General features: G+C 32.8%; 3 protein-coding genes across 3 annotated transcripts; all 3 read right to left on the bottom strand.

Annotated features, from left to right (window-relative positions):
* Nucleotides 1-25,218: 25,218 nt before the first annotated feature.
* On the bottom strand, nucleotides 25,219-26,827 carry LOC134235388 (melanocyte-stimulating hormone receptor-like). Its single transcript, XM_062717522.1, has one exon. It carries the CDS (start codon nucleotides 26,352-26,354, stop codon nucleotides 25,299-25,301), a length of 1,056 nt encoding a protein of 351 aa, XP_062573506.1. The 5' UTR covers nucleotides 26,355-26,827; the 3' UTR covers nucleotides 25,219-25,298.
* A 565-nt stretch (nucleotides 26,828-27,392) lies between these two features.
* LOC134235386 (melanocyte-stimulating hormone receptor-like) lies at nucleotides 27,393-28,496 on the bottom strand. Its single transcript, XM_062717520.1, has one exon. It carries the CDS (start codon nucleotides 28,407-28,409, stop codon nucleotides 27,393-27,395), a length of 1,017 nt encoding a protein of 338 aa, XP_062573504.1. The 5' UTR covers nucleotides 28,410-28,496.
* A 3,102-nt stretch (nucleotides 28,497-31,598) lies between these two features.
* LOC134235387 (neuromedin-U receptor 2-like) lies at nucleotides 31,599-32,537 on the bottom strand. The gene has a single exon (XM_062717521.1). It carries the CDS (start codon nucleotides 32,535-32,537, stop codon nucleotides 31,599-31,601), a length of 939 nt encoding a protein of 312 aa, XP_062573505.1.
* Between the last annotated feature and the right edge of the window lie 19,488 nt (nucleotides 32,538-52,025).

Genomic DNA, 52,025 nt, shown 5'->3' on the forward strand with positions numbered 1-52,025 from the left:
TTTTTAACCAATGAAAATCTATTTGCCATTTGAAAGACACTAGTTCCAAGAATACTACGTCTTACTAAAAGTCCAAGGATGGCAGAGAATAATTGTACTGCTAGGTAAAGTGTGTACATTTAATAACTCTGCAATGTCCATGGGAACACACACACTCACCACTAGATCCGCCACAAAAATTTCAATCTGAGTTGTTGTCAGTAAATTCACCCATGCATGTAAAGTACACAAACAGAAACAAATCCTAGAAAAACGTGTCGTGTGAGGAGACGTTACTTTATTTTTCAACCAAGGGGTTTTTTTGCACGAGTAGACACACTGACAAAACTTAAACTCATTTTCAGTTTCAAATTTTTCTGAATTTTCATTACATAAAATACCTTGATCAAGGTATTTTAAATATCTTGATAAAGCTATCCCTTTTATCGGGGTATTGTGCTGGACCTGTTATGTACGGAAAACCTCGATCATTCAGTGTCCCTAGCTAAAGAAGGGGATCTCTGCCTTCCAAGGATATGATCCCTATAAGCACGGTGTTTATATTCTTTAAACAAACAAACATTCAAAGGGGAAAATGAACATATTCATCAATGTGTACATTAATTTTATCTATTTGTATATGGTATATGGATAAAAACATGATAAACAACGTTGCACCTTCTAGACAGATCCGAAGCATTTCCTGACATCAGAAACCAGACGTTAAAAAGATGTGGCAAACAAACCACTTATTTGTATTATATTCATAATACAAATAAGTGGTTTGTTTGCCACATCTTTTATAGCAATGCCACACAAAAATTTTAAAATGAAAATTTTAAAAAAAATTTGTTGTGGGTGCTTTTTCAGCCTATTTAAAAGTCAAAACAAAAAAATTAACTTGATACATCAATATTTAACGAAATGACAGACGTTTTAGTACGGCACCCCTCTGGAATTTGAAAAACAGATAAATTACAAAATCCAGCAAAACACAACCCCACTCCAGTTGACTACTAAAAAAATCAAATTTCTACAATTTATGACTTGTAGGTGATAGATATGTGTCTCTACTAATATTTAAAACAAAAAATAAAAATTACACCTCAATTATCGGACAGTCAATACCATGATATATAAGACGATTTTAATAAAGTGTAAAACGAAAAGAAACCAAATTTTAGCTTAAAAATCATATATAAAACTTCAGCTACAATTTAGCAGTAATAATAAGTTTTATGTTATTGTCAAAATGATCAATGTATAGATGTGCTAAATGTCCATGAAATTGTTATTTACATTTTATTTATGGCATGAGCATGACATAGATAAGTCCAATGAGTTGTCTTAATAACATAAGTGAACTCAGTGGTTTTCAGCAATCAATTTCCTTTCTACTACAACTGAACCTGCTAATAAAATAAAGATTTAAAGAAATTAAATCTTCATTATATAAATTATTTAAATAACAAACAAAAAAAAAATCTTCTCACAAAAAAAAACAGTACTGGTCTCAAACTCCTAGTTTTGAAACAACCTAAAATGACCCGACATCAGCCCCCTACCAAAATTCGAAATTATGAGCTTTTTCTCCAAGTTTAAAACTGTTTAGCATACTAGGTTATAGCTAACACCCCTATTTAAACATCAAATGAGATACTAAGCAATCCCAAGTCAATTATAAAAATAAAATTGTGTTGTTATCCAAATGATATTATGCTGAACATTGAAACAAAATTATCAAATGCAATCACTCAGAAAGAATGAAAATTAAGAATTTAACTGTATTTATTCAAGGTTTCAAAGAATTCTGATGAGAATTTTTTAAGGAAACTTACAAAAAAAAAAAAAAAAAATTAAAATAAAAAACACTATCAGTAAGTCACTAAGTGCCATGCATCTTTTAAAGCATTTCATTTTTTTTGGTCTTAAAATTCCTGTAGAAGTTGTACATAATTTATCTTTATAAATACATGCATAAACAAATACATACTTATGACAATGTAACTACTGGCATCAAAATCTACAGGGTAAATTTCCTCTCAAAAATGTCATTAATATAGTTTACACACAGTAAATCAAAGCTGAAGCAACAACAATTATGATAGTGAGATTTTACGGGGTAATTTTCCCCCAAGAAGATCTTTGATATAGTATTAATAACTTGCAATATCTTAAAAACTTACAGTTGAGAGTAAATTTCTTCTCAAAAATGAAATTGATATAGTTCATATACAGTATACAAAGCTAAAGCAAAAAATCTTGATGATAGCAAAAATTTACGGGTTAAATTTCCCCCAAGAATTCAACAAAATACAGTATTTATGACAGGCAACATTTTAAGATAGCAAAAAACTAAAGAGTAAATTTCCTCTCAAAAATAACATTGATTCAGTTGGTATACAGTAATTCGGAGCAAAAACAACTATCTTGATTACGGCAAGATTTTACGGGGAAAATTTTCCCCCAAAGAAAATAAATGAAACAATATTCACCACTCTTAGATAGAGCAAATATTACAATTTGAAAATAGCCGAACTCTCCAGAGTTATTTTTCTCTCAAAATGACAATGAAGCAAAAGCAATCATCCTAATAGTAAGTCTTTATGGGGTAAATTTCCCCTAAAGAAAAAAAAAATCAGTAATACATGTACAGTGTATTCATGATTTTCAAACAGCTCGAAGATAGCAACAACCAAAGAGTCAATTTCCTCTCCAAAAATGATACTGGCACGGCTCATAAAGTATTTCAAAGCAAAGACAGCCATCTTCAAATAGCATGATTTTACGGGGTAAATTCTCACTCAAAACATCACTGATACAGAATTTATGATTTGAAACATTTTAAAGATAGGAAAAATCTACAGGGTAAATTTCCTCTCTAAGAGACATTGATATAGTTAATACACAGTGATTCAGAGTTAAAACAACCGCACTGATGATATTGAGACTTTACGGGGTAAATCCCCACCCCATCCCCCCCCCCCCCACCCTCAAAGAAAACTATTGAGACAGTAATAATAACTTGCAACATCTTTAGAAACCACAGAGTAAATTTCCTCCCAAAATGACATTGACACAGTTCATTTACAGTAACTCAAATCTAAAGCAAAATTCTTGATAGCAGGCCGATGCTTTTACAGGTAAATTTCCCCTCAATAAAATCACAAATACGGCATTTATGACTAGCAACATTTTAAGATAGCAAAAATCTACATAGTAAATTTCCTCTCAAAAATGACATTGATACAGTTTATACAAACTACACAGTAATTCAAAACAAAAGCAACCACGCTAATCAAAGCAAGACTTTACGCGGAAATCCCCCCACCCCAAAGAAATAAAAAAAAAACAGTATTCAACCATCGGGCAAAAAGCTAACATTGCACTAGGAAAATAGCAGAACTCTACAGAGTTAATTTTCTCTCAGAAAATCATAATGAAGCAAAAGCTACCAAGGAAGACGTTACGGGGTAAATTTCCCCTCAAAACAAATACAAAAAATATCGGACACATGTACAGTATCCATGTTTCGAAAACATATTGAAGATAACAGTGCACATGGTAAATGCACATGGTAATTTTCCTCTCTAAAAATATTACTGGCACTCTTCAAAAAGTATTTCAAAGCAGAGAAATCATCTTTCAGATAGCAAGCTTTTGCGGGGTAAATTTCCCCTCAAGCATATCACTGATTCAGAATTTATGCTAAAAAAATTTTCTCTCAAAATATTTGACTGATACAGTTTATATCAATGTAAAAAACGAAAACATTACATTTTAAAATAACATAAATAAATCTATGGGGTAAATTTCACTCCAAAAAGTGTCAATGATACAGTAATATAAAATATACAAAGCATGAACAAACATTTCAACTTAATGATATCCAGACTGTACGGGGAAACCCCCCCCCCCCATGAGTATCATTGATAGTTATTATTCACAGTAAGAAAACAAACATTACAAACTAAAAACAGCAGAATATTACAGGGTTAATTTCCTCTAAAAATAATTGATACAGTATACACTTTCGACAGGAAAAAACATACATGTTGCATCTTATTGACAAAAAGCCTTTGAAAGACATTTGAAGGACCTATACAAACGCAAACCCTATTCACAAATGGGGGGATGCATGTGCAGCGGCATTGTAACGTCATAAGTAATATCTCAAAGTACGTTGTCCAGTCTGTATCTGAGAAGGAAAAATTCTTAGGCAAGTCCCTTTCTGGATTATTGTAGAACATTTTGGATTCAACACATGCATTTACCACATTTACTTTCTTTGACCGAAGCTCCATTTCTATGCTTTTCGTTTGATTGATGCAATTGTACACTTGCAGAATGCATTTTCCAAAAAAAATCAAAAAAAATCTGGCCGCCATATTCAGAACAAATCCATAGTTGACCTATGGATAAAATTTTAAGACTCGTAAATCATCTCATTTAATCGTTTTTAGCTTTCAAATTTTCAAAAGTCATGGGCATTTATTTCAGGGATGCCGGATTACATGTTGCGTACTACAGTCGAGCAGTAGGTGCTTGCACGATTTTTGTAAAATAGAAAAGTAGTCTTTCAGTTTTTTTGTTTTTTTTGTATGGAAATTTTATTCATCTAAAGGACACGTACCCCCCGTCTACACATGCATTTAGACAAACATAAATTTTATTTGAGAATGATGTCTATTTCTGATATAAGTCCAGACCATATACTATGGCATTGTATACAATTTGAATTCAGATAAGTTCAGAAGGATATACAATTTTAAATACATTAATTACTAACGCCCTCATTTTTATAAAGGAGAGTTCGGAGAGGTAACTGATAGCATGAACAGATAGTTTTACTGCAAACAAAATGATCGTTAAAGTGTTTAGCATATATTCGATACCGCCAATTTCAAAACTGCCTTACACACAAATCCTCATGTGGGGATAATACACATGTAACCGGAAACGGAAAAATAAACTGTTTTCACACAGAACCTCAAAACAAATTCATTGTTTTCAAGATAAATGAATGATTTAGCGTCAATAGGTTGTTGTAAGAGAAAATTGAGATGGTCTGTTTCTTATCATTTCATCATTTTCTTTTCCGGTGCGTGAATCCCCGCTGTTACATTTGTAATCAAACCCTTGTATTGGATAGAGCTGCGGCCATGTCATATATTCTGACCTAAATCAAGCTGTAAGTTCCATATTTTTTCACCATCAAAATCTAAGCCATAAAAAATCATACGTCGCCTCAGTTAGCTATTTACATTTTGTTGATATGTGTACTCTGCTGCAATTTCATAGACATTATCTTTCATGCAGCAATTACCGATATTTAGGTTTCAAAGATGTGATTAAAAATCATTGACTGTTATTTGTTTTAGTTGACCTATCGACACTAACATCATGGGGTCCAAAAAGAGAAAAATAGACTTTAGAAAAAGCTAACGCAAAAGCAAAACTTCTAAAACTTGTTTTAAGCTTTGAATTTTAAAAACTCAAATAATGTAAATCATTTAAAAATTAAATTTAAAAAATATATATACTAGTATATCGCCTTCCTTTTTATATGCCTGTATTTTCTATAATCCTAACTGTAATTTATTATTTACGACTTGTATTCGATAACGGTGTTTTGGGTGTTATAACATCTGATCTTAATTACTATAAAACCGTTATTTCAAAATTTTGTAAGCATCTTAATATATTATCTATCAAACCTGAAAGCGCAAACTTACATCTGAGAAATTGTTTATTATGTAAATCCATTGAAGTTTATTGCATTGTACTAAGTTACATGTTTAACATACACTCTACTACAACATGTATCGCACATATGTATATTTATTTGATGTGACAGTATATTAATTAATACATTAATGAAAATATTTATTTTTCAAGATGTAACAAAAAATATTAACAGTAAACATGAACATTCAAAGAAATCTTGTCCGATGGAAGCGCCCAATGAAGTCAATAAAAGTGTAATTGAAGCAATTAAATCACCCGTATTCCCCAAACGCTGGCAAGACAGTTTACGGCAGTAGATTTTGATTTCAGGAGGGTGGATCCTAGGTTTTCAGCTTTTTTTGGTTAAAGAAAAATACTTGATACAATCCTTCATTTATTTCTATCAGTGAAATTTTTACATTAAAATGAAAATATTAACATAGCCAATCAGGATGTGTCTAGGTATCACATCGGTAAATGTTTTCACCAAACAAATAGTAAAAAAAGAATTTGGTAATTGTTTACTTGAAAAAAAAATATTTAACAGGAGATGTTAAACATTACCTGTCACACTAGCTAAAACATCCTCACTCACAAAACGGTACCTACGCGGCATTTTCTGACTTTTTCCATTTGCAAACAGGGCTACCTCAAATTCACGCGTTTTTTAATGTCTTTATAAACATTCCTAGTGTATCACAGGTTGTAGCCCCTCATGCCCGAAAAAAGCTCGTTAAAAAAAATTTATTTGTTCAAAAAGTACATAAAATTTACTAGGCACAGGTACAAATGTTGTAAAAAAGGATTGGAAGAGAATGAAAAGAAAGGAAAATCAATTTGATATTTGCCTAAGTTTATTTTATCGGTCAATTACCTGTGTGATACCTCTACCCATTTAGTACTCCTCCTCCCTCTTGTTTAACCAGGAAATGATACCAACTTCCGGGAATTTCGTACCCTTTTCCCAATAATTCAACTCGCAGTACTTCAAGAATTACCAAGTTATATCGTACCCGAAGTTATTTCATACAATGGGAAATAGAATTATATGGAAATACGTAAAACAAAAATTGAAAGACAGCTTATTTCTACTAACAAATTAGTTTCCCACAGCATTGTAAAATTAATAATTTTTATAACTGTCTTTTTCTTTAATTTACTTTTTTTTTACAGTAATTGATTAATATGACCCCCCCCCCCCAAAAAAAAGGGCGTGTGTGCAAAGGATTCTAAATAATTAGCTTTGTACCTTTGTTTTAAACCCAATTAACTGTAGACATTAATTGCCGTGCAAAAATCTCTCGGGGAAGTTTAAAGATTAACGTTAATTCAGCTTTTATTGAGTTTGTTCTCCAGGTAGGTTTTCTTGGCATGTTTCCTTTCTTTGAAAGGATATCTATCTATACTTCTAAAAACAACTTTTAAAAATATATTATAAAAAAATTAATAAGGAAAAAGCAATACTAATAAAAATTTTTTGCTGACTTAAAAATTCAAATTTATATGTACATCATTTTTAGAATTTAAAAAAATGCATTCTTTTATTTAAGCATAATTTTTCTTGATATCTAGGCAATAAAGTGTTTTTTTTCCCTTAATTGAGTGACTGAAAGTAATTGCGACTTCGGCAGGATGGGCAATGTGATACCTCATTAGACTTAAAGAATACATGGTGAGCACATATTGCTCCTAATCGAGAATTAATGGATGGAGGATCTGATAACCATATGTACTTAACTGTGTGGGATTGTTTTGCATAACATGGAATAAAGAAAGTAATTTTGTAGACACTATTTTTTGAACTAAGACAGAATGTCCATTTTTTTGGCAACTTCATGTACCTAATAATAGCAATTCTCTAGAACCCTTTCGACAAGACATGCAAGATCTGTTGTCGAAAAGTTTTGCTAAGAACAGTTTTTTCTTTCAAATTTTTCAAAAATAATTTAGTCTATCTGTACATTTTTTAATTATTTAATATTTCAAAGAGAGTAATTCTTATACACGCAGGAATTCAACTTAATAAAAATAATCGATATCAGCCCGTGAAAAAGAAAAGATAATCTCGGCCTTATCCAAGTTCCCCTGTGATTACATAGTGTAGGGATTACATGGTAAAGTGATTACATAATACATTTATATTTCTTTAAATTTGTGAATAAACAAATTGTACAGTGTCAGTGTTAAAAGTTTAAAAAAGGCATGTTTAAATTAAAAAAGAAGAAATACATGAAATAACATGAAATAGACAGAGATTGTGTAACTGTAATTACGTTACATAAAATAATATATATCTTATTACATCTTTACAATCATTCTTTACAATTTTTGCAGTCTGACATCCAATTAACTGTAAATAATAAATTTCAATAGGATCTAAAGACACTGGCATAAAGATAGCAAATCATTTACAATGTTAGAGTTCTATTGTCAAAAATAAGTGTTTTTATAAAGCTTATTTTCTCTTTTTTAATCTCATTGTGTAAGTGTAGATATATCATCGAAAAGGAATAATTGTCCGTGATTTTTTTCACATCTTCATGATCTTTGGAACCGCATATTTCATATGTATTTACAAAAAATAATAAATACTACGACACGAGTAGATAAGGTTAATGCACTCACAGCAGAGTATAATGTTAAATATCAACAAATTGTAAGTAATAGTGTGGCAACTAGTGCGTTTCACATGCTTAGATTTTGGAGGTGAGAAAATGTTGAAATTACAGTTTAATTTAGGCCAGTTTATTATGACATGGCTGCAGCTCTATCCAATGCAAAGGGTTGATTACGAGAGTAACAGCGGGGATTCACAGCGGAAATGAAAATGGTTAAATGATGAGAAGCCATTAGACTATCACAATTTTCTCTCACAACAACCTAATTCATTTATCTTGAAAACGATGGATTTGTTTTTAAGTTCTGTGTTAAAACGGCTTATTTTTCCGTTTCCCGTTTCATATCCTACATATAAAAGATTTGTGTGTATGGCAGTTTTGAAATTGGCGGCATGGGATATTTGCATTCTGCCTAGTGGTTCATCTACTTCAAAGTCACAGGGAACACGAAACAAGTTAGAGAAAGAAATCCAAGTTACACTGCCCCACATTTTGAGAACACAATTATTTCAGGAGTGGTTTAAGTGACGACTGGGTATAAAAGTGACTGTTTTCTGATGAATGGAGAAATAAGGAAACTAAGACCAAACATTGAACAATAAAGGTAAATTTGCAATTATATAATTATGTGTATGTTACGATGAAGTGTAATTAAGGTAGTGTCTTCAGATGAATTCTACCCTTAACTACAGTTCATGAGGATTTCGATCCTTGGTCAAGGTGGTTGCTTTCTTTATTGTGTGAAATGCTCAACACTTTAGCTATCATTTTATTTGGAGTAAAACTACCCGCATGCATGTACATGTCATCATTAACCTCTCTGAACCTTTTAAAAATAATGGCGGTAGTAATACGTGTTTTAATTGCATATGTCCTGTCTGAACTCATCTGAATGCAAAATCGTGTTTCATGCAATAGTTTATGTATATGATCTGGATTTATATGATAAAGGGACATCATTCTCAAATAAAATCTATCTTGTCTTAGTTTGTCTAAATGTGTGTGTAGACTGAGGGTATATGTACGCGTTCTTTAGATGAATGAAATTTTCATACGGAAAACCAACGGAAAAACTATTTTTCGATTTTACAAAAATTGTGCAAGCAACACTACTCGACTGTGGTGCACATTATGTAATCCGGCATGCCTGAAGAAATAAATGCCTATGAGTTTTGAAAAATTGAAAGTTTGAAAACAATTATATGAGATGATTTACGAGTTTAAAAATTTTATCAATAGGTCAACTATGGATTTGTTGAAAATATGGCGGCCATATTTCCTTTGGACATGTTGGGAATGCATTCAGCTAGTGTTCAATGGCATCAGCCATAAGGAAGGCATAGAAGTATCGCTTCGGTCAAAGAAAGTACCGGTAAATGTGATAGATGTGTTTGAAATCAAACTGTTCGACAATAATCAAGAGAGAGACTTGCCTCCTTCACCTTTTTTCTTCGCGGATATAGACTGGACAATACAGTTTTCAACGTACTTTGAGATATTGTTTGCGACTTCACCATGCTACTGCATGCGCACTGAGCCCCCTCCCCTCGTTGAATACGCCTTGAAATCAGTCAAAAAAACTGTATGTGTTTGTATAGATTATTTGTTGTTTATTTATAGATTAAATAATAATGTATTTCATCATTAGTATATTAAGATAAAAATGTCCCTTGAAAGTCTTTTTTTGAATAAGATGTAAAATGTATGTTTTTTTCCTGTAAAAAGTTTTTTTAGAGGAAATTAACCCTCTGATATTCTGCTGTTTTCTATATATAATGTTTATTTTCTATCTGCGCATAATGAATGTAAAATCTAGTATGCTAATGATGGTTGCTTTGGCTTTGAAATACTGAATGTACAATGCACCAATGTGAGTTTAGAGAGGAAATTTACTCTGTAAATTTTTGCTATTTTCAAATTGTAATTGTTGTAATGAATACTATATCAGTGATATTCTTTGGGAGGAAATTTACTCCGTAAAATATTGTTATACCAAGGATAGTCGCTTTTGAATTGACTACTGTATGCTAACTGTATCAGTGTCATTTTTGAGAGGAAATTTACCCTGTATATTTTTGCCTTTTTCAAATTGTAATGTGGTAGTGAACATTATATCAGTGATAGTCTTTGGGAGGAAATTTACTCCGTAAAATCAAGCTGCATAAACGATGGTTTCTTTGGCTTTGAAATACTGAATGTACAATGCACCGACGTGAATTTAGAGAGGAAATTTACTCTCTGGATTTCTGTTAATAACAAACTGTAATGTAAGTAGTGAACACTCAATCAGTGAAATTCTTGGGAGGAAATTTACTCCGTAAAGTCTTGATGTATAAAGGATAATCGCATCTGAATTGACTACTGTATGTTTACTGTATGACTGTCATTTTGAGAGGAAATTTTTTCTCTAGATTATTGCTATTTCCAAATTTTAATGTAGTTGTGTACACTATATCAATTATATTCTTTGGGAGGAAATTTACTCTGTTAAATCTAGTTGTGTAAACGATGTTTCTTTGACTTTCAAATACTGAATGTACAACGCACCGACGTGAATTTAGAGAAGAAGTTTACTCTGTAGATTTTTGTTATAAACAAACTATAATGATAGTAGTGAACACTGTATCAGTGATATTCTTTGGGAGGAAATTTACTCCGGAACATCTAGCTATGTTAACGATAGTTGATTTGGCATTGAAATACTGAATGTACAATACACCGACGTGAATTTAGAGAAGAAATTTACTCTCTAGATTTTTGTTATTAACAAACTGTAATGTAAGTAGTGAACACTGTATCAGTGAAATTCTTTGGGAGGAAATTTACTCCGTTAAGTCTTGTTTTATAATTGATTGTCGCTTTTGAATTGACTACTGTATGTTTACTGTATGAATGTCTTTTTGAGAGGAAATTTCCTCTCTAGATTTTTGCTATTTTCAAATTGTAATGTATTTGTGTACACCATATGAGTGATAGTCTTTGGGAGAAAATTTACTCCGTAAAATCCAGCTGTGTAAACGATGGTTGATTTGAAATACTGAATGTACAATGCAGCGACGTGCATTTTGAGAGGAAATTTACTCCGTAGAATTTTTTTTCTATTTTGAAATGTAGTGGTAAACAATGTATCAGTGTTATTCTTTGGGAGGAAATTTACTCCGTAAAGTGTAGCTATGTAAACGATGGTTTCTTTGGCTTTGAAATACTGAATGTACAATGCACCGACGTGCATTTAGAGAGGACATTTACTCTGTAGATTTTTGTTAGTACTAATTTGCAATGTTAGTTGGGAACACTGTATCAGTGAAATTCTTTGGGAGGAAATTTACTCCGTAAAATCTAGCTGTGTAAACGATGGTTGATTTGGCATTGAAATACTGAATGTACAATACACCGACGTGAATTTAGAGAGGAAATTTACTCTGTAGATTCTTGTTTATAACAAACTGTAATGAAAGTAGTGAACACTGTATCAGTGAAAATCTTTGGGAGGAAATTTACTCCGTAAAATCTAGCAATGTAAACGATGGTTGATTTGGCATTCTCTAGATTTTTGCTTTTTTCAAATTGTAATTGTTGTAGTGAATACTTTATCAGTGATATTCTTTGGGAGGAAATTTACTCCGTAAAACCTTGTTTAATCATGGATAGTCGCTTTTGAATTGACTACTGAATGTTAACTGTATCAGTGCCATTTTTGAGAGGAAATTTACCCTGTAGATTTTTGTCTTTTTCAATTGCAATGTGGTAGTGAAAACTGATTCAGTGATAGTTTTGGGGAGGAAATTTACTCCGTAAAACTAGCTATGTAAACGATGACTTGCGTTCTTTAAACTTTTAGTATTTGCACTAATAAATATCTTGTAAACTGTATTATTTGTTGAGTTTTGTCAATTCCTAAGGGCAAAATGCTTAAAACAGAAAAAAAGATTTTCTGTTTTGATTTTGGAATGCATTTACAGTATCTAAAATTTTGTGAAATACCAACATAGGTAAACGGTACATAAAAATCTATTGAATGTTTATCATATTTGTATAAAGATAATGCGAATGATTATTCCGAATGTCAGCTGACATTAAGGAACATGTGGTTAAATGAGTATCATCCTCTTTTAGCATTAGAGCATTGTTTAGAAGACATTTAGGCCTATTTTGATTCAATTTATTTCGTTTTCTTATTTTTCATTAACTTAAATGGGATAGCTACAGATTTGAGGTTAATATTTTGTTAAATATTCTGTATATTGTATAATATTATCACTTCTATTTTGCTAGAGCATTTCACAGGGAAATGTAATATAAAACTTATTTTATCTTGAAATGAAATGAAACTACAGATTTTGGTGTGCGTTTGATTGACGCATTTAAGCATTTTCAGAATTTTTTTTAGGAATTATAATTATAATTAAAATTATAGTCCAGAGTATAAAAAATAGAGAGGTGAGAAAGCAAAACAAACTCAGCAGCATTTTCAGTTCGTGGTCAGTGATATGTGCAGAGTATAACAAATTGATCACACTCATTAAACGTGCATACTGTTTTTGTAAACGGGGAACGAGCTCGCTTTGCTATTGTTGATGTTGAACTAAACTGTCCCTTTAACTAATATGAAGGACAATTTTTTATCTTTTTTTAGATTCAATTGAACCGAAACCAATAGATGGTAACTGTTTAGCTCTCAATTGCGACCGAGAAACAACGTTTGAATACTATCCATGTGATAAACAATTTCAATGTATGTGTAGCAATGGAGGTAAAGATTAATTTTTTTCATTAAATTAATGAAATAGTTTAAGATGTTTTTTTTTGTTTAATTTTTTTTTTGCCATATGCACGCAAATCAAATTTTAATGAAGATCAATTTTCCTTTTTTCATATCCTCGAATGATAAATATATCAAACTTAGAACTACATTCAGTCTTGCATAAAATTAACAAATTAGAAAATCGGGTACCAATGTATTCTTTGTGTCTCAAATATAATCCATGATTAAAACATTAACTTTTAACTCTTAAACGCCATTGTACAAAAAAGATCTTTTTTGTTGATTAATTTTTAATTTTGAGCTAAAAAGAAAATTAATTTTCAAGATTTGTTTACTAGTATTAGGCTACTAAAAAAAGAAATAAATTAAAATTGACAGAATCATTACCTCAATTAATTCAAGAGTCCTCAGAAATTCTGATCACTCCGGTCATATGGTTGACAAAGAGGTATTAAGAAAATAAGCAGCATCCATGAACAAGAGGCCCATGGGCCAGATTGCTAACCTAAGAAGCTTTGATCAAGCTGTTATTAACCAGATTTCCCCCTTTTAATACCTATTGTGACAGAACCTACCACATGGGTCATTATTTGTACAATTTAAAATCTAAACTATCCCACGATGCCTCTACATAACTTTCAGCTTTTCTGGTCCAGTGGTTCTTGAGAAGATTTTTAAATTTTTTTTATAATATATATTTCTATGTAAAACATTGATTCCCTATTGTGTCCCCGCCCAGCTCCCGGGGTCATGATTTGTACAATTTAAAATCTACACTACCCGAGGATGCTTCTACATAAGTTTCAGCTTTTCTGGCCCAGTGGTACTTGAGAAGAAGATTTTTGAATATTTTTCTTTAATATTTCTATGTAAAACTTTGATTACTTATTATGGCCTCGCCCTATCCCCGTGGGTAATGATTTGAATCTACACTACCCTAGGATGCTTCCACACAAGTTTCAGCTTTTCTGGCCCAGTGGTTCTTGAGAAGATGTTTTAATGACCCACCCTATTTTTGTCTTTTTCTTGATTATCTCCCCTTTTGAGAAAACATGGCTATTCATTTTTAGAGCTTAAACTTTCCTTCACCAAAAGATGCTTTATACAAAGTTTGGTCAAAATTGGCCCAGTGGTTCGTGAGAAGTCGAAAATCTGAAAAGTTTACAGACGGACAGACAGACAGCTAGACGGACGGACGACGAACAAAATGTGATCAGAATAGCTCACTAGAGCCTTCGGCTCAGGTGAGCTAAAAGGATTATTTTATGTAACTTTACAGGTGATCTTATCCTGAAACTTCAATTTATCAACGTAAAGTAAAATAATTTGAGACTGACATACAGAATCTATACCCATTAAATTTAAAATTGTTAAATATTTTGTCAAGTATTTTCCTTCTCAATTAATTAATAATAATTAATAATAATTTACTTAGGAGATTGTTCCTTTCGTTTACATTTTACAGACAACTTTCTTTTAATTTTTTTCTTAATTATTCAAGAGTACGGTACATTTACCAAGTCAACCGCGAGAATCTGGACAGAATGCTTTACTTTCTGCGGGGAAGATAAGAAATTTATTTGGACAGCAACAACGTGCGATAGTTCAAATTTACCATACTGGATAGCTGTTAAGAGACTAATAAATGGTTTGTTTGATTTATTTCAATAGAAATTTTAATAAAATTTGATTAGAAAAGTTACACAAGTAAATTCATTTCAAAGGAAATAGAAATGTGACTAGAGAACAGACAGGTAGTACTCCGCATAAGGCTGCTATAAGAAAGTAACTTCTCAGTACCTGTTTATGTAAACATTAGTTCAACAAAATATAGAACATAACATATGTAAAATGAAAACATTCCTTTGTTAATCATGTATGTTCTAGAACTAATATCTCGGCTATCTCGTCCGTCAAGAGGTAAAACGTCTTAATGAAGGATTTGGAGATAACGATCAGTATTCAATCTCAAAGTCCATAAAACAATACAAAATAAGAGCAGAACAAACACGGACCCCTGAAACAACAGAGGTGGGATCAGGTGCCATGGAGGAGTGAGCATCCCCTGCTGACCGGTCACACCCGCCGTGTGCTCCTTGATCAGGAAATAACGGAAAAAATCCGTTGTCAATTCAGTCTATAAATAATGGACTAACAATTGGTAATTTTAAAATGGTCACGAATGAAATATATCAAACAAGAAACCAATGGGCCACATGAGTCAATAAAACAAACGGCATCTTTTCTCATATCTACTTCCCTGTTGTAGCCCCGCATTAACCGTGAAAGTCATAATTTGAACAAACGGGCATCTTCATTTCTGAAGATGCTTCTATACATATATGACTTATCTTAGTTTTGTGTTTTTTCTAAAAGATGTCCCCCTATATATTTTTATTTAAAAACTTTATGCCCTATTGTTGCCCTACATGATTGTATCTCACCCCGGGGTCTTGTTTGACATGCACATTACCTGCTTTTACAACAAGTATATTTACTGGTATCCAAGACTTTCTTATTCATGGGAAGAAGGTTTTAATAAAAAATTTTGTCTCGTAATTTTCTATGTAAAACCATGATTCCATGGTGGCCCCACCCTAATCCGTAGATGATGGATATTGATAAAACAAACAGTAATATTCAATATCAAAGTCCATAAAACAATACAAAATAGGAGCAGAGCAAACACGGATCTCTAAAACATCAGAGATGGGATCAGGTGCCATGGAGGAGTGAGCATTCCCTGCTGACCGGTCACGATTTTAACAATCGTGGAGCCACGCCGTGTAATGAAGTTTTTAATGAGTATATTGCAAATATTATTATACTATTTTAACAGAATTTTTTTTTTAATGAATCTATTTATTAAACAGATAACAAAGCATTGAACAATTCTGAACCTTTCAACTGCTATAGATGTGATTTAAACACATCAGAATGTTCGTTCGAGTCATGCTTTCAGAAGTATCTTCCTTGCTGTAAAAAGGTACGTTTTCAATGTAAGAATTTGATATTTTACTTGTATACTCTAATTTATGTGTTGAAGAAATCAGCCGTTAATAAAAAACAAGGACTAGGTGGTTGGTCGGTCTATCAGTTCTATGATCAGACTTAGTGTGATGCAGCATATTCGAGATAGGATGTAAATAACAAAATTGATCTTCAAAACTTTTAAAGAACCTTTAGAAAATAAAAAACAAATGAATCTCAAAATATGGTAGCATCAAATAAGTCTTTTTGCAACACTTTAAATCTATTCTTCACATTAACTATTAGGTTGAACGACTGACAAGTATTGCAAAAAATGTTGAAATGATTTATAAGCCGTTCGTCAATGACTTTAAATTTAATACAACAGATATATATGTTTCGTTTGACTATTTTTGAATACAGATAAAAGCTGTAGAAATTACTCTTGCAAATTCAGTCATTACATCTGATCCAACCTCTGTTTTTAAAGGTAAGTTTGATTTGCGCATAATTTGCATTATTATATACAGTCAATTTGATTTGTTTAGAATACTTTCATGCAACTTGCAGGAAAACGTTCAGTAATATCTCTCTTTATAACAGGGTGATGATTTGTTATTTTCATACAGATGATAACGAAGGGTACAAATGAGTGTCTCCACTTAGATGAAAATTTTAAGAACTCAATATGTTTAATGAGGGATCGGTAGGCATGGCATTCTGACATTAAAATGAAAAATTTTATTACGAATGCAATACTTATTTCACATAAAATTGTTTTTGTGGAATAATTTTAAAGTTAATAATAAGAAAAATTCTTATATTCTTAATTTTTTTTTATTTTTATAGAAGAACATTTTCGGGAAGTGTTTTGGTTTGTTATTGAAAAATTATATATTTCGAGAAAGTCTGTTTTATCAAGAAATTCTCCAGACATTTTGAATAAAGACGTACATACATACCGGGATATACGAGGGGTTATCAAAAAGTTCGTGGACTGAGGCTATTAAATTAGTACTATGTAGTCTGTGCTTTCAAAATTTATATAGAACATAAAACAATAAAAAATAAAGAAATGGTGAAAAATTTTAGCCTGATACGTTCATTATTTGCCAAATTATTATAAAATGAAAACGACATTATATGTCCACCCGGCGCTGTCGCCATTTATTTTCATGACGTCTGATAACGTCATTGTTTTTTTTTCAATGTTCGCTTCTACCTCATACACTTTTTTGATGAGATTCCCTGGAGCTGAGTAAGGATTTAAACTCACCTTGTTTATATGACTTTACAATGTCATGAACAGTGGCCTTCAATGAATAAATTATTATTCCAAATAGATTTATATATTGGGAGGTATCCGCGCTTGATTGTGCCGACATATATTGCATTTGGGAGTTCAATATTTACAACACATGATCAACGTCATTTTTTTTTTACGTGATTGATTTTTCACACCTTCACTGCAAATCGGCTTTAACTGTGTATCCCTTTTCTCTCTAAATCTATTTTGACATTAAAAGACAAGTACTCTGCATGCATATTATTTCTCTCTAGCCAGATTCAACATATTTTAGGTCTATACCAGTTTTTTCAGGGGCAAAACCTTATAGAATGTTGGAAACAGAAACCCCTCCCCCTTTGACGTCATTTTCAAGGCCTCATTTGTTTGGACATTCCGTGTAAAATTTACGATAAAATTTCATAGAACATCTAGAATGAAGTGAAAATTTCATACTTTATGGAACAATTGTGTCCCAACACATACCTGAATTAACGGGAATTTCGGATGTCAAATGATCATATCAAAAGTGTTTTTCTCAGTTACACATAGGTCGCAAAAACGTCGTTTTCGAGATTGCGCCGCTTGGACATACCACTGCTTACAAAAACATTACTAATTTATTAAAAAATAAAATTCATGATTTGTGGTTTATTCTTTAGATAGAAAAGATGATGCTTACTAGATATTTTAAAATTCATTGATGTTCCTAAAGCAGTTTTAATTTTATGACGCTAGTCCACGAACTTTTTGATAACCCCTCGTAGGTTTGGTGAATTCTATATTGTCTTACATTATCAACATTAGAAGAATAGGATCATTCATACAATCATTTCAATGAAATATTTTTTTCAGCTCTGTATCAAATGTGTAACTTTTTATGAATTTGAATGTAACTTAATAAAGTCATAAGAATTAATTTATTTTTAGATAGAGAAAGTTCTTCAAAGGGAATAGTTTTCCAGATGGTTTGTTGACGAGTTTTAATATCTGTTCATTTTGAAAAAAAAATATTGATTATGGAAAAAATAAAGCAACAATTAAATTATGTTTTTATTTGCTTGGCAAAATTTATATTAAATAAAACTTTAATTGGGAAAATCAATTCTATTCTTGAATTTTGTCCTTAATTTTCAAAAGAATTAATTGTAAAAAGATATTGAACAAAAATAAACTTAATACATTAATGAAGGTCTAGAAACCATTTTTATATTAGTTCGGCAAACGGAATATGTATGAAAAATAAATACAAAAATGACTTTTTCATTATTACTTTATCCTAAAACAAACAAGATGATGATTAAATACGAGTACATGTTCATTTTATATTCTTCGACCGCTATAATCGCTTTATTTGAATTTATAGACTGTCACTGGTTAAATTTTGTCTGAAAAGTTTTTTTGAAAAAAAAGTAAGAATATTGCATTCATATTATTACTATAGTTACCTTGTCAATATTAATAACTCGTTTATCATTTCATTTTTCAGACAACAAGAAGTGATCTCACATCAACAAAAGTTAAAAAAGACGACTCTGACATAATCAAAAATAAGAATATTGGTAAGATGCCGGATTGTATGAAATGACTAAGGACATGCCTTTCCATTAATTTCACCATTATCGATAATATTCGAGAATAAATAATTTTTTTATTTACACGTACACAGGTTTAACGAAAAAAATTTAAATAGTAAAAAAAGAGTATCATAAATTCAAATTCAAAACATATATCACATATCATGATGAAGTACTTTAATATATCAAGTTTATTATACTAAGATATGTTTGGTTTTTATATTTCTTAGATAAATAGTATCATATGAAACACAAACATCTTAAACTTTTAATATATATTCTCTTAAAATCATTGGATAAATTCAAGGTAAAATAACCCGTTTAATGATTTAATTTCAGGACAAGGTACTATGCGTGTAGCGATCATTATTGCAGTCACTGTACCTTGTATTATTAGTATCGTCATCTCTGCTGCAGTAATCATAATATATAGGTATTTATCGTTCGTCTACAGTACCGACCAGACCCAACCTGACACCCAAGCAGTCCCCGGGACTGCTTTGGGGCCGCTCTGGGACTGCTGTGGGACTGCTCTGGGACTGCTCTAAAAAAGCAGACCCAGCAGTCCCAGCTGTCCCTGGGACTGCTTTCTGGGACTGCTTTGTTCACTCATGTGTGAAAGAAGTTCTGAGTGACATGATAGCTCCGCCCCCTTGTGTATTCTGAATTTGCAGGCCCCCAGTTGTTTTGTTTACTTACAGCAGAGAGGAGTTTAAACTATTAAGAAAGCAAGGATTTCTTACAATCTTTTGATAAGTAGAGAAAATTATAGATAATTAATATTTTCAGAGTCTGTACATTTACACAAATGTAGTTAGAATATATCTTTTAAATAAATTAAGTTATTAAATAAGGAAGTCAGAAGTAGATTTATTTCCCCCTAAAACTACAGGTTTATGAGAAAAATATCTTCATGTACAGTAGGTCTATTTTATTATTTAATGTAAAATTATGTGCACTAAAAATTTGCATTGGCACTATTTAAAAATAATCATTATACAGTTAGATATAAGATTTTTAATTGAAAAGCTTCATGTTTTACGAGCACCACTCTAAAAAAGTATCCCATGCAACCCTAAAATAAAGCCAAACAATTTATTAAATGACCATGAAATGAAATTATGCTACCATTCTTCCATAACTCAAACATTTTGAACAATCATCGGGGAATTTATTAATGAATTACTGGTAGTTTTTAATTTATAAACAAGTTATCAAAAGAGAACATTTATTTTATAAATAAAGAGTTGAAAATACCGGGAATTGTGATTTATTTCTTTTTTCTTTTGTTTGTGTTTACATGTACCTGGCCGATTAATGTTTATTACATGGTATCAACACCGGCGGTATCAATCGCCTTAGGGCAGAAAATCAGTGCATGTTATTTGGGTATATGTATCAGCGTTTCACATCATTGAACATGCTGGTCAACAATGACCCTAATTTCAATCTACCGGTATATAATGCAAAAATCAAATTGAAAAATAAAATGTGTATGAATTTCTTTCAGCATTAATCAATTTTGAACATAATCTGATAGTTCCATCCTGGTGATTTAGAGATGTACATTCTAACATTTACAAATAAAACACTTAAAACCGAGTATTATTATAAAGATAGAGAAATTAACAATAATTAAATTGACATGTCAGTAAAAAAATTATGACTAGAAAATAATACTTGGCAAAATTAACAAAGAATTTTCTAAAAGCTAAATTCCTTTTGAGTATCCCGATAGTATGGAAATTGGCCATATGATGATGAGATCTATTTAAAGCTAATTCTTACAGGGGGGAATAATTAATTCACAATATATACATTTGTGGTATCTCTCCATTATATAAACATACAGAGAGAAAATATCTTCAATTCTGTATGAAGTTTGTCAGAGGTCAGAGGTCAATACGTGACCTAATCACACGGCGCAATAATATCTACCGGTAAAAAATTATAAAATGACCTGCTCCACTTGCTTTTCATGTATAAAAATGAATAAAATAAGCAAGTAAAATGATAATTATTTTATTTACAATACAAACTAGTATTTCATACAGTTTGTTGGCTATCGATTCAACCTGTGTACATAGAAAAAACTAGCGTTTGCTTACATTTTTTTCACTTTTGTCAGCTGCACAGTCTTTAACGTTCATCCTTATTTTTGGGGTAGACCTTTCGTTAAATTTTCTCGATAAACTATTATTTTATCTTTAAATTCTACTCACGATAAATGTGTAAAACTGTTGGAAAATATCACTGCAATCATGCCATGATCAGCTGCCAAACACCTCGGCGTTTTCGTAGTTCAATGTAAAGCTGTCGCCAGTGTCCATGTTTACAAATGCTTTACGATAAGTATGTCTATAGTTACTGAAATCGTGGAATGTTTTGGATCAAATTGCAAATTAACTGGCTCGGACAAGTGTCTCAATCCATCGGATCCATCCATCCCTTTCCGGCGACCGAAATTCCTCCAACTTTTTATAATCAAACTTCGGACGTGTTTCTTGTGTCTTTTCAGCATCGATTATCAATTTTCACGAATAATAATATTCCCAAACAACAATCTGTTCACTATTACTGATCACAAGTAGCCATTCACAAAATATTCCCTTCGAAATAGATTCCTTAGCCTAATGAATTCGAAGCGTAACCGCCATGCAAGCCGATTTACACCTTGCGCCATTTTTCAAAATCTACGACGGACGGTTAGTGCAATAATTTAAATTCGAAAATATTCAATTTTCTGTCTCAAATGTATATATAAGTAATAAATAACAAGTTTATAAACTTCAATGGGAATTGAAGTGGGTGGTACGTGATCAAATCTTCTGAGAAGGCCTTCGGCCTTCACAGGATTTGATCACGTGACCGACCCACTTCAATTCCCATTGAAGTTTATAAACTTGTTATTTATTTCTTTATTAAATTTTCTGTATAAAAAATAAATGGGAAACCATATAAATCACAGAAAATAAAGAAATTAAATTATTAATTTAATATACCCGATAATTGTGATTAAATGTTTATATATGTTCAGTTTAATTCATACATGTACAGTACGTGTGAAAGCCCTCTTCCTTCAATAAATAATCATTCAATTTGTTTCTATGCGCGTACTGTTCATAAATGACCTCCGCGTACATGTAAGGATTCCTGGCATAATACCCAGAATCAATTTCTACTGCCTTTTATAGTTCCATTGTTTATTGCAAATCTCATTTCTGAGTTAGCTCCGCCCATTAAATTAATAAACCCCGCCCACTGGGACTGCTTTCTGGGACTGCTGGGACTGCTCTCTGGGACCGCTGGGACTGCTGGGACCGCTCTGGGACTGCTGTGGGACTGCTCTGGGACCGCTGTGGGACTGCTCTGGGACTGCTGTGGGACTGATTTAGCAGTCCCAGAAAGCAGTCCCCGGGATTGCTCTGGGACTGCTTTGTGTCAGGTTGGGTCTGGTCGGTACTGTATATCGTAACAGTTAATGGCTCCTTATTTACTATTACATTGTTTGTATTTAGAACGAGTATTCCAGGCTAATGTTAATATAATCGACGGCAAAAGCTGGTAAATGACAGTGTGTATGTGTTTTTTTAAATATATTAAGAAGTTAGTGAAATGCCATTGTTCAGTATTGCATTGTTCAAATGTATTTATTACTTTTCTGGAAAATATCAAGTGGCATGAAATATATGGAGATAACGAACAGTATTCAAGCTCAAAAGTCCATTAAACAATACAAAATAGGAGCAGAGCAGTTACGGACCTCAGAAACATCAGGGGTGGGATCATGTGCCATGAAGAAGTTCTGTCGATCGGTGACACCCCGTGGGCCCCTTGTCATTATCGGGAGATAACGGGTAAATCTGTCTTCAATTAAGTGTACATGTATAGACTAACAATAAATATGAATGAAAAATTTCTTCTCATGTATTTGAATATACTGTGCTTCTTGAGAAAGTAAAAACAGGTCAGGAAAAAAGCACAATAAGTTATCCATGACAATTCATACCGATATATGAATTGAAATCGGAAAGAGAATTTCAAACAAAATTCTAAAGTTTTAAAAATTTTAAAACATTGAAACTTAAAACTTCTTCGAATAAAAAAAAAATTCAACGTATATTTCAGATATAGAAAAATGAAAGCTATCACCACTGACAGAAATTTAAGAGTGCAGTTTCACAATGAGTATTCTGAAATGAGTAAACCTAATAACACAACAGAAATGGGAGGTAGGTATGATGCATCCGGCAAAGAAGACGAAGACAAAGAACTGCCTTATGTAGATTCAAACATGGATGTTTATGATCACCTTGGAGAGAAACGTACGAGGAATATTAAAGAATCAGACAATGTGTACATCGAACCCGACTTGTGTGAGACTGGATACGGTACATGTAACCTCCCTTACACACCCTCAGACGACATGTATGATCATACAAAGGCCAACAAAATAGAGGATTCAGAGTATGACTCCTGTACTAGGTAGTTTAAAAAAATCGGAAGCCAAATTTAATCCGCAATCCGAGGAGCAGAATCAAAATGTTAATTTACATATAAATTATCACCAACAAGGAGTTTTCAATAAATGTAAACAAAAAAAAAAAAAAAAAACTTCTTTCAAATTTTTGAATTTTGACACACTGATTCACTTTGATTTATCAACATTGAATTTTATTTTAATTAAAAAGAAAACTCGCTGTATTGTGTCTTTTGTTAGATGTCTTTTGAGTTGATAATTCAGAAATATAAAAAATATTGTTTAATGTTCTTTTCAAGAAGAGTACTTATATAATTTTACAAGTTGAATGAAATGATAATTTCACAAATCTTGTTTGAAGTCATCATTTCGCAAATATACAATTTCTCTCTTAACAAACGCAATGTCATCAGGTCAAATGCTAGGCCATATACTTTTACACACTAGGATTTCTACGGAATTTCCCGCCTATCCCATCATGAGAAGGAGAACCTTACTATTGTGGTTTGTCGACAGGGAATGGTCATTCCTTCATGGCACCTCATCCCGCCTCTGCTATTTCAGAGGTAATGTTTGCCCTTTTACTGATCTGTACATATTGTTGAAATGTATTTTAAGCTTCATTACCATCTCCGCATTTTATTGCTCCTTTCTCTTAGTTGGTATGTCGCTGTGAGAGTAAATCTCTCTTCCTAGTAGTTCAAAATTAGTATAATAAAAGATTTCAAACATTTATGGATGAAGATGGTTCTCGACTCATTTTTGAGTCCTGCAGAACAAAGCAACAATATAGGAGCACTCTATCTTGCGACTATCTGCCTGTCCTTCTGCTATACAATATGTACCTTACATCTTGAGAACTGTATGAGGAATGAATTTGAAATTTGAGCAACAGATTGCTAGGAACTAGAGTGGCACTATGGTTCATGTCAAATATCATGGGTTCCGACCTTAGATTTGACCTTTTAGGTACATTTTAAAACTGCAGACAACTGCAAAAAATTAAATTAATTTTTAATTTAACTTGTAATATAACCTATCATTGTATTAAAATCATAACTGAATTCTACATGCATGCATATTTTGGCAATTCTTTGTATAAAAAATCTTTGTATAAGAAGACAATCTAAGTTTCAAGACGTATCTGATTCTAATTAAAACGAATTAAAGATGTGCAATTTCATTCAACTTGCATATATATAATATATATTGTGCATAATTTCTTTACTTATGGAATGATAATTTTTTACCTAGCCTCATTAAGTTATTATGCGCACTTGATACCATCCTTCTTTCATGTGTATACACTGTATATCTTAGATTGATTTGACGGACATTTACGATGATCTGGTTGTACACTCTCCTCCTCCCCCGCTAGAGGAAGTCACGTCACAGCTTGTCAGAGATAATTACTACACGGGAGCCAGTCATATCTTGTTATAAATTACACAGAGTGCTAAGTCTCTGATAAATTTGAAAACTAAAAGCAAATTGCTGTGCATTTTACTTTTGCATTTATGAAAATAACGATTGCCAAACAGATATAATACTATTAATCCAATGTTTGAATCACATATATATTAACCTTTTCCAAAATAAGATAAAGGAATTCACAAAATTAATATTTTCGATATAAATATTTCATTTTATTTATACATCACCAATTTTTCAATTTATGCTTCGTAACAATTTACTTAAGGAAACAACTGCAATATGAACACATTGTTTATCCTTATGCGTCGCTTCATTGCTTTATAGAAATAAAATTAAAAAAATTAAAAGATCTTTCAAATTGTAAAATTAAAACGTACACACAAGATCGTGATTTGCAACATTTCATACTGATATGAGTAAGATTCAAACAAATTAATTCTCAGAAAGCAGTGATAAAATTGTTTTAAATTTTTTCATGCAACATTGACTCGTCCTTGTGAAATGTTCGTAGTCTCGTCTTGCGCAGACGACTGTTTGTACTGCTGTCAAACGGCGAATTTTGTCTTTTACGACAACAACTGTTCCTCGACACTTCAGAAAATAAGAAATAGAAAATGGGATGAGATGCGTGATTTACAAAAAACAAAATTTGTGCAACATTTGAGAGGTAAAATGGATCATTTTCATCTATAAAGAAGTAGAAGCAGAAAGCAAGTACGACAATCAAACAGACGACTGTTGTAACACAAATGGCGACCATCATGGTGTGCATCATTCTCTCTTGGCGATGACGAACAGTCATGTACGTGTGCATTTTACGAATTTTCATCACATGTAAAGTCAAAAATGGAATTAGCGTGATAGCAAGAAAATAAAACACACAGGCAAATTCTATACTGATGGACGTCCTACTAGTCATGCCATTCCATAACATGCCCACACTCATGGCGGCTTTAAGTCCGTAGAATGCTCCTATAACGGCACTTATGGTCCAACAAATTATAGAAAATCCGACAACTCTCCTGGAAGTTACAACACTGTGGCTCTTCAGAGGGTAGGCCACAATGTAGTATCGCAGAGCTTTTAGCATCACTAGATGAAAGTACGAGGCATTTAAGGTCGCAAATGCAAATACCCCAGCAAAGGCGTCGTAGACCTTGGTGTTTTCATCTATACACATAAAGATGAGGGCGTAGAGATAATTCGCACGGAATTTTAAAAACCTGAAAACCACGGCGACACTGTCGGATATTGCCAAACACAAAATGGCGGTGTAGGTGGGCGAGTGTGACAACTTATTCATCCTGATTTGGACAATCGTCAATATATTCCCCGCTAGACTTATTAGGGCTAGTGTTACTCCAATAGAAGTGGCGGTGTCAAACGCCGCACGCCAATCGTCAGAAAATGGAATTTTCCTGCACGTATTATTTCCAGAATTCATCACGCTATTATTGGAGAAGCAATTTGCAATTTCTTCATACATCCCAGATTCATTTAAAGAAACTAATTTCTCCATTTTACCGAAGGTCTTCCCTCAACTAGACTACATATAAATCAACAGGTATTTATTGCCATTTCGTAGAAACACAGTAGTCTAGTTTTCTGCGGAAAATGTAGAATATGTTTCATGTAAAAATCAAAACCAATTATCCGGAACAAGGATAGAGACGATCTCTCCTTTGACAGAGAACACGCAATTATGTCGTATCCGGTTCCTGGTTTTACTTTCTCCTCGCGTGAAAATACAACACGTTGGTTGTAACTGAGCAAAAGCTTTAGGAATTCTAGTGGAACGTTCTTTAAAGGAAGGACTTAATTCATCTAAACCAATTTGTAAAACTTTACATTCAGTATTCCCGTGCTTAACACAATAACAATTTGTCTCTTCTATAACGTGAATGGTCAAACATCTTGCATTCGCATGTCATTTTCGTTGCCAACCAAATGTTGGTATTTCTGAGAACTCAAGAGGGCTTAGAATTTTTTTGATCTGCAACATGTATTTTTCTTCTACAAAATAAAACATTCAGATTAATAGTAAAAGTAGCTTTGTATTTCGAAATATTAGCCCCTGTTATAATATAATTAGGACCCTGTAATTGGCTAGCTCTTGTAATTATCATGATTATATCACTTCTTAAATCTACTTATATACATTCAAATGAATCAAACAATATGTCATTCTGCAATATATAAATCTATCGACAGAAACAAATAAAAGATGGCTGTGCAAGGTAAAATAAAAATGAACACACATAAAAAAGATTTGACTTAAAAAGAATTGATGATTTGAAAGCAAATATTACATTCCCTCGTTGGTACTCATATGCAATAGAAGGAAGGGGACATTAAATGTGTTTGAATTTTGGTCAATTTGGAATACGAAGTAGAGAAAGAAGCATTTTCTGAAGAGAAAATTTAAGAGTATTTTAATGGACCTCCTATGTTAAAAATAAAGTTCCCTGTGTAGACTGCCACGTCTAGTACATTGTTGGTTTAATATCTATAAGAATGAAATGCTAAAAAAGAATGTATGAATGACGTTATAAATAAATTACCCAGACCTTAAAGATTCCTCGCTTAGGACCAAACACTTGTTGATGACGTCATTCTGAGAGAAAGGTTTGAATTTTTTCTTGGTCAGTTCGGACAAAAGGAAGAAGAGAAGAGGATGCAGAGCGTGGTTCAGCGCCAGAAAAACCTGGGAAAGCTGACCCTGGACAAATAACTCTCGTCTGCTGAAGGCGTGGCGCGCGTCCTTGATGGATTTGTTTACCTGCAGCCCGGCGATGGGGACGATACACGCCACTGTACTTATTGAGATCACAGCCATCATTGTGTGCATGCGCACTTCATGTCTTTTGTTGACTACAAGTGATTTTCGAAGCTTTCGAATTTTCAAAATGTGAATCGTCAGTAACGGAATAATGGTAATTGAAAATAGATATATAACGAATGCGATTTCTATGACGTCAGATATGTGTTCCTCCGCGTGGCTTATGGTTAATACTTTGGCGCCATATCCAATACTTGCGACCAGCGAGAGAACCCAGCAGACGGCTGAATACTGCAGTACAGTTCTACAGCTTAGACCTATGTAAGTCTTAAAGGGGCGGGAAATCAGTCTATACCGTACCGCGGATATCATTGTAAGATGAAAATATGATGAATTCAGTGTCAGAAATGATAAAATTGAGAGCGAATCCTCAAAGACAGATAGTTCTAAGTCATTGCAAACATCAATCACAACGTAGATAGAATGAGAACGAAACTTAAGAAAGCGAAAAATGGCGGCGATTATGTCGCAGAACGCTAGGCACGCAATTCCGGTATACGTTGGGGAATGGAGTGCGGGGTTTTTCCTGATGAACACAATTGCTACAATATTTCCAACACAGCTTAAGACAACTAAAACGATCCCAATGAAAGTAAACAGTTGGTAAATATTCTGCCAACTTTCTGGCCACTGTCCATTATCACATACTGTGACATCCGATTCATTTCGTTTCACAAAGATATTTTCAAACTCGTTGCTGTAAAAGATTGTAGAGAATGAAAAATTTGTTTCCATTGCAAACTATTTTTCACGAATTGCCAGGAATTTGTTAGTATAACCATGCGTTCATTGTTATGGTCTCTCTCTAATAGTGACAGTCATGTAGTATGTAGCCCATGGTTAAGCATGCATGTTCTGTGTTGAAAATCTGATTACAAATGAACATTTATGACGGGAGTTATCATCTAATGATGGAGCACTTAAAATGACATCTACGTTGCTTAATTAAGCAACATCTGCCACAATCACTACTATTACTAATGTCAGTGATCTAGAAATGAAAGCCAATATTTTCCGAATTAAAAAAGTCTACACTACGACGTAGCAGGCCCTCTGTAGGAACTGACCATGTACCTTGTGGATCATCTACGTAGATACAGCGCTTGTTGTTTGCGATGTTTATCTACTGATTACTTGTTTGATTACTAAATAACAGACAACAGATGGGCCGTATGAGATAGTGATTTTTTATCGCGTAAAACGTTTATAATTGTGTAATTTTAAAAAAAAAACATCCAAAACAACAAATGATAGATGGTTAAGCTGGTTCAATCGTGTTTTTTTTTTTTTTCACATGCATTTGGATCTCTTATTCATACAAAATTCAGCATCATATTTTTAGTTCTTAAACTGAATATGGCTTCTTTTTAAATGAAATATATTTAATTTAAAACCTATGATAAATTCCATGCAAAACGCATTAAGATAGGAACTTCCTTTCTTGACTGAAGGTTTTCTATAAGATTTGCTGTACATGTATTTAGCTCTACCTCCCATTTGAGTCCTGTTTCTTTCATTTAGAGATGCCATTTAGATGAAGGACCTCAAATTCAGACCTACACCCGGCACCCATGACCATTAAAGAGAATCTTCGTTTTCCGAATAGAAAAAAAAATGCCAACATACTAACAGAAAAGTGACGATATTTTTGTGTTAGCTAGCCTGCTGGTCAGTGTTTTTACATGTACATGTACTCTGTTTGCAAATTAAAAGCTAACCATCATTTATATTTAAAAAATACATTTAGGGTAGATTAATTATTAAATTTAATTTTTTTTTTTTTTTTATATATACATTTATTTCCAATAACATACAACAAATTTTGAGGCAAAACTTCCTCAGAAGCCCTCGGTTAATACCTCACCTGGGGTGCAAGGAGCTCCCTGGATCGGTATATTTTTCAATATTCAATTTATAAAAAAAATTACACAATAGAGAAAAAAACATGGTTATTTATCATTACTAATATTTCATTTTCACAAAAAGACATATTTCATTGAAAATCATTTCATATTAAATTTAATTGATCTAAAATTACTTATAAACATCCCCTCGATCTATCTAATACTTTTTTCAAAGTTCAAAAGAACCTTCTTTGATGCACCTAATTACTAAACTATGCAATCTCTTAAAAAGAATAGAATCGTCTTTAAAAGTTAAATTTGAGAGGCTCAAAAATAAAAAAAAAAACCTATCTTTTGTATTGATACACATTAGTAAATAGGCACAGAGGCGTTATTATCTTTTTACCTCGGTTCCTTCATCCTGTTAACAATCCTACACCATAGTTAGTTGTCATATCCTTCAAATAATTTTAGAAAGATGTATTAATTTTGCCGCTGGTTCTTTTGCATATGAGTTTCTTTTATTGCGATGCTTTTACCTATTTCCAGGTTCCAAAAAGCTAATAAATTTTCTTCTGCAGTCATGAAAATTTCATAGTTCCCAATAATGAAGTGACTAAGAACCGTATAAAAATACACGACCTATTCATAATTGGCACTAGTATATTGGCACCTGATCCCACCTCTGATGTTTCCGAGGTCCGTGTTTGCTCCGCTCCTATTTTGTAAATGTTTGCTGGACTCGAGCTCAAATGCCGTTCACTATCTGCACATATTTCATTGCGAAATTTTTAAATACTACTAGTAAATCCAACGTATAATACATGTACTAAGATTTATTTGTTATTATCACGTATCTGTAATCCTAAAAATATGACCAAACCAGTGTTACACGGCCAAACATTCATCATTTGAATCTCATCGTCCCATTTAATAGAGTAGTTTAAAAAAAATTTATATGATTTATCTCGCAACTAAAGTACAACTGATGATTTATGATTTTCTAAGTTTAATTTAGAGAAGTAAAAAAGTGAAAGTTTTGGATTTTTCTTGATCGAATTTCATTATACATGTACATGTATTGCATGAGTGCAGATAATCTGACATATTCCTATGTTCTTTGAAATACAATAAGGGCGTTTTTCGGATTGCAATACAAACTATGATAGATTTTAAAGCCAAATCGTTTTAAGATTATATAATGTCGAATGAAAAAAACCCTATTTCTATTAAATCAACTCGTAAAAATCTGTATACACTTTATAGTACAGCTTACTGCAAAAAGGCAATAAGATTGACAAGTCGTTGTGTATTTTTGGAGAAGTGAAAGATTTTTTGGCCGTAAGCTTCGCAAACTATGATTTGATGATACATTGATGTCGATGTACATGACACAAATGGAACAAGAACACAAGATTTACGTTTCAGCTTCGGTAAAATATAACGAGAATACTGCACGTGAGACATTCTGAGTAAGGCTTATTGTGTATAAAACTGGCATCGGGTCTTTACAAGAGGACGAAAGATTTCTTCAAAATCCGCCATAAGATCTTGAAACATTGCATAAAAAAACAAACTGTGAGACACGACTTCTTCGTCTGGTTACTAATTCTACCTGTAAAATTTCAATCACTAACATTTGGAAGTATTTTAACTGAATGTTCAAATACAATATATAAATAAATGTTTGTGTCCAAAAAAAATTAAAAAGTAAATCACTGATATAGACTTTCTGATTAATTTTTAATTAATTAAAATTTAATTAATACGTTTTAATTAAATTAGATAACCCCTCACTGAAATACAGATAATGGGGTACGAAAAGCTACAGAGAGTTGACACTTTCAAAAACATTCATTTTCAATATATATTTTTTTCTAAATTCCTTCAATATCGTTTTACACGTCGGATAGTATGACGTAATACACGTGCACGTGATCTCTCTCTCTCTCTCTCTCTCTCGATCGACTAAGCACACAAACTTTTGACTTCAAATGAAAAACAGGTAAATAGAGTTTCTCAAGAATGTTCTGAATTAACACTTTCAAATCACATGTAGTCATATTTTTCTGGGTTTTTTTCAATCCCTAGCTGGATGTTGACAGCATTTCGTGTAATTTCTTTTCTTGTTTAGGACTTCGTTGATCCAGAAGTACAGTACTGGATTGACCACGTGTCTTAAGAAATAAATAAACTGTATGGCACTGAAGAAAATCACCTTTTGTTTTTGCGTAAATTTGTCCAATCCTAACATAGAGATAATGTTCCGCAACATCAGAGGAAACAGACTGATGACCGTAATTAGTGCCACCACTATAACCATTCTGTTCATTCTGACCACGTGATAGGTCAAGGTCGCGGGTATTACTTTCCTTTTGGCAATGTGAAACAACAGCAGTGGTATGAGGGTGACAAGGAACAAATAAAAACACATAATTATATCAATTACTTCAAAGTTATCCATAAACCAATTTGCTTTGCCTTCATATAAGCCCTCTAGATATTTCATGCAAGCAATTCCATACACTGAACTGACGATAAGGGTAAAAGTCCAGGCTACCCCAGAGAATCCTATCACTTTCCCGGAGGTTAGGCATCCTCTAGCTTTCAGTGGATGGACAATGATGACGTAACGTACGGCGGCCAGAAGAATCACATGACAAAATGATCCATGTAACGTCATAAAAGAAGGTATAGAGGAAATCGTCTGTACTGCTGTCACACGTGATTTATTGCCAGAACAGAGTTCCTCACCATACAACAGAGAACAAACAGCACACGCCTCGACTCGGGCCAGTCGGGTGACCAGGGCCAGCGAATCGGATACAGCCAGACACAAAATGGCGGTGTAAGTCGGGATCTTCACTTTTCCTGTGAGACAGATGGACGTGATGGCTAAAATGTTCACTATTAGTCCTATTCCTACAATAATGGCCGGCACATAGTGAATAACAAAACTATGTATACAGTTACCGAACACTGTGTCATTCGATAATGACTTGTTTTCAAAATTATCCATTTTTAATCAAGCAAATATTCTCTTAGATGAACCAATTGTTCACTGAAAACAAAATCCAACTTTACATCTGATAATAATACTAGTAATTCGTCTCTATTCCTCGACCTGAACGGTGTCCCTTTACAGCCAGCATCTCACTATCTACGGCAGATCTGAACTATCTCTGTCATGTAGTTACATAAACAGCCAACTGAAAGAGCAAAGGTACACGTTTTCTTATTCTCAGCCTAAAACGCCCCCCAGGAGAGGGAAGACACTGTCTCTCATCATTTTTATTGATTTACAAGAATTGCGAGAAAATAGTCACTTAGAAGTGTTTGCTTTAATTCTATTGGCTTGAGAGGCATAAAACTTATAAGCTTTGTCAGATTTTGTTTTAGTGATGCTTGAAGCTCTACAATTACGCAAATGAATAACATAGAAAATAGAAAATTAGAATTTTATATATCAAGAGGAAAATGGTAGAAAAAACGAACTATTTGAAAATATTTATTTTTTTCATTATTTTATTTTTTATAATGTTACTAAATATATCAAGAGGAAAAGGCTGTTTTAGATATCTCGACAAGGAAACATAAGAAACATTAGAAACTGTAAAAAAAAAAAAAGTTTTGGGGTTTCAAAAAGAAACGTTTGCAAACAGCTTTTTTCTTGTTCTATACAAATGTCTTTTTTGCTGAAGACATATAAAATATAAAGTAACAAAGTGCAATATTTAAAAAAGCAATTTTTTTTCTAGAAATACATCTACAGCTGTTACAATTCCTTATCATCATTATAAATCATCGTCAATCAATATCCAATCTATTTAATTGTTTTCGGGTTCAATGAACAGCCTTTCGGTTCAACTTAATAACTGTAGTCAGAAATCATTATATTTAGATTAATTCTTTTAAAAGTACTGTGGCTTTCAATTCGACAATCATAAATTCATAATTATATATACCGAATAATCATGTAAATTTTATTCATCGTTATTTTCGATATATCCTAGTGAATAAAGACCTAAAGTGGAGGGTTAGACATTTGATCATATATATAAGCCACAGAAGCGTTTCGTCATCTCACTTTTAGGTTCAATAAAATATTCTGAAAAAAAAGAATGGTTAATAAAAGAGTTATCGAGAGCGGAATTCTAACAGACTGCAGAAAAACATGGTCCCCAAAGACATGATATGTGTTGTCAATGAGAGGTATAACGTCACTTTTTTGATATGAACCTCAGAGTACTTGTGTGGAGATACATACTTATTTTCAACATAGCAATATTGAAAATGCCCAATCACCGTTCCACAAAAATGTAAGTAAGTAAATCGTTTCTTATAGTGAAATGTGTTATACAATACAATAGAAAACATTTAATACAATTAATATCCAAACACCCGGCCCATCGGACCTATATATGTCACTTTAAACAACAAAAATGAAAATATATACACAAACATTACAAAAGCTTTTCTTTACAAGGATGAAAAGAAGTAAATGTTGTAAATAATCGTTTTACTGCTATACAGATATTGGCTTAAATTAAAATATTTCTGCTGAAAGAAATCTTTAAAAATGCTATTGGTACAGAAAATAGAATCTGAACCATTTTTGGAAAAGAAAGTAAAACAGATTATCCAAAATTTATACAAACCATATAAAACTTGAGTCAAATCCGAATGTCAGTCATTTCATATCATGCAGGCATGTCCCTTAAATTGTATTTGACGGGAATTTGATATTAAAATATTGCTGGATTTATGATATGACTCATAGATAATTAAGAGCATTGTTTTCTCAATGTCGTGTAATTATGGACAGAGGATACCTTTCTAAATTATATATATGATTTTTTTCCCGAGATTTTTTTATGACAAGACCGGCAACTCACACGAAAGATAATAATACACAGATTAAAACAGCCTGGATTAAAGCCAGCATTTCGTAAATTATATCAATGGTCCTTGTAATGACCTTGTTATCAAAGATAATTTTCATATATTACTGAGTAGTATTTTGGCTGAGTTGTTTCAGACCAAATATTAAGCTTTCGATTTTATACTAAATTTGACCGCGGGTTATTCTGTCTACTCGATGCAAGACATAAGACTCACGACAGGAAACAAGGATATTATCAGCTAAAACAATCCGTCTTTTTCTTAAACTTCAATATGCCAATAAAGGAATTGGTGCGGTTAATATAAGTAATATTCTTTATCACAAAAGGGTCCAGTCTTGTATTCCACCATATTTCAAGTTAAAGACTACACCTTGTATTTCCTACAAAATAATACACATCTACCATTGCTTCCAAACTTTTCAATTACAAAAAACTTTACATGGCCCGGATACAGAGCATCTGAAACATAATCTTCCTTCGTGTTCATGTTCTTCTTCACCCTATAACTACAGTCCTGCTGGACACATTATTACAGGTGACGTAAATATAGTTAATAATGAGGACCTTAGATCACTTATTTTAAAAGGTCCTAAATATAGGGAACCCCGATCCTTCAACTGGCGTCAGAATTTCATTAATATTATGAATTCTGCTGAAAATTACCCCAGACGATGAAAAAGATATGAAAAAGAAGACGTTGACACCTTGTCAGAATGGATTAAATGTATCAGATCCATGTTAAAGCCACGTATTAAAAGACTGAGGGGCAATATGAAAACCATCTATTCTTCTTTGTTCAATAAACCAGAAGTGAAAAAAGAATTAGATAGGTTACATGATCATTACCTACTGGTCCCTGCCGACAAAGCAGGTAACAACATTGTCTTCGTTTGTAAGGCTCATTATATAAATTGTATTCTAGAAGAACTTGGATTTAATTCTACAAGTGGTAATCCTATTTATACTCGTACTTCCCTTTCTAAGGAAGAAATTCTTCAAAATCATATGTCAGTTTTGAATATTTTTAATATTCCACAGAGCCAAAATAAATTTGAACTACCACCTAATATATTGGATTCCGAAGCTTCATAAGAATCCTTACAAACAAAGATACATTGCGGGCTCCAGTAAATGTTCAACCGAGCCTCTTTCGTTACTCCTCACTAAGATATTGACAGTAGTGAAGGAAAAACTTTTCAAGAGTACTGTGCAACTATATATTCAAGAAGTGGTGTGAATCAGATGCGCATATTAAAAAATTCAAAAGAACTTTTAGACAATTTGAAATCACAAGATTTTACCAAATTCAACAGCTTAAAAACTTAAGACTTTTCAACTTTATACACAACCATTCCCCACGACAAATTAAAATCCAGGCTTATTTTATATTATTGACAGCTGCTTTTTCAACAAAAAATGGAAATGGTAAATTTACTTACCTGGTCATTGGTCATTTGCAAAATTATTTTGTTAAAAAGATTCTGATTGCACACACAAGTACTCTAAAGTTGACATCAAGAAGATGCTTGAGTTTCTGATTGACAATATCTATGTGGTATTTGGAGACCAGGTATTCCAACAATCTATTGGAATTCCAATTGGAACCAATTGCGCTCCGTTATTAGCAGACCTATTTTTGTATTCATATGAAGCAGAATTTATGCAAAATCTTATGCGTAAAAAGAAGAAAATACTTGCTTTGGCCTTTAACTCGACCTTCAGATATATCGACGACGTATTGTCAATTAACAATGGCAATTTCCATTCCTACGTCGATACGATATATCCAGGGGAGCTTAAGATAAAAGAAACCACAGAGTCTGACACATCTGTTCCATACTTGGATATTTTACTTGAAAAAGACGTTAATGGTAACCTAACAACCAAGTTATATGATAATGACGAGTTGAGCTTTTCTATCGTCAACTTCCCTTATATACCTCAGTTGATTCGATGCGCAAGAGCATGCTCTACGTATGAACAATTTCTAAAACGAGGTAAATTACTGACAAACAAGTCGATGAAACAAGAATATCAGCAGTCTCGTTTTAAGTCATCATTTCGTAAGTTCTATGGTCGATACAATGACCTTGTCAGCAAATACAATTTATCATTGAGTCAAATGCTGACTGACGTATTTCATACCAGTTGTTAGTCCATTATTTATACACTGAATTGACGACAGATTTTTCCGTTATTTCACGATCATGACAATGAGCACACGGCGGGTGTGACCGGTCAGCAAGGGATGCTCACTCCTCCATGGCACCTGATCCCACCTCCTCTGATGTTTCGTGTTTGCTCTGCTCCTATTTTGTATTGTTTTATGGACTTTGATATTGAATACTGTTCGTTATCTCCATATCCTTCTTCAATCAAAATAGTCATTTTGCGAGTTCTATTGTCTCTAAAACGACCTTATCAGCAAGTAAAATCTATAACTTAGTCGAATGCTGACTGACGGTTTTCAAATCAGTTGTTAGAACATTTCATTGCTTTACACACTGAATTGACGACGGATCTTTTCCTAATTAAGACAAGGATAAACGGCGAGTCTCAATCCTCCATGACACCTGGCCCCACTTCTGATGTTTAAAAGTCCATTATTGCCTCTTATTTGTATTTTTCGTATTTACCTTTTATCCTGAATGTAATCTTCGTTATTTTCATATTTTATAAAACTTGAAAACGAACATGATACAAAGCAAAGGGATTATTCTTTTTCTTCCTTACGAAATAAGAGATATCAAAAGTCTATTAAAACAAGACAAATTTGGAGCAGAGCGAACGTTACCTATAAAACATCGAAGGTGAAATCAGGCGTCATAGAAGAGTAAATTCCGCGGTGGATCAGGTCTATTAATAAAAGAGCACATATTTAGTGTTATCCAAAGTCCAACTAGAGAATCCATACTTTTTATTTTATTTTGAAATTACGAAAAGTACAGTCATACGATACGATATTGCAGTACTCTTAAAGACTCTAAAAGACAACTAAAACTTAAAACATATACTAGTGAAAAAGATTAATTCATCAAAATTGAAGAATCACAAACTTTATTATATAATTTTCTATGTCTAGATATTATCAAATCCTCTATACAGAGTTGTCGTTCGTTCCTCTCTCAGGCACTTCTGCAATGACCTTGCGTCAACATTTTTGACATCTGATAAAAATTATGACGTTAGAAAGATTTATTTTAGAATAAACTCATAGTTCTAGATCTACTAAGTAAATATCTACCTTATGAACAAACATCAGAGCAGACAATTCATTAAAATGAATTCAAACAAGTGCGCCGTTTCTCGTGTATAACGCTGTGATAAACAGGAGCCAAAGACAGGGTTGATTACAGGATCTGATGGGAGATAATGTTTTATTATGTGACACAAATGAATGAATTAAAAACATTTCTAGAGCATTTCTACTGTTAGTTTTTAAGTCACTATTGCAAATCATTTAGATATCTGTATTACCAAGTAAATATTTAAAATTTAGATGTTTATATTCAAAAGAGGATTTTTCAAAATATAGTTAAAGAATAAAGTATCAAATGCAAAATTAAGTTGATATCCGCTCAAATGTAAATATTTTTGCTATCTTTAATATTATTGCATTGTATAAGATATTGACGAGGTGTAATTTAATCTCAAGTAAGATTCATAAAAAGTTCAACCCTGAACATTCATAATCTTGATGTGAAGGATCAATAAGGCTGAGCAATTAGTAGTAAACAACTTGTTAATTACTTCATGTTACTGGTCTTACTACTTTTGTTTCTAATTAAGTTAAAATTAATTAAACTTTTCATAAGTCTTGAGGGCTGCAGACAAACTGCTGTTTAACGCTTTAATCTCATTCTGGACTTGAACTCTAATGTGTTAAAAGTTTACGGTTAATCTTTTATATTAAAAGATTAGTAATAATCCCTGGAAACCCCTAAAAATCGTAAAAAAACGTGTTGAAATATTATGTAAAGACCCCGTTCTACATATGTAACTATGTGAGGACAAATAAAAGAAAAAGATATTGTGTTTGGATGCACTGTAAATGTATTATCATATTCAAATATTATAATATTTTTTATAATATTTAGTCATTTATTGCTTGTGAAGGTAAATTTAATCAAGATTTTTCATATTTTGCTCATTTTGGACAAGATTTAAAGGGAAAAAAATCTGATTTGCACCTGATGACCGGCAACAAACTTGACTCATTCAATAAATAAAAAATCAAATTAAGAAACTACACACAAATTCAGAAATAATCACTGTATTAGACCAAGTAAACTCTAAAAATATTGATAACTGATAGTTTAATATATGCGAAAAAACAATGTGTACTTTTCAAATTTAACTCAGTTATTTACATGTTGATTTAATACAAATAGACCTTGGAATACACGCTGGTTAAAAGGGCATATCCTATATTTTAAATAATTCTTGTTTGTCTTTTTATGAATAACAAATATTATTTTTTAAAGAATCAATTTCAAAGGGTTCAAAATCAGAATAATACTGCCTTACTTTCATCTGTTTCTTAGTTAAGTGATAAGAACGTTCTTTTTCTGTACATTTAGCATTTGTTTTGGGATGAACAGGTCAAGAATATGCCGAGTATTTTTTTCACAGAAAAAAATTGTTTATAGGGACCTTTCTTTTAAAGACTAAATTAATAGTGTAACACATTTGGGCCAGACTCTCGTGTAAGAAAGGACTCTCTCCCTCTCTCTCTCTGTTTAAGAACATTTAGGAGAAAGGGACACATCATACGAAAGTGGTATGTTGACTCGAAGTATTTGATTTATGATAAGGAAAAATCAATCGTTCATCAAATTCGTCCTTTTTACATAATTATATGTATTCCTTTCAATTTTAAAAAATCTTTTATCAATACAAGTGTTTTCCTTACAGACTCTGTGTTGTTCTGAGGTGCGTTGTTTGAAAAATGTTTAATTTATCATGCTTACCTTTCAGGCGTAGTGAAATCAGGATGAATATTTGAAAGAAGGGATAAAGACCTTCTTTAATAAAATTACAAAATCTTTGTGATCCACAAAACTCATCTCAATCACACTGGTACATGTATAACCTTTCTCAAGAACAAGATTATATTCCAGTGAAACAATTTGGCCCTTCTATCGTAGCCCAACCTAAAGAAAAGTACGCAAAAAAGGAACAATGATACATCTTCAGAAAACTACAAACAAAACAGATATGTGAACAGAACATCAAAATGACCTACTGGACGTACCCCTGATTATCCGTAATTAATCTATTCGGAGTATAGAATCGCAACTTTACCTGGTCACCGGACTGTGTTTTGTATACCATTCCTCAACTGGGTTCAAGAAAATCTATTCTCTCTTGCCTAAGCTTCAGCGAATCTTTTCCGGCTTTGCTTGGGTTTCCCAACCCTCTTCTTTTCTTGTGAGTCCTAATCAAGGAACTGTTTTGTGATGTTGTTGGGGGATTTCTGTAGTGTTTGGCCCGTCCATCTTCATCTTCTCTTCCTTGGGTCGATGTAGATGGGGTTTTGGTCTAGACTCTCCCATAGGCTGCTATTTGATATAGTGTGAGGACATCAAGTTACGTAAAAATATGAGATATTTATTAATGAAAGACAGGAGTTTATAATTTATTGTTTTGTATGCCTATTAAGGCTTAGCAGCAAGAACTGCTCCAATAAAATATGTGAATATAACTTACATCGATCGATGTAAAAAAAAATATGGACTAAAAAAATTGGACGAGAGGCAAAAACACGGATTCCCGGAAATTCCAGAGGTGGGATAAGGTGTCTAGGAGAAGTAAACACACCCGCTGTCGATCCAGTGAATCGATAAGGGATATATAAGGAATGAAACATATGGAGATAACGAACAGTATTCAAGATCAAAAGTCCATAAAACTAAATATAGATTTATTATTTATGAAAGAATATACATTTTAATTTTCTATCTAATAAATTTATCTAATAGAAAATAAGATCTGAGCAAACACGGACCTTCAAAACATCAGAGGTTGGATCAGGTGCCATATTTGTCAGGAGTCAAATTTCATTTTAAAACAAAGGCCTATCAATTTGTATGAAACAAGTCCGCCAAAATACGACCCAATGATAGGTTATCTTTGCTAAAAAGGTCATTATAAGACCATAGAATTCACTAAAGGCAAGAAGGAGTAGTAGTTAAAAAATATTTAAATTAAGCGATTTGTAAAATCGACATCACACTTCGATTTGGTATCTTTGAGTAGTCTACTTTTAAACTTAAATTAACAAAACAATATGTTTTAAAACTTGGATCAAAGGTGGGATGAAATTTAAATTAAAACTGTATGAGAAGTATCGTTTAAAAATTTTAAATTCTTGTCTTCAATGAAAATCTGAAAAATGAATTTTTACTTCTATAATATGTTTGATAACTTTACAATGCTTTTCCTACAGCTCAACGTACTTTTTAAGCTCACATGGTTTTTTGCACAAATTAAGGTCACATTCTTTTTTGCAATAAGATGAACATTATAGACCTTTAATACAAGACATGGCTCAAATATGTAGCTGATATCTCATGGTAAAGGTGCATATTCTTTATATTCATTATCTTAAAGTTTTAAAGTCGATATTTTAAATGGAACTTCATTAATAAATGATATGATGTTACATCTGTATGATTTCACCATAGGTATTTACAAATTAAAATAACGCAGCTTTCTTTGACACTATTTAGTTGAAACTTTTAAATTGACATCTTAAAGATGAGTATTTTTCGAAGTAATTTGCACATTTTCCATACTTGTCGTGGTTTTGACGAAATTTAGCGCCAAAAAATGACAATGCTACATTAAGGAATCGTGCCAAAAGACAGGATACAAAAGTATTGTTCATCTTTTAAAATAGTTTTAAAATTGTTACTACTGAAAAGAAAATTCTTTTACATATTCTGTCTGAAACATTAAATTTTGCATGCAGTCGGATGTAGCTTTCATGATGCTAGATTCAGAAAGTAACCCTAAAACAAATACCAGCTTTTTAACACGAGAAGCAGTCAAACAAATGAGAAATACTAATATCATCTTGCGCTTTATAGTGTCATGTTATTGTACGGAAATACAAAAATTACTTGGTATTGACTGTTTTTGCGTCACTGCAAGGCAAAGAACTACTTTAAAAAGAACAGATACAAAGACGGCTATATTTTACGAGAAACCGCGAAAAACCATCTGGGAACTATCACAATCCATCAACCAAGAGTATATCAAAATTTTACCAAGAATTATTTTTGAATTAATTTCAAAATTAGTTTAATACACTTAAAGTAAATTAGAAATCACTTTTAAAATATATTTTGTTGTCTCGTTACACAATTTTGCATAAAAACAATGTGACGTTAATTTGTGTGAAAAACAATTTGAGTTTAAAAAGTGCGTTGAGCTGTATATGCAGGTAAACCATTTTTTAATAATGGCGTTTTACTAAATTTAGCAATATTAAAAATGCCCAGGGCTTCTTTATCAAATTTGTTCAAAAATACTCTATAATAAGAGAGTCTCAAGACTACAGTTTGTCAGGGAGAGGTGTGTCAAAAATTGTCTGTTACGTCAGTGGTAATTCCATCCACCTCCTTTGAAGAAATTTATGAAAAAAATATCATCCAACGATATTTCTATTAAGGAACCGTATGTGCCATATCGGAGGTTTTATTTCGATGCTATCTCCTTGTTGCACCTTGATGGCTTCTTCAGAGACGGAATGAATAAGTCTGGCTCATAACTCTTGATGACAGTGCATTTTTAGGTCACCTGAGTAAACTCAGGTGACCTATTGCTATCTGTTTTCGTCCGTCGTCGTTCGTCGTGCGTCGTGCGTCGTTCGTCGTTCGTCGTGCGTTAACATTTGAACATTTTCAGCTTCTTCTCTGCAACCACTGAACCAATTTCAACTAAATTTGGTACAAAGCATCTATGGGTGAAGGGGAACAAAAATTGTGAATTTCATGATCCCTGCCCCCCTGGGGCCTGAGGGGTGGGGCCAAAACTACTAAAATTAGTGCAATCTTTAAAAATCTTCTTCTTTACTCCTGGACATCTAGCAGTCAAACTGTTTGCATGATTGTAATCAGCAATGAGTCCTCTACCAAAATTGTGAAATTCATGGCCCTGGGGTCAGGGGTTCTAGTGCTAGGGCGGGGCTAAATAAGTAGGTAGTGAAAATGCATTATTTCTTTGAAAATCTTCTTCTCTGCTCCTGGGTATTAAATAAACCAACAAAGTACATAGTTATGATGAGCAAGAGTGCCTCTACCAAAATTGTGAATTTTATGGCCCCAGGGTCAGGGGTTCTGGTGTTAGGGCGGGGCTCTATTGATTATATACTGAAAATACATTATTTCTTTGAAAATCTTCCTATCTGCTCCTGGGTATTAAATAAACTAACTAAGTACATAGTTATGATGAGCAAGAGTGTCTCTACCAAAATTGTGAATTTTATGGCCCCAGGGTCAGGGGTTCTTGTTTTAGGGTGGGGCTCTAATGATTACATAGTGAATTGCATGAATTCTTTGAACATCTTATCCTTTGCTCCTGGTTAATATGCTAATGATCTAATTACATATTTAAGGCCAGGATTTGTTTTATTTCCAGTTGTACAAATCCTCCGCTCAAGGTTTTGAATTTTCAGAAAAAAAAAACATTTTTTTTTTCCCGATGGTCAAATATGAGTCGGGATCGAGATTTCAAATTTACGAACTCGCACTTCCGGTTTTAAGATGAAACGGCGGGTAAATAAAGCTATCTTGGTTTAGTGTAAAATTCATCGGTACGAGTGCCATTCAAAACGTTTCACCCATTCAAAGGACAAATAAAATGCTGACAACTTTGTTGCACAATGACATGCTGGTGAGATAATTATGTATTCGTTTCAAAAGTGTCTATATCTGTCTCTAAATTATTTTCCTCCCCCAGGTTTTAAACTGCCCGTACGTGGTAGCTATTGCATATTGCTAGCAACATTGTTTAGGTCTCTGTTATAGCTTACAGTCTAAGCATCATTCTTCAGATAAGGGTTGCTTATGCATCAGATGTAATGAATAAAACTATGGGAGAAGTTAAGTCCATTTGAGGAAGAAATGAACAATAACCTGAAGAAATAAAAAAAAATAACTATTAAATGACAAGAATATACAAATATATACAGGCATGTAGTATCACTTGTATCAGCCAGAGAAATTATTTTACACTTAATTGAAAAAATGTTCACCCTACTCCCCAATACTCCCTGTCTGTTTTATGAAAGGAATTATAATTTTAGGCATCAAGTAAATTTTAGAACAATGTCTACACATTCACCTAACACATATTAAAAAATGAAGATATATTGAAAGACTTTTAAAGAATTGATTTTTTAAAATACATATTTTGACCAACATCACAAAATTTATATAACTGGCCCAAACTGGCGGATGATGAAATAAGCAATTAAATGTTCTACTTACCTATTTGTAAGCATTATGAGTCCAGTGGTAAGGAGCCTATTAGAATAGCATAAAAAAAGAATGTACAAATTGTTATAATTGATTTATCAAAAAAATTTTTTTATTTCCTTCTCCTTCGGGACTTTTTTATTGTTATGTTCATAACTAAACCTAAAGATAAAAAAAATGCTGGCCTTATAATGAAGAGAGGGGCCTCTTTCAAAATAGATAAATTCAGGGCCACTGGGTCAGGGGTACCATGGGGGTACTTTGACTAAAAATAAATTAATGCTTTGAAATCTGCCCTTTGATAAGAAATGGTGCCTCTTTCAAAATTTGTGAATTTCATGGCTTTTGGATTAAAACACGAACCAAATACAATCGCTGGAAAGTTGTTACATGATACTCAGGTGACCTATAAGGCCCGTGGGCCTCTTGTTTTATTTTAAAACTTCAAAGAATTTTTTAAAAAGATACATTATAGTAAAAAACAAAGATGTTATTTAAAATGAAAAGGACCTTTTAAGTTTCGATAATTTGTTTCCCTTTTTTATCTTGACAGAAACAGTATCTATTATAATTTTCAAAATTATTCGAATCTTTGTAAAAATAAATCTGAAGAGGCATTTATATGTGTTTATAAAATAAAAAGAAAAAGACTTTATTAGTAATCTAACAACAAAACTTCATGATAAGCCTGTTGACTTCAGTGTTTCGTCAACTTTACATACTTAAGAAGCAATATTCCCTAATGATCTGCGTTTGAAGTCATGTTCAGTTGATTCTATACTGTAAGAGTATGCTTTACTTACGAACAATTTGAAGTCTTTCTATAGAATGACGAACAAATTGATGAAACAAGGATATCAACAGTCTCAATTAAAGTAAAAATAATTTCTCTAATTCTATCATCAATAAAATAATTATGTCAGCAGGCACAATCAAACAGTAAGAAAAATACATCCAAGTACTGACTAACGGTTTTATACCCATTGTTATTATACCATTACTTTCACACTAAATTGTGGATTTTTCCGTTTACTTAATCACGACAAGGGACTCACGGTGGGTGTAACCCGAGTCAGAGAATGCTTACTCTTCCACGGCACCTGATCCAATCTCTGATGTTTCGGAGGTCCGTATTTACTTTGTTCCGGAATTGTATTGTTAGCTTGAATAATGTTCGCCGTCTCCTAGTTTCATTTTTCTAATTAGAAAAAAATTCAACGTGATCTTTTGTTGCTCTTTTGTTTTTTTCTTGAAAATTGTTCGATACCCCTACATTGCCACAAAGACAGTGCTTTAATTGTGAAGAAATCAATAAAACTTTTTTGATGGAAAATGAATACAATAAAATTTTATTTTTATAGACAGTACAGTAAAATCTGTAACTTCCCTGCTATTGAAACATTCATGGCAATGAGAACCAGTATGATAATCTCTGCATCTATATATAGTTAGTGGTCTTATAATATTCCCGATGAATTGGGGCTGAAATATTAACGACTTGGCGTAAATCAACAACAACCAATCAATCAGTATGAAGTTTGAGAAAAAAATACGATTAAAAAGACTTTTAAGGGTTAAAAACGACTGTGAATAGGTGCTTCGGGATAAACTGACTTACATGTGCTTGAGAAACTTACATTTGAAGTTTTATTATGTATAGCACCTGTCTGGTATCCTATCCGTCATAGACTACAGGAAGTCGATAACGTCATCGAATTCATCTGATGTACATCGTGCCTCCAGCTCGTACGCACTATATTTAGCCACCTGAATCCGTGACGTCATTGATAGTGGTGTCTTTTATCATCTTCTCCCTTTGCTCTATCGGAAATCCTTTCAGCATTTTAAAGAGACATATTTTAGTAAGTAATTTCTATTTATAGGACGGTCGTGTATAGTATTACTTACATGGTCTTTTTATTTGTCTTTAGGCTGGCGTCTAAGTAAAGGATGACATGCGATTCCTTATCACGTTAGAATGGTTAAGGTAAATTAAGTGGTACAAAGAAAAGTGGGGGAAGTGCATCAAAAAGAAAACTTTAAAAGCATTAAACACTATGAGATCTTATCATGAAACAGAATTATTTTTTCATCGTAGTTTTAAAAATTGCCATAAGCACGATTGCACTTATTTTCATGAAACAAGTAAGGAAACATTAGAAGCAAAGTTAATTCAGTTGTTTAAACTAAAATTCTTTCGTTTCGTTCAATTTCGTCATAATTAAATTTCTTACATATTTTGTTTCTGAAATTGATTTTCATTGATTTTGCACAAAGAACGGATTTTAAAGATTTACTATATTTAATGACACTTGCAAACTGCACATACCTTTTACTTACATGGACTATTTACCTACAAAAAAAAATCTCGTGACAATATTCAAGGGACATGGAACACATAAATGCAAAGGAATCAGGGCTAAAAATATCAAAGTATGATGTCATTTAGGAAAATTGAGTGATTGTGCTTTCACGAAGTTCTAATTCAGTTAAATATCAAAATGCAATTTCTTTTATAATTATTGAAAGTCGATGACGACACGACAGTCTTGTCTTTCATTTTGATCTGAAGAAGACCAACACGCTGCCCGATAATCTCAGATATGACAAGTTTTACAAGATCGATTTATTCACGTGTGATGAGAGAGGTTAAAGTACTCTTCTATTCTGTTTTCTTTCGTGATCTATGATAAAATTAAACCTCATATCAAATCTACCGATTTCTAAATTCAATTTACGTAATCCAGTTATCTCATCTAACAAAGGTATAGAGGAACCTGGATCAAACTAAGGGTTAGAGACAAGCTAAAGCTCAGTCTATCAGTTTTTTTATTTGTCTCAGATATTATGTACATGTACTTTAAGGCAATATTAATTTACAATTCTAGAACAATCTTCAATAGTTCCGAACCAATTTTTTTTTTACTCTAGAATTGTTAAAAGAAATAAGGTAATAATAATGCAAAGTAAAATGCATTAAAAAGTTTACTTTTTGAACTAGCTGCAGATCTGTAGCGTAGCATTATGGTTTTATATATTTGTCATTCGTTTTATATAATTATTTGTCTTTGACCATGTTGGTCAAAGACAAATATATAAAACCATAACGCTACAGATCTGCAGCTATTTTTGAACAAGCTACATGTGGTTCATTACTTAACAATAGATTCTCGTAGTATGTATACCAATGTCGTACGTTTTAATTAGGTCTATTTTGTTTGTATGTATAAGGTCTTACAAAACACTCCGATTTTTCTTTACTTGTTTATGACAAGAAGGACTGATAGGACATTTTCAGATTTGTTTAAATGTCTTTCAAAGGTTGAGGAAACGTGAAAACAAGATACGAGTTTAATGAAATCATGAAATTCGCTCTGTAGATTAAACAATTCAAAAAGACAGCCTGGTTTATACAAATAGTTCTGATAGATAGTGAAATAATCAACTTATGTCATACAAAATATTTGTACAAGTGTTGAATAAGGGACTGTAATCTTGTCCACTGTATTAAAGTCACGTCCGGGGAACTGTATATGAGGAATCACGTTTGGTGACGGAATAAGGGATAAATCTTGAGGCGGTTATTTGACGAAAACAGTGTCTGAATAAACAAATAAGCTTTCTTTGAAGAATAGATACAAAATATCAATTTTTAAAATGAATTAAAGCCAGTTAGAGTTGTTTGCTTCTGACATAAGGGGGACCATCTGTAATCCGCTCATATAAAGACTATATATATATATATATATATATATATATATATATATATATATATATATATATATATATATATATATATATATATATATATATATATATATATATATATTAAATTAAATTTAATATGTCATACTGTGAAGAAAACACACGTGTGACGAGCACCATGACGAACTGCTAATATACCGGACAACTTAGGACTAAAATAGGAATATTAGTATACTAAACACAATACTGAGGAATTCAGTTTTGATTTAATTTATTTGCACGAACAAAAAACGTGACAATAATTAATCAAAATCAAATATTAAATCAAGACTTTAATTCCCTTTTTCTGATTATAGACAGAGTACGTTGAGGATGACAATGCACAATTCCGTACGATTGACTTCCGTATATTCAGATTAATTATCAGCTTTTAATTGATTCCCCCAGACAATGCTTACAAAGCGATACGGATGTTTACAGGGTTATTTTGGGTCTGCCGATACCATCACTGATCATCCATTGTCTAATACCAAAGCGTTAGGTACTACAGCCTTAAAATAGCTAATTATCGGACATTTAACGTATTTCTGACCTTTGATTACAAATACGTAGGCTTTATTTGAACAATATTTGATGCATATCAATATTTATCTGGAAGTAAAGAAGTATAGATTTGCCATTTAGTCACATTCTGTTTAATCGTTACATTTTTGTTCCCATGGTCCACAATTTAAACAATTAGAAAGTGATAACCTGTTTACTATTTAAGTACATATATACTACTTCTGGCAATAGTTTGCTGGAGGAAAATCGATTTGCACAGACAAGATAAAAAAATCGAACATGTTAACTAGATAATTAAGAAATAAAACTATATTACTCGATGTTATATGTTGATGTGTGGGGGTTTGGATTTTGTCCCACTCCTCCCGGACCAGAAGATCGTCCCGGACAGAGGCAGGGGAAATCCATGCGCGATATCTGTGTGGTAAATAAAAGCATCGATCTCCACCTTTCTGTCATTAGTTGCTTTTAAATTCAGCAGGTATTCAATCGGAATCACGCACCTGTGCCCAGGTCCTGGATTTAAAGTCGACAACTTGAAAGATTTAAAACGAGACAGTGGAAAGGTAAAAACTTGTAAGATCCCGTCTACCAGACGTTAGACCTGTGAAACTCTTACTCGACTTTAAACGGGAAAAATTGACACAGTTTTATATACTTAAAGAAGGTGAAATTAATCCGGATTAATCTACTTACGTTCAGTGGAAAACCACTACATTATTTTACAATACGGATTAAGACTTGGTGAATAGAGAATCTGGCTGACCCTTGGGTTTATTGCGTGCGTATAATACGTTTGTTTATATATTATTGTAGAACAACCAGTTAACCGAATTTATTTTTTTCTAGCGACCGGTTCTGCACTGACCGTGGCAGAAGAAAAAAGTTCGAAAGAAAATGTCGAAATAATTTCTTCAGTAAAACTTTCGAATAATGTCGGATTCAGAAGAGGATTCCATTGGCTCGAGTCTCTCGAGTGATTCGGAATTTTCGGACTTTGACTCCCGGGATGAGAGCCCGTCCAGTGGGTATGTGGATGATGAATCCGCTAGTGTCCGAAGTGCCTCCACGGCCAACGGTGACTCCAAGAAAAAGAAAAAAGTGACATTTCAGAGCGACGAGAATCTCGTGTTGATCCGTGAGATTCCGGCGAGAGGTTTGTTCAGCAGATGGACCCTAGAGTCAGATTCCGAGAGTGACACAGAAGGGGAGAGCTCGCAAAGGGTTCGTGCCCCAAATAACTGTATTGCAAAGGGTAACTATGAGGTCAAGAAGTCATCCGGCAGAACGGCTGCTAAAGTCGCTGCGATCACAGGTGCTACCTTACCAAAGAAAGCAGAAAGTAAGAGAGCGACTAAAAGACGTTCAGTGAAAAAAGAAAAACGGAAAGAAGCAACAGTGACGGATTCCAACGGAAACGAAGAGCCTCCAAAAACGAAGGGGAAAGGTGCTCGTGTGAAGGGAGGAAAAAAACATTCAAATAAAGGTTCAAAATCAAAGTGCAAAAACGAACAGAAAGATTCGGCGACCGATGACAGCCTGCCAAAAAATATAGCGTCATCTGTGACGTCATCATCTGTGACAATTCCGCCAAAGTGTGAAAAGAACTCAGGTGACGTCGAAAGAATACCGAATGCCAAATCGAACACTGCTGTGCGACTTGTGGATTTCTTGGACAACAACTGTGATAAGGATGCGAATCCGATCAAAAGGATCGAGAAAGTGTGCATTGTGGAGGAAGAATTTACCCAGAATTCTACGGACTTTCTAGACGCCATTATTCAGTCAAGTGACCGTCTGGATGTGAGAACTATGTCTAAGACAAACAGACGACTGTATAGCTGGTTAATGGCTAACGGTAATATTCCCAACCCTCAGGAGGAGTCCCCGTGTATCGCCCCAATGTGGGACAGTTCATGTTCAGCTTCCCAGGGAACGTATCAAAGTGTTGTCAAAGCCCCGACATGACAGGAAAAGTGGACTTCGACTCCACAATTCAGGAATTAGTCATAATATAGCGATATGAAATATTTCTGTGATATTGTTCTTCGCTGCATAATGGCTATAACTTTAGTTTTTATCAGTTCTCGGGTGACTTTTATGGCGGTGATTATAAATTTTCCCGGTGTCTTTCCCGAGTGTGGATGGATAAAGCCAATAAATTGGTGTTTAAGGCAAAAGACCAATATAATGCCCATTGAAAGAAATAATAGAAAGGCCTGCATATTCAAGCAAATAAAAAATATGTTTATAAAGTTAGCACACTTGTCAAAGCTCTCATAATATATGGAAAGGTATGCTTCCTGAGTTAAAGTCATTTCCACTTTATTGTTGATATAATAAAGTAATGGTAAAATCATTTTTCTTTCAACTACATGTTTAAACGACATTTTAAAAGTGTCTTACATAAAATAAAAGTCAGAAAGAAGAAGAAATTACTTCATGTATCTTTTTTTTATTTTATTTCATTCGTAAAGTGCAAACTCAAAAATATTCAACGCAGGTTCATTATATTTCAAATGTTCCGGAATTCATAAAATTTTGGTTGGTAGGCGCCATTGAGCCATTCCTTTTTTTGACACTTTGTTATGAAATAAAATTAACCTTTTTCACAATGATACAGAATGGTATAGAGAAGAAAGCTCCATACCTCGACCTTAAAAATTGGTTAGCACCCCTAAGACCAGAAAGAAAATGTACAGTAAATATCAATATTTTTATAAAAGACCACTTCTTTTAGAGTACAAATCAATATTTACAACTAAGACTTAATCCTTATGTGTTCGTTACCGGCGTCTTTTTACATTCAAACTTATATTTGGTTAAACTATGAGTTTGGATGGATTAAATTAATTGTCATCGAATGCAAATATCTTTCAAACTAATTGCTTTTTAAAAAAACATTTACTGAATGGTATGCCTGTGTATGTATGCAAAGAATATTAAATTGATTTTTAAAGGAGTTATAATTTAAAAAGAAAATTATTTGTATTTAAACCCACCACAGGGGGTAGAATTTTCGTTTTTAAAAATTTGGTACACTGAAAAATAGGGATGATGACCTAGATTTTAAACAGGATACGTACAAAATAAATAGAAATATATATTTTTTTTAATTTTCGATTATGTCCTTCTTTTCATTTGACTTTGAATCATAAATCTCTTTTTCTTTTAATGCAATTATTTGATTCAAAATAGAAACTAGCTAAAGACATTGTAGATGTAAAGCGTGAAATTGAAATCATTTTTGAGAAAAGATTGTTCCGAAAATATGACAAATAAACGAAAAAATCGTCCAAAATTTATTTCTGACATTCCCATATCTGATGTCAAATGAGATTAATAATTAACCAAAAAAGTTCAAAATTTTATTGAAAAAAACTATTGTATCTGTTTGATTTAGTTCGTGTTGGTGGGCCTCTAAGTTAAAAAGTAAATATACATGTGGGCCCCTGAATACCATACAGTTCATAACGTATCGATCTGAACGCCCGCCATTAATTGATTCCATTCGTCTGTTGCCAGCTAACGCGCACTTGTAGATGGTGTTACAGATTTGGACCAATTCCATGTCATCGCCTGAGAACTTTTATTACAAAAATATGCAAATGCAATAAATAAAACTCAAAATGGGTCGGCTAAAATGTCAGAATTGTATTACACAGAGACGGGATATCGGTCGTTAATTCCCGGTACTGAATTTGGTTTGAAGTTACAGAAAAATCCCTTTTCCATTTTTCGCTTAACAATTCTTAAAACATCAGATATAACCTAATATGTAACCTGTGAAAGGTCGTGGGTAAATTTGCGGCATGTATATACAGTAGAAAGGAAGCCATTTGATATGCACAT

The sequence above is a fragment of the Saccostrea cucullata genome, unplaced genomic scaffold (genome assembly GCF_032062105.1).
Source record: "Saccostrea cucullata isolate Sc308-1 unplaced genomic scaffold, CSIRO_AGI_Scuc_v1 ctg3489, whole genome shotgun sequence".
Classification (NCBI taxonomy): Eukaryota; Metazoa; Mollusca; class Bivalvia; order Ostreida; family Ostreidae; genus Saccostrea; species Saccostrea cuccullata.

Coding starts and splice junctions, on each gene's coding strand:
- LOC134235386 (XM_062717520.1), bottom strand. CDS start 28,409: ATGGAAACAAATTTTTCATTCTCTACAATCTTTTACAGCAACGAGTTT.
- LOC134235388 (XM_062717522.1), bottom strand. CDS start 26,354: ATGGAGAAATTAGTTTCTTTAAATGAATCTGGGATGTATGAAGAAATT.
- LOC134235387 (XM_062717521.1), bottom strand. CDS start 32,537: ATGGATAATTTTGAAAACAAGTCATTATCGAATGACACAGTGTTCGGT.